The 62100-nt window shown below is 45.8% G+C and overlaps 2 protein-coding genes across 5 annotated transcripts; both read right to left on the bottom strand.

Moving 5' to 3' along the window:
* Positions 1-1858: 1858 nt before the first annotated feature.
* Positions 1859-16887, bottom strand: DDOST (dolichyl-diphosphooligosaccharide--protein glycosyltransferase non-catalytic subunit). Its single transcript, XM_054009271.1, has 11 exons — positions 16700-16887; positions 15358-15468; positions 13173-13259; positions 12608-12711; positions 10050-10144; positions 8336-8429; positions 6897-7045; positions 6023-6170; positions 4504-4624; positions 3977-4083; positions 1859-2358 (listed from the first exon to the last, which is right to left on the bottom strand). Exons 1-11 carry the CDS (start codon positions 16854-16856, stop codon positions 2209-2211), a joined length of 1323 nt encoding a protein of 440 aa, XP_053865246.1. The 5' UTR covers positions 16857-16887; the 3' UTR covers positions 1859-2208.
* A 1246-nt stretch (positions 16888-18133) lies between these two features.
* Positions 18134-59789, bottom strand: KIF17 (kinesin family member 17). 4 transcript variants are annotated; one of them, XM_054009245.1, is made up of 14 exons: positions 59351-59789; positions 54394-54540; positions 53261-53362; positions 48378-48567; positions 40239-40691; positions 38822-38919; positions 37373-37520; positions 36466-36560; positions 35989-36113; positions 32295-32526; positions 26700-26958; positions 23303-23373; positions 21145-21265; positions 18134-19219 (listed from the first exon to the last, which is right to left on the bottom strand). In XM_054009245.1, exons 1-14 carry the CDS (start codon positions 59579-59581, stop codon positions 19023-19025), a joined length of 2469 nt encoding a protein of 822 aa, XP_053865220.1. In that variant the 5' UTR covers positions 59582-59789; the 3' UTR covers positions 18134-19022. The 4 variants fall into 4 exon arrangements, with proteins under 4 accessions (XP_053865220.1, XP_053865223.1, XP_053865222.1 ...); XM_054009248.1 differs by having other exon boundaries at positions 21145-21262; XM_054009247.1 differs by having other exon boundaries at positions 23303-23370.
* Positions 59790-62100: the final 2311 nt, after the last annotated feature.

Raw genomic sequence — 62100 nt, 5'->3', positions numbered from 1 at the left:
AATATTTTGTGTACTTTGAGACTTTTGAATGTCAGAGGAAGATTAAGTGCCTTCCTTGCAAAAGAAACATATGGAAAATTACGAATTGCCGATTAAAAATCCTAGTAAGATTAAAAAAATAGCTACAAAAGCAATCCTGAGACACTTGCCATCATCAGGATATGGCATCTCTAGAGGAAAAATGACACAGAGGTTGACAGTTTCTCTGGGGGTGGCTGTGCTGCCACAGTCACAACAGCCACATCATGCAGGAATAAGAGTGCAGAGAGTGGAAGCTGTTGCCCCTCTGCCCTAGGAGAGTGTGGATGTTGGCTATCAGAAGCGGGTGAGTTAGGATCTCTAAACAGCTGCAGAGGGAAGGAGGGTAGTTGGGTTTTTCCCCCCCAATTGATTACAGCAGGCTGTTTTTTTGGCAAGAAGGTGTTGGAAGCTTCCCCTTCTCCACTACATTTAGCTCTTCAGATCTTTGGAGAACTTGGAACTCTGGCAGCAGCTGATGAAGTTATCACACCCTCTCTGAGGCATTCTCCAATATGGTTCTTCGCGCTAGCGCTCAGACTCGTTTCTAGATCAGTATGTCCGAGGAAAAAAGATACCAAGTGTATTACATCCATCCTTCAAGACCCACCTCAGAAAGTTTGTCTGAATTGTTTGTTTTACCAGAAAACTCCCCTCTGACCACAGATGCAAAATAATAAATATAGCCTTATAACAGGAACCTCACTACAACATTACCTCTTGAGACAGGGCCATCTCCCTACAATATGGCAATATCCATGTTTTATTTAGTCTGGAAAAGAGAAGACTGAGGAGGGACACTATAGTTTTCAAGTACATAAAGGGTTGTTACAAAGAGGAGGGAGAAAAATTGTTTCTTAACCTCTGAGGATAGGACAAGAAGCAATGGGCTTAAATTGTAGCAAGGGAGGTTTAGGTTGGACATTAGGAAAAACTTACTGTCAGGGCGGGTAAGCACTGGAATAAACTGCCTACAGCAGTTGTGGAGTCTCCATCACTGGAGATTTTTAAAAGCAGGTTAGACAAAATACCTGTCAGGGATGGTCTAGATAATACTTAGCTCTGCCATGAGTGCAGGGGACTGGACTAGACCTCTCAAGGTCTCTCCCAGTCTTACGATTCTATTTCATTGTCCCATTTCAAATAGTTTCCCAACACTCGCAAGGTGTTTAGCTTCTGATATAGAGTTCATATAGCCAATTTAGAACCAGTCCTAGATTTATTGTATGTAAAAAATGTGTTCCTCTCTAGGAAACCTCACATGACTGTAGTAGGAAGAGAGCCTGAGACATAAGTCCTTGCGTCAGAGGCCTGGTATGAGGCAGGACCTACTCATGCAATCTGGCAAGAACAGGGCTATTTCAGAAGTACACATTCCTAAGAAGTGCTAAGCACAGAGTACTTATGCAAACACATCCCGCTATCAAAGATGGTACAAAAATATTCCCCAAGGATAACAGGAACACACTGACCCCTCTTAAAAGATAAGATCAGGATGACAGTATTAGCTTGTTTGTATCAGGGTATAAAGAGGCATCTCAGAGGGAGTACCTTGGTCCAGGCAAGGGGGGAAATGGATGGTCCTGTCCTTCACTGAGCTGCATCCATTGTCACAGACATACATGTCTTAGTATCCTTGTAGAGTCTGCCACGTGCTATTACTGTGCTTTGTCAACAAACCTGGCCTGGTGCCTTTGTACCTTAACGGATCTTGTGGTCATTGGACGGTTTGCTCGAGGTCTGCTGTGCCAGCTGTCTGCGCAGAGCTGGGGCAGCATACAGGGAGAACACACATGCAGTCGAATGTCTAATGACAAAAGTCAGAAACTTCAGCAGAAGGTGAGAGGAACAAATCTTTATTCTGGAAATGAGAACAACCTTGAGGCAAGAGCCTTTCTGAGAAGGGGTGGAAATAATAAAATGGTGTTTCATGAAAAACCCCCGAAAACAAATATTGGCACTGCCATACATTTTGATCTCTTGTGGACATCAGTGGTTTCCTCTCAGACATAGAAGTTTTCAATTTCTCTCCCACTAGTCACTCGAGTCTCAAAAATCCCCATAGCTCATCTGGCTCCTACCAGCTGAGGGTTCCAGTCCCCAAACATTTATAATTTGTGCCCTGAGTGCTACCAGTCTTCATATGGAGCCAATGTCTTGGACGAGGGCTCTTTCTCCTGCTGAGAGACCTCAGTCAGATTTCTCCTTCTCCTTCATGTGCAAGAAGACGATGCTGAACATGAAGAGGCCTATCATCATGGAGAAGGCGCTGGCATAATATGGATAAGCTGAGGGGATAAAACGCTCATACTGTGTGTGCTGGAGGGGACGCACAGACACCTGGGAGAGAAGAGAACACAAGAACAGGTTCACAGGAGATGAGGTCATTCAGTCCTCTGTGTAGCAGGACTCTCTCAGCTCTAGATGTGTTATTTAATTTACACACCCATTCTGACTGTCATAACTATAAAGGGAAGGGTAACAGCCCTCCTGTGTACAATACTATAAAATCCCTCCTGGCCAGAGACTCCAAAATCCTTTTACCTGTAAAGGGTTAAGAAGCTCAGGTAACCTGGCTGACACCTGACTCAAAGGACCAATAAGGGGACAAGATACTTTCAAATCTTGGTTGGGAGGGGGGGTGGTGGTGGTGGAGGCTTTTGTTTGTGCGCTTTGTTTTGGGGGTTGTTCACTCCTGGGACTAAGAGGGACCAGACATCAATCCATGCTCTCCAAATCTTTCTGAACAAGTCTCTCATATTTCAAACTTGTAAGTAAAAGCCAGGCAAGGCGTGTTAGTTTTATCTTTATTTTCTCATATTGTAAATGTTCCTTTTGCTAGAGTGTTTACCTCTGTTTACTGTAACTCTGAACCTAAGGCTAGAGGGGGTTCCTCTGGGCTCTTTGAATCTGATTACCCTGTAAAGTTATTTTCCATCCTGATTTTATAGAGATGAGTTTTACCTTTCTTTCTTTAACTAAAAGCCTTCTTTTTAAGAACCTGATTGATTTCTCCTTGTTTTAAGATGCAAGGGGTTGGATCTGGACTCACCAGGAATTGGTGGGGGGAAAGGAGGGGGAATGGTTAATTTCTCCTTGTTTTAAGATGCAAGGGGTTGGATCTGGACTCACCAGGAATTGGTGGGGGGAAAGGAGGGGGAATGGTTAATTTCTCCTTGTTTTAAGATGCAAGGGGTTGGATCTGGACTCACCAGGAATTGGTGGGGGGAAAGGAGGGGGAATGGTTAATTTCTCCTTGTTTTAAGATCCAAGGGGTTGGATCGGTGTTCACCAGGACATTGGTGGAGAAGTCTCTCAAGGCTACCCAGGGAAGGGTTATAGTACTTGGGAGGGAGATATTCTGTGAGGGGAGGTAGACAAGAGTTTCCCAAATAACTCAAATAATTTGAGTGGTGGCAGCAAAACCAGATCTAAGCTGGTAGTTAAGCTTAGAGGTTCTCATGCAGGTCCCCACATCTGTACCCTAGGAAGGAACCTTGACACAGACGATGCCCCACTCAGATGACTGGAGAACCAGATTACCTTCCTGGGAAGGTAAATGTACAAGAGCTCCTAGAAGTGGTTCAATTATCTCTTATTTTTAAACTAGAGTTTTAAGCTCCAAATCCTCAACTTCTGTAGAAGCATGTCAGCAAACCTTAAGCCTCAGTGCAGGCAGCCCTGGCAGGTGTCCAACACTGCCTTAAGAGACAAGAATGTGTTTGAAGGTAAAACGCTCTCTACAAAGGCTTATTTCCAGGCCTTTCTAAATAGAACTGAAGATGGTAACAGAGTAAGATAGCTTGTAAATCCATTCCACACACAAAGGAAGGCTGGATGAAACTACACGGTAATTAAGATTACCAGCCCATTTGCAAAGTTTAAGTACCTGACTTGAAATCTCAACCAGTACTCTTACATTTCCTACCACACAGACAAGATAATTCACACTATTTACCTGTGTAGAGGAGTACAGGTGGGTGTATCCCAGCCGGTTATAGTCCACTTTAAACTGAAACACTCCATAGACATCCGGCAGCTTGAACTGCACACTGTATCTGCCACCTAGGAAAGAGGCAGAGTCATTTAAATTACACAGTAAATAGAACAAGAGCATTAGGAGTTAAGAGCCCCATTGGAAGTTCTTTCCTCACCTCCTTTCATTGGTCATGTCCCTCTGTCTCCCCCAAACCCACTTTGTGGCGCTTTTCATCCAGACAGAAGACTAGCCTCTGGAACCCAAAGCTGCTCCACTGGAAGAAGGAGCTGTAGGAGAGCTGTGTGAAGTGCACCCTTCCTCTTAACAGTGGAGTATGCTTCCCACAGTGATTCTGTACACTACCTGCTCAGAAGAACCGTAGTGTTCCAAGTCAGTATATATGAGCGAGGTGAGTTTCAGTGGTGGGGGAAGAAGTCACCCAGTCTTTTGTTATTGTTAACAAAGCCCTAGGGCAGGAAACATTAATTGCCCGATAGGAGACCTACCATTTTTCTTCAGAAAAGTCCTTACAAATGGATCAATGCGGACAAACTCCAGCTGAATATCATCTCCATCAAAGGGGACCCACTTCCCGTCAGAGAGCTTTTCAATCACAATGTTGTACTCCTGTAACATACAAATGCACGCTGCATTAACAGAGGCATAAAGGAAGAGGACACATTGTTAATGAGTAGGGCCCTACCAAAGTCACATCTGTGAAAAACATGTCATGGACTGTGAAATCAGATCTCCCCCGTTAAATGTAGTTATTGGAGGGGAGGGGCAGGGCTGGGGACACCCCAGTCAGGAGCTCCTACCATTCACTGGGCTCAGGCTGCTAGTCTGGGGAGGGACAGGACACCCTCTTCCCCTGAATGGCCACTCTTGGGAGGGGACCAGACTCAGCTCCAGCTATCTCCCCCGGCTGTAGGAAGCTCTGCAGCTGCACACAGTCCTGAAGGCAGCACCGAAGTGAGGGTGGCAATCCCGTGAGCGCGCCCCCCCACACCAAACAACCACTTTTGGATCAGGACCCTCCATCTGAAAACATGAACACCTGAGAATGCAAAATTGACTAAAATGGACCATGAATTTGGTAGGGCCCTATCAATGAGCTAAGAGTGATACCTGAAATCTCAATCCTAAACTATGAACTCCACTTTCCATGAAATCAAGGGGGACAACAGGGAATTTTCCAGTAACTGCTATTTCCAAAATAAGAGTCCAAGTGAGTTTCCACACTTGGAAATGCAGTTGAGCTACCATGCACTGAAAATCAAGCCAATACTCGGTAGCAAATCAGTGAGTGGGCACATCAACGTAGAATTGACTTGAATTTGAGAGTGCTATACTTAAACTCTTTAGGCGTGCTAAGCTCTCTCCTCCCTCCCAATATATAGCTGCAATTTCTATTCAAAGCACAAGCATGCCAATGTACTGTTTTCGTATAATGAAGTTTGGCATCACAAATCTGAGTGAAATGGAGGTAATAGGGAAGCTAAAATTCCAGCACGTACTTTTGATCAGGCTCAGATACCGGTTTATCAAGAAGATTCATGACTTAAGAGAAACCATCTGCAAGGATAACCAACCCCCCCCCATAGTAAACTTAGATAAATAATACTTAAGATAACAGAACACAGACTTCTCCAGAGTTGGCTGCTGCCGCCACTTAATATTGAATGATACTCAAGTATGAGCCATGAGCAGTCTGACATTTAGCATTAAGTGAAAGTTACATGTAGGAACTAAAGGTTAGGTAGACTCTGCCTCCACATTAGTGGAGAAACACTGTCAAGAAGGGGACGGTTCCTACAATTAAGAGGAAGAAAAACCCCACCGTGTTATATTTCCTCATGGCCTCTGAAATTTCACACCTTAGCTGGTGAGGCCCTGGGTGCCAACCATCATCTTTCCAACCAGAAAAGAGGAGATAAATCTGCTTCCACCACACTCCTAGCCCAAACAAGAGTACATTCTCTCTGCACAAGTCTATTTGACTCATTTTCCTACAATCAGTCTTACCACGAGGTCGGTGACAGTGTAGGCATTAGGTGGTGATCTCTCCCCTACACGATGGTGAGATACCTCTCCAACCCGCAGCACACCCTCTTCCTTGAATACCCAGCGGGACAAGGCAATAGCGAGCTCGTAGTTACCCGTCTGAGAGTACCTAGAGATGGTGAGAGGTTGAGAACAGAAGCATGGAGACTGCATTGGAGGGCATTCATAGCACCAAATATTTTTTCGGTCAGGTATCCTATGAAGTTTCTCCAAGAACTAAGTGCCATATCAGAAAGTCAGCACCCGTTTTAAATGATCACATTACTTGAAAGTTTTCCCATAAGACTGATCTTTAGACCCCAACTATCTACTAGGTCTTCTAGGTAGTTGCTTAAAAATACAGTGAAACATATTTTAACAGATCAGCACTGAAAGGAATTCAGTGCCCAGGTTTCCAACTTGCTCACTGATCTGATATATATCAATGCTCAGAGTATAGTATTCTATGTCAAAATTTCCAAGTAGGAGCTGTGCCCACATTATGAATTGTGTTCATAGCATGTCTGAATACAATGGATGCAGAAACTGCTTCTCACACACCTATCATCAGGGTATCTATAAGGACAGGAGACAGCTATATGGGTTAGCCAGCTTGACAATTTGCACTGCACTTAAAGGAAGTTTCGCTTTATTATAACCTAAACAGTGTAGATTTTACAGTAGCAGGGCTGGATAGTTATGACAGTATTCAGTATATTTCCATCAGTCATCTTTGACACAATTAGTTCTCATCACCTGCTAGGGATTCCTTGATCAAAGAGGTACCCAGACCACTTGGACAGAAAAGCCTGAATAGCCCACCCTACCTACAGAAGACCATGTTAAGCTAGTGCACCTCTGAGAGCCAGGTGTAGCTTTCTGCACAGCAGAGTTGAAGAAAGCATCGCTGAAGAAATCCAAGGAGCCACTGAAAACGACACGGGCGTTGTTCCTGGCCTGGAGACCAGCAATCAAAAGTGTATTCTTCCCAACAGCATGAGGGTACTGAAATTGGACAAGAATAGAGTTCAATCAGCACTAATGATTTGTATTATAGTAGCACCTTGAGGCCCCAACTGAGATAGGGACCCCAATGGGCTGGGTACTGTACAGACAAGTCACATAGTAAGCCTGGAATCTTATTTGCTAAACAAATACCACAAACAAACATCGTGAAGAGAAATAAAAGGTACAGGGATGACATGCTCAGATCACATGGCAAGAAAAAGTAACCAGAAACTCTCATGTTTAATATATATATGGAAAGAAGGCATCAGGGATTTACGCTGCTTTATTAGGCAAGTACTGAAACTAGCAAGGCAGTATTATCCATGGGGTTTAAATAGTTAATAGTAGCAGGGAAACATCTGAAAAATTAAATGATATTGGATGATCTTTAACTTTGCTGCTAGGCCTGGCTGGGGCCAAACAAGTACAATCCAAGTTATTATCGTCTTGTCAAAAGACTTGTCTAACCTCATAAGCCTAATTAAAGGGAATGTTTAAACTACTCGTCTGCCTGTTCAAATACCCATTATGGAAGAGCCTGTTAAGCAGACAGAAGTTGAACACGTTTGCTGTCAGTTAAGTCCCACTCATGCCAGCTCCCTGCTTATTATTTTTTCTCTACATTTTCATCATGTCAAATAAGACATGGCACAGAATGCATTTTTGCAGATTACTGCACTACCCAAGTGGAGAGAAGCATGAGGCTTCAACACAGCTGAGACACGCAGTTGGCAGATTCTGGGAGATGCAACAGCATCTTTTTTAACCCCTTGAAGCTACAGAGCCTCCAAACTAAACAGAAGAACCACCTCATTTCACACTGGTCACAGTCCTGCTGGAAGATGGACAGAGTTTTCAATTACTACCAACTTGGTCCAAATTCTACCAGCATCTTAGAGGAAAAAGGCTTCAAATTCTATTGCCTGCCACAGTAGCAGTGGGGTTGAGAGCCTTTTGCTTCTACATCACCAGTCTGAATTCAGCCCCTTTGATACAGCCAAACAGTATCAAAGTTAAGAGCCGATATTTCTTCCAATGCAGTCTTGTTAGGCTTTTTCCATGTGGAGCCAATGAAACTGCAAGTAAGAAAGATTTCCATGATAATATTAGAAAATATATAGTACTAAGAGACCATGGACTGGAGCTTTGAAAAAACCCATAAGTATTTGACACAGAATATAAGAGGCACTTGAGTTAAGTCTCTTGATCCAGTTTTAAACTGTTGAAAGAGAGGTAATTAATTCCATAGGATTAGAAGCAAAAGAGGACAAAGATAACTGTGCGTACCTGTGTGATGGGCTTATCTGGGAAGAAGGAGTAAGATGTAGAGGAGCCTGTCAAGATATCTAGTACCAGAGGGTTATCAGGATCAGCCACCATCCTGTGGTGAGAGAGACACAATCAAAGTACCAGGAAGACACCTGAAAGCTGGTCAAACCTCAGATACCTGCCCAAGAAGATTAGTGTGCACTAAATTCTGATTGAAGTCTGCTAACATATATGAAATTCACAGAGGTTGAGAACCATGGGATTGACTCAGCTCCTCCTGAAATTAGTGGCAAAACACACACTGAAGTCAATCAGGCCCAATTAATTTTATATCAACTGATGACTTTAAAATAGCATAACTATTCACAGTTGTTTAAAGAAATGCTATCACATCAAAGACTGAAGTTTCCTTTAAGAACAACCCTTTACAAAACGTGACATCAACAGAAGTGCTTCTATGTTCTAAATTCAAATACAAATAGTTTAAACAAACATGAGTACATGAGAACAGGGAAGTGAATGGATACTTTAATTGTCCAAGTAGAGAGAAACAGACTAAACAGGAAGAAGTAAAATACAGTAACTCCTCACTTAACATTGTAGTTATGTTCCTGAAAAATGTGACTTTAAGCGAAATGATATTAAGCAAATCCAATTTCCTCATAAACGAGGAGGTTAAGTTTCAGGGAATTTTTTTCCCACCAGACAAAAGACATATTACACACACACACTATAAGTTTTAAACAAACAATTTAATATTGGTACACAGTGATGATGGTTGTGAAGCTTGATTGAGGTGGAGGAGTCAGAAGGTGGGATATTTCCCTTACTGCTAAATGATGAACTAGCAATTGGCTGAGCCCTTAAGGGTTAACTCTCTCACTCTGCAAGGCAGCAGGAATGGAGGGAGATATGGGCATTTCCCTTAGGTACAATGCCTTGTTAATTAGGCCGCAGCTGCTATAAGCTCCCTCGGTCCTGAGCCCTGCTCTATGGAAGATAGGGTAAGCAGGGTGCAGGAGCTGGGGGACACCCTATTAGCCCCCGTCTTCCTTCCTTTCCCCCTCCGGCACAGCAAGCACGAGTCTCGGGGAGCAGCTCCAAGGCAGAGGACAGGAGCAGCACATGGCAGTGGGGGGGAGGGACACAGCTGAACTGCAGGCAGCTGCTGCACAGGGAACTTAGGGGAGCGGGGAGCTGATAGGGGGCTGCCAGTCCACCCTGGTTCCAAGCCCCCACCAACTAGCTGCAACGGGCTGCTCTTCCTGCAAGCAGTAGACAAAGCAGGCGGCTGCCAAATGACGAGCATTACACAACTTTAAATGAGCATGTTCCCTAATTGATCAGCAACATAACAAAATAACGTTAACCGGGACAACTCTAAGTGAGGAGTTACTCTGTATTAAAAGTTTTGTTTCAAGGAAGTTTATAACTAGATTGAGAGATGAGGAATAGCCTTTGATTACCTAACCAGCATGAAGTCTGCGCCTTTCTTGCCTGCCCTCAGCCGCCCTCCCCACAATTCCATCCTGTTAAAGGACCAAATGCCTGTTGCATCTCAACTGAAGAAAACAAAAACCAGCCTATGATGTTTTGTTTATAATAGTGCCTACCCCAGCCCTAGGCTTATAACCTATCTGGAGGGAAGATTGTGGCAAGAAACCCATCCAAACAGAGACCTCTTGTTCTCAGTTACAGCCCCACTGCCAGCCTTGCCTCGTAGTTCACTTACCCAACTCCTCGGAAGAGAACAGGGTTTAATGGAGTTTTCCCCACAATGGTGGGAGCCTTCAGTAGATTTTCAGAGTCTGCGACAATGAGTGTGTGCTTCAGGGAGGAAACAAGAGACCTGTGGTAAGCCTTCACAAGCTACTGAACACTGTAATTAATGCACCAGGAACTTGTTAACATGTGTCTGCTTGCCACTCTATGGCTAGTGATCTGCACAACACAGCACCTCATGTTCTACAGCTGCCCTTCCAGAACTTTGAAGTAGCGTTAATTGGCTCTGCAGAGTCTCACCTGGCCTCTTGGCAGGAAGAAGAATCGTAACATGGGGCAAGGGGATGGAGGAGTAAGAGCAGGAGAAGAAACCGGGCACATGCTTAGAAGCCCTCAGGGAACAGACAACAGCCCCTGCTGATTACAGTTTAGAGCAGGTTTCCTCTTGTGAGAATTTCTTGTGAGTTGCATATTAGGAAGCTTAAATCAGAAGGAAGGTAAATCCCAGGGCAACAAACGCAGATCTCTTGCAGGAACATGTGTTTATTAGTTCCTATTTGTTCTGATTGCTGCCACAAGCTAATGTGAACACTGTAGAAGGGATTTCAGCACATCAGAAAAAGCATGTCAAGAAAGTACAACAGGGGTCAGCAACCTTTCAGAAGTGGTGTGCCGAGTCTTCATTTATTCACTCTGATTTAAGGTTTCAAGGGCCAGTAATACATTTTAACATTTTTAGAAGGTCTCTTTCTGTAAGTCTATAATATATAACTAAACTACTGTTGTATGTTTAAGAAGCTTCAATAAATTAAAATGCAGAGCCTCCCAGACTGGTTGCCAGGACCCGGGCACTGTGAGTGCCACTGAAAATCAGCTGGCGTGCTGCCTTCGGCACACGTGCATAGGTTGCCTACCCCTGAAGTACAACATGGAAGGATCTGCATTTCAAAGTGTCAGAAGATAATGGGGGACAGCTGCTGCCTAAAGCCTCAGTCCGTGACACTTGCACAGCCCATCCTAGAGTAGTTTGGTTCCTCTTGGCCTGCAGGGCCTTGTTCTAGGACACAAGATGTTCTTAAGTAAGGAATAATAAGCTTACAGCTTTGCAGCGTGTTGTCAGGAGCTGCCATAATTAAATAGTGATGTAACTTATAGTCACTCAGAAGAATCCTCTCTGAGGGACAGTTGTGTATCCAGAGGGGTAGTTACTGTGCTTATTGTACTGAGTTTTAGTGACATTTTTCCACTGAAAGAATTTTTTGTTTAAACAAGGAAGTATTCAGCTATTACAACATAGAAAATTTTTCACTTGACCACAGCTCAAAGAGCCGGGAAGAGGTACCAATCCAAGAACTAAGCATATTAAGAGTCTAAATAACAGCACCACAGTGAAATCAAGGGCCTCATGAACCTATAGAGCAGTGGTTTTCAACCTTAGACTATGTCTAAGGGATGCACAAAAGGCTGTTGTTACTATAGAACAGTGGTTTTCAACCTAGGGTCTGCAGACTAAGTCTAAAATTTCCAAAGGGGTCCACAACGCCACTTGAAATTTTTTAGGGGTCTGCAATGAAAAAAGGTTGAAAACCACTGTTCTAGAGTTATTCTTTCAATGATATTGGATAGGCCTTCAACTATCTACTGTCTGGGAAGAACTCGCATCTAGCTACAAATTATGCATCTCCAAGTCCTACTATAAGTTCCGTAAGATTGGTTTGATAGCGAGCACAAGATGGTACAGTAGAAAAGGAAAGTTTTCAAAATCTGCACTGCTAATAAGATACATAGGCATCCCAAAGCAATGGTGATTCCCTCATCCATCGGGGATTGTGTGTGCCCCACATATTTTACAGAAAAGCTATGTTACAATGTTCTTAACTCTCAGACATTATTGGAACATCTTGTATCTCTCCTGTAAAGACATATTTCAGAACCATGCATCCAACCAGATGGACCATGCAAGGACAGAAAAATCAAGGTATCACATACATTAGACAAACTGCTACAGAGTTTTCTATATTGATCTCTCTTTGTCCTTGTGTCTTGAGACAGAGTTTACCTTTTGGCTATTAAGCATGACATTCCTATCTCCTGACCCATCATGAATAAAAAGAAATAGGAATTCCCCCTTTCTAGTGAAATATTTTATCTCCTACCCCCCCGAGGGGTTCAAGATCCAATACAGTGAACCCCTGACTACTCCAGGTGGTGTTTTTAACTGCTCAATGTGACTGGAATGTTAGAAGTTGTCTAGGCATAGATCAAAGGTGCATGATAAGTTGCAATCTCACTTTAAAGAGAAGAGCAATAATAAAAGCAAGCATGTCATTCAATAAGATTCACAGCTGCTACTCAAAACAATCTTTGGAATGAGCATAGGTAGGAGGGGAAAGAAAAAAAAAAAAAAAGGGAAGACAGCAGACAAGATTTGTCTCCAGCCCTTCCAGCCAACTGCTTATAAAAAAAAAAAAAAAAAAAAAAGAACCCTTCCCAGAAGCTATGTACTAGCTAAGACATGTTTCCTCAAGCCCTGGACAGACCCAAAGAATTCAGTGTCTAGACTTTTACCTGGCCTGGGTCTGAGATATCATAGTTGTGATGGTCAATGACAGCTGTCCTTTCCTCATCAAACTCTATTCCACACTCACTGCCCAGCTCTCGCAGAGGATCACCTAAAAAGACAGAAGTGGATTCCCAATTTACAGTATGTACAAGACACAAAAGTAACTAAAAAATCAAAATAAAAACAAGGACAGCCCTGATTTATGTGCTAATGTCCTGCTAACCAGGCTGCTGGGTGCACTCAGTACACAACCCTTGGCTGAAGTCAACTTTCTTTGGAAAGTGAAATTAAGGCATTCGTTTATTCTTTACCACCAATTCCCTTGGAGCATAGTGAGGATGAAGGTTTGTAGCATGTTTTGAATGCACAGAGTGCTGTATAGTTTTAGCTTTTGAAGTTCCCCTTTAAAAAAGGTTGTAGCCAGAATTCTAAGAGCTCCCATGACAAGGAAGACACTTTCCCCTACAGGACTGATCTGTGCTCTCTATATCCAGCAAACTCTTATTATGCAGCTATAAAATGAAAAGCCAACATTTACGCCCATTTGTTTGGCATGCAGGTGTTACTGACCAATGTCAGAACTGGCAGCCACAAGGACACTTCCGCCTCCATCGATGAAAGCAGTAATTGTCTCCACATTGATGTTTCCACCAAAATCTGAAAAGATGCACCAGACATTAGTGATTCAAGAAGCTGATAGCAAACTATTTTACCAGTGCTTTGGAGCAAGGGAGGAGAGGGAAATACAAGGGAGGTGAGGCAAATTAATAGAGAAGCTGTGTTGGAGTGATAGGCACAGGAGGTGCCCAAGCAGGATCCGGAAGCCACATACACCTATGGCCAACATAGATTAAAGGGTCGGATTAAGGAAGGATTAATTCCTTCAGAAGGAAGGCAAAAAGCCATAAAATCCAGCCTTTAAAAGGCATAGAACTAGCCATTCAATCTCATTGCAGAGAAATAGCCAATGAATTTTTTATTATTTGTTTGGGCACATTTAAAGACATACTTTTCTTTTGGTTACATGTAGTTGATTTGCTTCTTCCTCACCCCACCCCAAGATACAATTCTTATCTGTTTGCAGGTAGAAATTTTACATTTTAAAGATAGTGAGAGAAATCTGCATTGAGATTGAGAGAGAGATATCTGTCAACAAGAGGAAATATTAATTATTCCTTCTTGTAGAAGCTGAATTACAACTGGCACCAGTGCAAGCATTCCTGGGAAAATGATGAGGAATACCTCACTCATTCCATTCTCTAACAAAATCAAATTTAATTAAACTTCAGTATAGCAACAATAACCAATATTTAAAGAGAAAGCAAATGAATTTAGAGAAACATGCATCTCTGCAAGTTGAAAGAGATACAGCCAAAACTTTACTCTACAATATCTTAATTAAGAAAGTGAAAGAGAAAACAGAACACCGAGAGAAGGACAGAAGTGGAGTAAGTCAGAGGTTAAGAACAGGTCATGAGGAAGACACTGTATGCCACACTCTAAAATTTAGTTCTGAAGTAGTTTAAAAAGGGTTCCTACATATCATGAGTCATTAGCTTCTTCTTGCACAGCTCTGTAGTTAGTTCTCATAAGGATCTGATTCCAATATCACAGTCCTAGTAGTAATGTTCAAAATTAAGTTACCTGACATTCTCTGAGGCTCACCTGAAGTTAAGTGTGCTATAACCCGGGGCTATAGATTATACTATTCAGTTTCATTCACACACACAGTCAGCTAGCTCTCCACTCTTGCTAACCGAGTGTTCCTTTTGGAAGGTCTTTCTTGGCTCTCATCACACCAATATCACCTGATCTCTCACTTTCTTGAAGGGATGTATTTCAAAAAGGTTGCTATTAATAATCCCTCATCAAGTCTGATTCAGGCTGTTAATAGTGGTAAAGAGAGAATCCAGATATTTTGGTGTGAATTAGAACAATTACTACTACTACGCTTAAAATCAAGGCATTTTAAATAATGACAGTGTTATTCCATCTTTTAGTTACAGAATTTTACAACAGTGCACTTGTTAATCTATGGAAGCACTGCTCCAAAAATACATATTCAATACTTTTTTTTTTTTTAACTGAATCACAATACCACAATTCTAGATACAACACAAGGATTTTAAAGTGGGCTGAGAGTTATTAACAAACATAACAGTTACTATCACAGCAAACAATGGTAATGAAATGGTGTTTACAGAAAATAGATACCCAACAGTGGCTGCTATTGCAGGTCCAAAGCAACCAGCTATATTTTTGTGCTTATTCTTTGCTCTACAGGCTTCTGCCCCTTCCCCCCCCCCCTTTTAGAAGCAGCCTGATGACCATTTAACTGCTTAGAATGCATACAGTTTCTGCCAGTTTGCCCAATGATGAGTGAAGATAACACCTGTAAATCTACATCTCAGGGACAGGCCCCAAAAGCCACCTCAAGGTCAAAATGAAGCAAGTCAGAAGAATTCTTGGGTTTGATAAAACTGATCAAAGTAAAGCGTTCTCATGGTTAGAGCAGGAGACTGGGAGTCAGGATGAGGCCTAGCTCTGCCACCACTCATTGTTTCACCCTGGGTAAGTCTCTTGCCTCCCTGTCTGGAAAACTGGAGCAGTAAAAGACCAGCCTCAAAGGGGTGTTGTGAAGGTTAGCTAATATCTTCAAGGCACTTTACAGATCTAGTGCGTCTTCTCCAAAGGCCTCAGAGTATTACACAACTTAATTTCTGGGTCTTTTCCTTTATGCAAAAGGATCTCTTACCTTCTACAGATGGGGAGAAAATAATCAAGTTGTCATACAGAAATTCTCCATATTTTATGAGGGACAGGCCAGGGTCATCAGCAGTCCTGAAAGTGAGGTCAAAGCCTCTATCTGCACCCAGAAAACAAAGATCATAGCCATGAATACTTTGACAACTTTAATTTAAAAAAAGTGTATGACAGGTCATGCTAGAAAATGAATAAGAGGGCCTTTAACTCAGACTTACCCATTACAATCTAAGCATCTAGTTGCCATACTTTTTAAGGTGTCATTCATCTGAAGAAGTGGGTTTTTTACCCACAAAAGTTTATGCCCAAATAAATCTGTTAGTCGTTAAGGTGTCACCAGACTCCTTGGGATACTTTTTAAGTTGCTACATAAAAATCTAAATCAAGCATTTTACTCTTCCACAATACACTTATTTCCTCAGTATTCTGGTGAGCACTGTCTGCAGATTTGTTCCTGTTAGTCTCCAAGCAGCGACACTTCCTGGTACTTACAATCTAATCCACAGTGCTCAGGGGACCCGGGGACTTTTTGGACAAACCAAATTAAAAAACAAACAAGAACCTCGGCGCTCTCAATAGCATTTTCATGCACGTCTTTGATGTGAATCAAGCCCTGATAAAACGTGTGGATGATGTGAACACCAGAGAGGGAAACACGCACAGGAAAGAAGCAAATGCTCTAGTACAGGGGTCGGCAACCTTTCAAACGTGGTGTGCCAAATCTTCATTTATTCACTAATTTAAGGTTTCACATGCCTGTAATACATTTTAACGTTTTTAGAAGATCTCTTACTATAAGTCTATACTATATAACTATACTATGGTTGTATGTAAAGTAAATAAGGTTATTAAAATGTTTAAGAAGCTTCATTTAAAATTAAATTAAGAAGCAGAGCCCCCCGGACCGGTGCTCAGGACCCGGGCAGTGCGAGTGCCACTGAAAAACGGCCACAGGTTGCCTACCCCTGGTCTAGTGAGATCTGGGCAGCAGGGGCTGCAGCTAGTAACGGGAGACGTGAGTCTAACAAACGTGACGCTCTCCAGAAGAGAGACAAGCAGCAGCCCAGGTACAGCGCAAGGGAGCATTTCCCCCACGCGTCCTTACTGACACACGTGGCACTTCCTAGTGGCCAAGCCCCGCCGCCGCTGGATGGAGGATACGGGGTCCGCGTGGCACCCGGAGGGAACCAGCCCGCCAGAGGACTCCGAGCCCCGCAGCCACCCCAGGCAAGCGCACCTCTAAGTGGGGCCGGGAGCTGCACCGGGACAGACCCAGGCTCCTCCCGGGCCTGGCCGCTCCCCATCGCCCGGCCCCCGGGCCCCGCCGCCCTCACCCGCCAGGCTCCGGAGGAAGAGCGAGTGCGTGTCCCGCAGGTTGATGTTCTCCAGCAGCACCAGGGTGCGGGGCCCCCCGTCCGCCTGGGCCAGGCCCAGCCCGACTAGCACCAGCAGCAGGAGCCGCCCTGAGGGGAGAGCGGCCGCTGCCTCCATCTTCCTCCTAGGGGGGCCAGCCTCACCCGGAAGCGATCCTCGCCGCGCTGCCAATCACCGACCCGCGCTGCCCGTAGAGGCGGGACACGCAAACCGCCTCAAGCGGTGACCCGGAAGCGATCGGGAACCCGGCACACATACCCCTCCCTCTCGGGGCCCGAGGAGTAGCTCTGAAGGCCCGCCTCCTCGAGAGCGGGGCCCAATCAGAGACAGACAACTCCACACAGCGGGCCCCGCCCAGCAGCCCTTCCTCAGCGGGCGCCCTGAGCACCGCCCATGCGCGCTAAAACCGCCTCCGAGCCAGCGCCCCCTGCAGCCCATCAAAGGGGTGGCAGCGGTCCCAGCCCAGGCCGGGCTGCATCTGCACCCGGGTTCTGCACCTCCTCCTCTCACTCCTTGCCTGGTTGCCTTCCTGCCCCAGGCTTACTGCAGGAGCCACGCCTAAGCATCCCAAGCAAGAGATTTAAAAAAAAACAACAACGTTGGGTCTCTGTCTTCTGCAGCCCCTGCCCTTCAGGAATCTTTTACTGTGGCTGTTGCCAACTCTCATGATTTTGACACAAGTCTCATGATAATGCCTGTTTTCCTTAGAGCCCCAGCTCCTGGAGTCAAGTGGGTATGTGACGATTTCAGCTTTCATTCGTAAAAGTAAGTTTCTATCCCTCATGGCTGTGGAGAAAGCTTCATAATGTGACCCCAGTGGACCGTAAAGGTTCAAAAAGCAGAAAGCCGATAAAAAGAAAACAATCTATTATTTTTACATAATCTCCTGCTATGAAAGCCAACCTCATGATTTTTGAACATCTGGGTTTAGCAATACTCCTGCCACTGTGAAGGTTAGAATCTTACTTGTTAAAATAAAGTGGAGTCCCATGTAATCACATGACTCCAGGAGCTTTATGGAAAGCACCAGATATTGCAAGATTTGCAATAAAATCATGAGAGTAGGCAACACTGGTACTGTCCTAGCAGGACTGTAAACTGTGCTCTATCTGCCAACACCAGGGGCTTACTTCCCCTGCCACTGCTCGTACCCACGCTGCAGCATGTGTTCCTTTCCTCTTCTCTGAGCTATGCCCTGCCATCTAGGTCACCTCTCACTGTCTAGGACAGCTAGGGCAGTGTCTTTTGCTGATTATGAAGCAAAAACTGATGGGCAAGACACTCCTGACCCAGTGCTTTGCAGCTACAGGGACAGTAGCCAATGTATGCAACATCTGGCAAAAATGCAAAGGAACATGAACTGTAAATATAACAGCAATCAGACTGAGTTTGTCATTAAAAGGCAGTGTATTATGATCATTAACCAGATGTCCTGCACATAAGATAAATGACTAAAATATAAACAGTCAACATACAGTGTACAAAACTAACATCTTGAACACAAGGACAGGAGCAATCACTTCCACTGTCTCACTGAACTGCAGTTTCTGATCTGATCTAGAGGAGTCAGGGAATAAATGTGCAAACTGTATTTCCTTGGAGAACAGAGTTTGTGTCTCAGAAATGATGTCAGTTTCAGACTCTTTCTCAAGAGAAGAAAAAGCAGAAATGGCTGTGATATGGTTGTGATACTGCCAGAACCTCTCACTGTCTTATTGCAATGAGGAATAAGGCTGGAGAATTCTGTATGGGGCATGAGCTCAAGTTGTGGCTGTGACATCCAAAAGGAAATAAGTAAGCGCTGTCTAGGAAACTTGCATTGGGAAATACGGAAAGTGATTTTAAGGCTTTTTTTGAGGAATTTCCTCACATCACCTAAAGATTTTAGTCCAAGTACAGAGGTTTGACTTCCCACCACCTGCTGGGCATGGCAGTGACCAGAATGGAAGACTAAATATATGGTGCTGGCTGCACACACGTAACAGGGAAACAGGTAACGGAGGAATGTGCCAGCCCCAGCTTGAACCTGGAGTTGTCATTACAGACTTCAAAACCCCTGGAAGCAGCATTTGTCTTCACTGACCCTAAACTCAAAGGAAAGTCAAACTGTCCCTTCCAAAAGCCGCTGTGATAAGAGGATTGCTGCCACCAAATGCTACATCGTTAAGAGGGTAACTGCCAAGGTAGGTTGCTGCAATCTGAGCAGACAGGGGCCACAGGGGACTGGAGTCCATGAAGGCCACTACAATCAGAAGGATCCGTATTCACCTGAGGCCACTTCACTCAGAAGGGGTCGCTGCTGAAGCTGTTTTTGCCCTTCTTGCGCTTTGTTTTGGAGGACGGTGTGGTGAAGTCAAGCGACTCAAGGCGGAAAGGACGTGGCTGGGGCATCTCCACGGTCTGTGAAGGAGAGACTGGTGCCATGCTGGAGGTGGTGTTGTTCAGGGGGGCGCTCAGCACAGGAGGGGAGTTATGATGGGCTGTAGAGTAAAGGAACAGGATATACCGACATGTTTGGTCTGTTAAGACTCAGCAATGCTTTTTGAAATTTGAAATTACTGGAGATATCCCATCTCCTAGAACTGGAAGGGACCTTGAAAGGTCATTGAGTCCAGCCCCCTGCCTTCACTAGCAGGACTAAGTACTGATTTTGCCCCAGATCCCCAAGTGGCCCCCTTAAGGATTGAACTCACAATCCTGGGTTTAGCAGGCCAATGCTCAAACCACTGAGCTATCCCTCCCCCACAAGTTCCCAGCTGCATTAAAACCTTATCCATTAATTTTATTGAAGGCAGTCAGGAAATTTAGAGATTTTTGCATTTAAATTTACTCATATTAAGGAACTTCCAGACTGGAGTTGACCATTTCACTGGTTGGTTTTCTGAATATGCAATAAGTAACAGAGGGTCCTGTGGCACCTTTAAGACTAACAGAAGTATTGGGAGCATAAGCTTTTGTGGGTAAGAACCTCACTTCTTCAGATGCAAGTGAGGTTCTTACCCATGAAAGCTTATGCTCCCAATACTTCTGTTAGTCTTAAAGGTGCCACAGGACCCTCTGTTACTTTTTACAGATTCAGACTAACACGGCTACCCCTCTGATACTTGAATATGCAATGTATCTAGTCAGATACTAATAACTGACAGTCCTGGAGAGTGAAACACCCCATGCCTAGTGGCAGAGCTTTCTCAGCGGACCGCCTCCACATTTGAGATTTGATGCCCACATCCCCTTGAAAGTGCATCACAGCCAGAGTTTCATGACTTCCATGGCACAATGCAAAGCTCATTTAGTTGGTTGAATTGCTGATTATGTCTCTGTTTTGTTCTGGCTTTCTGCTTATTCTCTGTAATTGAAGGGCCCAGCTGGCAGCGTGATAGGCACCTGAGACTAGGGGTGATAGGTTTCATTCACAGAAGAGGAAGTAACTGGATACATTTCTCCACGCTCCCTCATCGACGTGCCTCAATCCTGTGCTCATGGGACATTTCTGACGGTAAGATGGGAGTGTGTGTAGTCCATCCAGTCTCTGCTAGCAAGGATGCCAATCAGCACCAACTGTGGTGGTGGGTTTTATTATGCAGACAGCTCTTCACCAGGAATTAGACTGAAACCCCACAAAAATCTGTTTCACTCAGGCTACCACAGGGTGGTTATCTTTTGTTAGACCTATCTAGTCTACTTTGGAACCAGTGACCTGAAGACTCTATCGGTTTAACCACAGCTGCATTTATTTCTGTGTGCTGGTTCAGAAATGACCGCAGAGCTCTGCAGTTCAGTCCATTGTTCCAAAATTAATTGAAAAAAACCAACCAAAACTAAAACCAAAAAACAGAGGGCCTGATCGGCAAGAGACTCCCATTGAATGCACAGATGGGCCCACGCTGTACATTTACAAAGCTTAGCTATCCCTAAAACAAATGGAGTCAGACACAGCGAGGGCACTTGTCACCAAGGACTAAGTCCATGGCAAATTTAAAAAGGAATCACCAGCACCACTGAATGACACACAGGCTTCTGCAGAACATCCAGCCCCTGGTGCTTTATTCCCTGAAAAATTGGGGTGAGTGGCAACCCTATGGAGGGACAAAAGACAGCACGTGTTGGTCAGGGTGACATGCTGAACGTGAATTACCTCCAAGCTACAAGCACTGGAAGCAAATCATTCAAATCACTACAGGGAGGTTTATCAACATCTGGTCTGCTAGAGCAACTCTAGGGAACCATTGTCAGAGGGGAAAATGGCTGTCACCACCAATAAAGGAATGGGTTGCATTGTCCAGTAAAGAGGCTATTTGACTGGGGAACAACAAATCCCTCCAGACTAACCTGCCAGGAATGGAACCCTCACTGGAGGAGATACCGGCACACAGAGGAAAGGAAAGGAGAGTGTTGGGATATTTACCAAGACTCTTCATAGGATCAGCACTGAGGATCTGGCTGGCTCGCTTGGACCGGAAATAGTTACTGGCAATATTCTCACTGTCACTCCTGCTCAGCATCAGTTTGTAGCGGTCTTCTTCCTGCTGGGATCACAAAACGCTGTGAGCAGCACTCCCCTCAGCTCCAGCTCTTAAGCAGCCAAGCACCACTCCATGGGCTAGGGCCAGAGACTTAGAGATAATATGAAGTGATCGAACATGTGATCCAACCCGGGCAACAGTAACACTGCAGAACACACATTCTTGGACATAATCTGGACAGGCATCGGGCTACATCCTGCCACCCCCTCCAATACCTGTAAGCAAAGTCCAAAATGTAATGATACAGGTGCAATTCTGCTACACTGGACGGGGTGGGGGGCAGGTCTCTATGTGCTGCACAGAATGGCTTTCTGGCAACTCTCTCTATGGCTGCAACCAGTACATGGCCAGTAGGTTTGCAAACCATGCAAATCCACTGTCCAAAAGCCCTGCCAAGGGGACCTGTAGGGGCCACAGCAACTACTACAAGCAATTGGATTGGTCGCATTGACTAAGGTCTTGCCTGGGTAGGAGGGGGAAATCAATTGAGCCATGAGTCAGGATTCATAATCCGCACAGAAGTTTGGGAATAAGCTTCCGTCCAGACTTGCCGAACTAACCTAGTCCTAGGCCACTGTGCCCTGGGCAGAGGCCAAGCAAAGCAGGGAGTGTTTTTGTTGTTGTCAAAGGGGAGCTAAGATTACTCCTGGGGGAATTCTGCGCCCCAAAATTAAAAATTCTGCAGCAAAAAATTAAAAATTCTGCACACAATATTTGAAAATTCTGCATATTTTATTTGTCAAAATAACACAATATAATCAGGCCAGTTACAATTATTTTGGTAATCTGTTTCAAAATATCTGTCAGCAAGTATGTCTGTAACAATACAGACCAAAAAAAAAAAAATTCTGGTAATTTTTTATTGACAAATAGATTCCTTACTAGGCCTATTAATACAGAACATTGTGTAATTCATTTAAATTACACTACAGAACCGGATTTCTTGGACCTGTCAGAAGCAGTGGAAAGGCTTGGAGGAGTCAGGGATTACGGAGGAGCTGAGGGAAAAGGAAGGAGCCTAGGAATGACCCTGGAGGGTGAAGTGTGGGTGGGAGGTTTTTTCTCTGGGGGGGGGGGGGGATTGTTAGGGTGTTGGGAAGCCTCCCCCATGCAGACCCTGGCTGACCCAAAGCCTCTCCCATTCAGTCAGGCACGTCTGCCCCTGTCCCCGCACCCCTCATCCCCACGCCCCTCCCGCATCCCTAGGCTCAACGCGGTCCCCCCACTAGCCATTCTGGACCCGAATCTGTGACCCCCCCCACAGCAGCCCTGTGTGCCCCACTCTGTCTAACCTGGCTCCACGGGCAGGTGCTGTGATGAACTCTATTCTGGGGGGAATTCTGCAGCACTGAGCATAGAGTTTTGTATTTTTCTGCATAAAAAACATTTTGCCTAAGAAGTGCTGCAGTTCTGCCTTTTTCCCCACCAGAGGCCGCTGTGGCGCTAGAACAGCCGGCATGAACGCAGCCGGCTGTTCTGGCACCACAGCGGCCTCTGGTGGGTAAAAGGTGGAACTGCAGCACTTCTTAGGCAGAATGTTTTTTATGCTGGAAAATACAAAATTATGCGAGACTGATGAATTTTGCACGTCCGCAGATGCGCAGAATTCCCCCAAGAGTAAGAATCTGATACCACTAATTAACTGGAACTTGAGCCCAGCTCCCCACAGAGAACAGCCAATGCACTACCCTTCTAGTCTTGGAACTACTCTAGGGCTGTGTTGTGTATCATTCTGGCCTGGGTTGTCTCTCCTCTTCAGGGGCTGGACTTCCAGCATTCCCAGGCCCTGCTGGCCAGGGTCCTACACTCCACTGACTGGCCACTGGACTGTGAGGCCAGCTCACTGCTTCACTATTTACTCTGCTTTACACACACCTCTGAGGCCCTGCCAGCCTTCTTCTCATGCCAGTGATGGCTGGGTATGAGTCCCTCTGGAGACACTCAGCCCTCTGCCTATTTCCTCCAGAAGGACGAGCTGTGTAGCAACATAGCCCCTTCTCAGAAGGTTCCCGCAGAGTCCCGGAGGAGAGTGCAGCTTACCATCAGCAGCTCTCCGTTCTCGCCTGAGGAGCTCTTCCTGGCTGGCTTAGTCTGTGGCAGTGACGGAACTGCTATGAGAGAACAAAGGCATTACTTAAAGGACCAGCGGCACTGAATCAGTTCCAGCTTTTCCTGACTGTCCCCCTTGTTCCCCACTGCTGCTTACAGACACCCCAGATCACTGCTTACTGAGCCATAGGGGGCCTAGAAGGACCCTCACACTACACTTTTTATGCAACTACCAATAAGAATGGTCATATTGGGTCCCAGTATCCTGTCTTCCGACAGTGACCAGTGCCAGGTGCCCCAGAGGGAATGAACAGAAAAGGTAATCATCCAGTGATCCCTCCCCTGTCGTCCACTCCCAGCTTCTGGCAAACACAGGCTGGGGACACCAACCCTGCCCTTCCTGGCTGAGACCCATTGATGGACCTATCCTCCATGAATTCATCTAGTTCTTTTTTGAACCCTGTTATAGTCTTGGCCTTCACAACATCCTCTGGCAATGAGTTCCACAGATCAACAGTGCTTTGTGTGAAGAAATACTTCCTTTTGTTTCTTTTAAACTTGCTGCCTATTAATTTCATTTGGTGATCTCTAGTTCTTGTGTTATGAGAAACAGTAAATAACACTTCCTTATTTACTTTCTCCACACCAGTCATGATTTTATAGACCTCTATCATATCCCCCTTTAGTTGTCAGTTTTCCAAGCTGAAAAGTCCCAGTCTTATTAATCTCTCCTCATACAGAAGTTATTCCATACCCCCAATCATTTTTGTTGCCCTTTCCAATTCTAATATATCTTTTTTGAGATGGGGCAACCAGATCTGCATGCAGTATTCAAGATGTGGATGTACCATGGATTTATATAGAGGCCATATGATATTTTCTGTCTTATTATCTATCCCTTTCCTAATGATCCCCAACATTCTGTTAAGCTTTTTTGACTGCCGCTGCACATTGAGTGGATGTTTTCAGAGAACTATCCACAATGACTCAAGACCCATCATTTTATATGTATAATTAGGATTATGTTTTCCAATGTGCTTTGCATTTATCAACATTGAATTTCATCTGCCATTTTGTTGCCCAGTCACCCAGTTTTGTGTGGTCCCTTTGTAACTCTTCGCAGTCTGCTTTGGACTTAACTATCTTGAATAGTTTTGTATCATCTGCAAATTTTGCCACCTCCCTGTTTACCCCTTTTTCCAGATCATTTATGAATATGTTGAACAATACTCATCCCAGTACTGACCCCTGGGGGACACCACTATTTACCACTCTCCATTCTGAAAACTAACCATTTATTCCTACCCGTTATTTTCTATCTTTTAACCAGTTACTGATCCATTAGTAGGGCCCTACCAAATTCATGGCTATGAAAAACACTTCACAGACCATGAAATCTGGTCTTCCCCCCTCCCCCATGAAATCTGTATAGTATAAAGTAAAAGAGCACAAAAGACCAGATTTCATGGGGGAAACCAGCATTTCCCAAATTGGAAGGCTTGACCCAAAGGGAGTTGCAGGGTGGTCACAGCGTTATTGTAGGGGGGTCATGATATTGCCACCCTTACTTCTGCGCTGCCTTCGGAGCTGGGGAGCCAGAGAGCGGGGGCTGCGGGCCGAGGGCCCAGCTCTGCAGGCGGCAGTGCAGAAGTAAGGGTGGCAACATCATACCATGCCATCCTTATTTCTGTGCTGCTGCCGGCGGCGGCTCTGCCTTCAGAGCTGGGCTCCTGGCCAGCAGCCTCCGCTCTCCAGCTCTGAAGGCAGTGCCACTGCCAGCAATAGTGCAGAAGTAAGGGTAGCACTAACGCAACAACAATACAATAAGCTTGTGACCCCACCACAACTCCTTTTTGGGTCAGGAACCCTACAATTACAACACTGTGAAATTTCAGAGTTAAATAGCTGAAATAATGGAAATTTATGTTTTAAAAATCCTATGACCGTGAAATTGATCAAAATGGACTGTGAATTTGGGAGGGCCCTATCCACGAGAGGACCTTCCCTCTTATCCCATGACAGCTTACATTGCTTAAGAGCCTTTGGTGAGGGACCTTGTCAAAGGCTTTCTGAACATCTAAGTATACTGTATCCACTGGATCACCCTTGTCCACCTGCTTATTGACCCCCTCACAGAATTCTAGTAGACTGGGGAGGCATGATTTCCCTTTACAAAAAAATGTTGACTCTTCCTCACCAGATTATGTTCATCTAGGTGTCTGATAATTCTGTTCTTTACTATCGTTTCAGCCAATTTGTCTGGTACTGAAGTTAGATTTACCAGCCTGTAATTTCCGGATCACCTCTGGAGCCTTTTTAAAAATTTGGCATCACATTAGCTATCCTCCCAGCCAGTGGGTACAGAAGCTGATTTAAATGATAGGTTACATACCACAGTACAACTACATATGGGGCCTGCAGGTCTGTGGAGTGAATATTTCAACCTTGTAGGGAAAATGGTTCACCTATTGGGCTAAGGCAGCTAATACACAGAAGGGAATGAAATAAAAAACACAGGACTGGGGATCTGGGATCCTGGGTTCCAGACCTCACTCTACTACAGACTCACTATGGCACATTGGGAAGTCATGTCCTTCTGTGCCTCAGTTTCCCCCCTTTTAAAACCAGTCTAATACCACCTACCTGAAGAGGGTTTGTGAAGCCTAATTCATTAATCTCATAAAGTGCTTCAAGGTCCTTGAAGGAAAAGAATGGGGAGAAGGGCAACATTTTTATGTTAAGCACCAGTTACCAAATAACACTCCACTAAAGGCCCAGAGATGCTTATGATATTTAATCAGATATGGGTTATACTGTTGTGTGGTTTAACACAAGATTCCCTACTATCACTCAAATCAATGACATCCTGTTCAAAATAAATAGTCAGGAAGTCCCAATAAGAGATGCTTTGTCCTCATTTAGCTAGATCAGGGGTCGGCAATGTTTGGCACGCGGCTCGCCAGGGTAAGCACCCTGGCGGGCTGGGCCAGTTTATTTACCTGCTGACGCGGCAGGTTTGGCCGATCGCGGCCCCCACTGGCCGCGGTTCGCTGTCCCGGGCCAATGGGGGTGGCAGGAAGCCGTGGCCAGCACATCCCTCGCCCGTGCTGTTTCCCGCTGCCCCCATTGGCCCAGGAGGGCCAGTGGGAGCCGCGATCGGCCGAACCTGCCGCGTCAGCAGGTAAATAAACTGGCCCGGCGAGCCGCATGCCAAACGTTGCCAACCCCTGAGCTAGATCATCATCCAGGCTCCCACAGAAAGATTACAGCCTATTCTGTACACGTGAGCCAAACCAAGGGTTTATAAGCGAATGCGATACACATCGCCATGCTAGTGAGCAGAGATAAGCTGCGTGGATGGGGAGTACAATGCAGATGCCTTTCTTACCTGCGGGAAGGCTGGTTTTTTGAAGGACAAGCTCTGGGAGTTTCCAGCAGCCGCTGTCCTCATCCCAGATGGACTCACATCTGATCTTATCTAGGTTGCTATAGTTACAGTCACGCCGTATGAGGGGCTGCACCTGATCCAGAAGCTGCTGAAAGAGCAAGCAGTCCCGCTCCTGCCGGCGGATGGTGGCAAGATAATCAATCTTCTCCAACTCAAACTCTGACTGCAAGTCCTTGATTTCAGTCTCAGCAGCTCGCAGCTAGGTCACCAAAAGGAAAGGGTTAATTGTGATGAGAACAGAGAACTCTAGATGACTGGCACAACAAGAATGATTAGGGGGAAGATATGAAGAGGGAAGAAAGATATGAGGAGAGTTTGAAAAGATCTGCACTGTTTACTTTAGAGAGGAGACTAATAAAGAGAGCACATGATCTAAGTATACTGTACATGAATGGTTCAGAGAAAGTGGATTGGGAACTTCTATTCTCTCTGTCTCATAACCCAATAACAAGAGGACATTCAATGAAATCGAAAGGTGGCAAATTCAAAACTGGTAAAAGGAAACTCTTCTTCACACAATGTGCAATTAGAATGTGGAACTCATTGCCACATGAAGTTGTGGGAATAAATAACTTAGAATTTTGCTATGAGGGGCTGGAATTTATATGGACGTCAAGAATATTCAGAATTACACTAGCATATACTAAAAAAATGGGAAGAGATGTAAAACCCCAGGCTTCAAGTTTCAAGCAAATCTCTGACCAACTATTAGGGATTAGGATGAACTCCTCTAGGGGCAGATTCTTCCACATCTGCCTACACCAGGCTTTCTTGCCCCTTCCCCTGAAGTATCTGGTGCTGGCCCCTAATGTAGACAGGTTACTGGACTAGATGGACATTGGGCCCCCTACCTAGAAGCCACTGCCAGGAGTGTGCTGGTCACTTTTGGGAGCCGCCCGAGGTAAACGCTGACCTCCTGATCTCCTCCTGCACCCCAACCCCTTGCCTCAGCCTACAGTCTGTACCCCGCATCCAAACTCCCTCCCAGAGCCTGACTTCTCACCCCCTCCTGCACCCAAACTCCCTCCCAGAGCCTGCACCCCACACCCCCTCCTGCACCCCAACCCCCGGCCCCAGTCTGGTGGAAGTGTGTGAGGATGGGGGAGAGTGAGCAACAGAGGGAGGGGGGATTGAGTGAGCAGGGGCGGGGCTTTGGAGAAGGGGCATGACGGGCATGGTCTCAGGGAAGGAGCAGGGGACGGGACAAGGGTCTTTCGGTTTGTGTGATTAGACAGTTGGCAACCCTACAGGGCAGGCAGGTGGAAACCCTGGCCGTGCTGGAAGAGCATGCCCAGCAGCGCAGCTGGCAGTTCGCTGGGCACCAGCCAGCGCAGGCACAGCACCACCCAAATGTCAGGCGGACCGTGTCTGCACGGGCGCGGCTTGTACATGCGTGCCCATTGACTGTTCTACCCTGGAGCCTGGAATTGCTGTCAGCGGGCCTGTGTGCACACATGTTTTTGGAGGCCCTTTGGTAGGTAAGCACTATATCTTTAAAGCTGCATGTTGTCAGAGGGTCTGGTTTTCAGAATGGCCTCACTTTGATGGGCACAATTTTGCATTTGCAATTATTTTTGGGTGCAATTCGTACTGCTTATATGTCTTCTGATTCATAGCTATAATGAACCACAGTCAAATGAAGACAGATACCTAATTCCTTCAGCATCAAAAGCATGATTGTGATTGGAATAACAGACTTGGTGGGATAACTCACATGACTGGAGTACTGTCATGGATGGATATAAACTGGTCAGGAAGGACAGGCAGGGCAGAAAAGGCGGGGGAGTTGCATTGTATGTAAGAGAGCAGTATGACTGCTCAGAGCTCCAATATGAAACTGCAGAAAAACCTGAGAGTTTCTGGATTAAGTTTAGAAGTGTGAGCAACAAGGGTGATGTCGTGGTGGGAGTCTGCTATAGACCACCAGACCAGGGGGATGAGGTGGACGAGGCGTTCTTCCAGCAACTAACAGAAGTTACTAGATCACAGGCCCTGGTTCTCATGGGAGACTTCAATCACCCTGATATCTGCTGGGAGAGCAATACAGACAATCCAGGAAGTTTTTGGAAAGTGTAGGGGACAATTTCATGGTGCAAGTGCTGGAGGAACCAACTAGGGGCAAAGCTCTTCTTGACCTGCTGCTCACAAACCGGGAAGAATTAGTAGGGGAAGCAAAAGTGGATGGGAACCTGGGAGGCAGTGACCATGAGATGGTCGAGTTCAGAATCCTGACACAAGGAAGAAAGGAGAGCAGCATAATACGGACCCTGGACTTCAGAAAATAAGACTAACTCCCTCAGGGAACTGATGGGCAGGATCCCCTGGGAGAATATCATGAGGGGGAAAGGAGTCCAGGAGAGCTGGCTGTATTGTAAAGAATCCTTATTGAGGTTGCAGGAACAAACCATCCTGATGTGTAGAAAGAATAGTAAATATGGCAGGCGACCAGCTTGGCTTAACAGTGAAATCCTTGCTGATCTTAAACGCAAAAAAGAAGCTTACAAGAAGTGGAGGATTGGACAAATGATCAGGGAGGAGTATAAAACTATTGCTCAGGCATACAGGAGTGAAATCAGGAAGGCCAAATCACACTTGGAGTTGCAGCTAGCAAGAGATGTTAAGAGTAACAAGAAGGGTTTCTTCAGGTACGTTAGCAACAAGAAGAAAGTCAAGCAAAGTGTGGGCCCCTTACTGAATGAAGGAGGCAACCTAGTGACAGGAAAAAGCTCATGTACTCCATGTTTTTTTTGCCTCTGTCTTCACGAACAAGGTCAGCTCCCAGACTGCTGCACTTGGCAGCACAGCATGGGGAGGAGGTGACCAGCCATCTGTGGAGAAAGAAGTGGTTCAGGACTATTTAGAAAAACTGGACAAGCACAAGTCCATGGGGCCGAATGCGCTGCATCCGAGGGTGCTAAAGGAGTTGGCGGATGTGATTGCAGAGCCATTGGCCATTATCTTTGAAAACACATGGCGATCGGCGGAGGTCCCAGATGACTGGAAAAAGGCTAATGTAGTTCCCATCTTTAAAAAAGGGAAGAAGGAGGATCCGGGGAACTACAGGCCAGTCAGCCTCACCTCAGGCCCTGGAAAAATCATGGAGCAGGTCCTCAAGGGATCAATTCTGAAGCACTTAGAGGAGAGGAAAGAGATCAGGAACAGTCAGCATGGATTCACCAAGGGCACGTCATGCCTGACTAACCTAATTGCCTTCTATGATGAGATAACTGGCTCTGTGGATGAGGGGAAAGCAGTGGATGTGTTATTCCTTGACTTTAGCAAAGCTTTTGATATGGTCTCCCACAGTATTCTTGCCAGCAAGTTAAAGAAGTATGGGCTGGATGAATGGACTATAAGGTGGATAGAAAGCTGGGCTCAACGGGTAGTGATCAATGGCTCCATGTCTAGTTGGCAGCCGGTTTCAAGCGCAATGCCCCAAGGGTCAGTCCTGGGGCTGGTTTTGTTCAATATCTTCATTAATGATTTGGAGGATGATGTGGACTGTACCCTCAGCAAGTTTGCAGATGACACTAAACTGGGAGGAGTGGTAGATATGCTGGAGGGTAGGGATAGGATACAGAGGGACCTAGACAAATTAGAGGATTGGGCCAAAAGAAATCTGATGAGGTTCAACAAGGACAAGTGCAGAGTCCTGCACTTAGGACGGAAGAATCCCATGCACTGCTACAGACTAGGGACTGAGTTGCTAGGCAGCAGTTCTGCAGAAAAGGACATAGAGATTACAGTGGCCGAGAAGCTGGATATGAGTCAACAGTATGCCCTTGTTGCCAAGAAGGCTAACGGCATTTTGGGCTGTATAAGTAGGGGCATTGCCAGCAGATCGAGGGACGTGATCATTCCCCTCTATTCAACATTGGTGAGGCCTCATCTGGAGTACTGTGTCCAGTTTTGGGTTCCACACTACAAGGAGGATGTGGAAAAATTGGAAAGTGTCCAGCGGAGGGCAACAAAAATGATTAGGGGGCTGGAGCCAGGGGCGGCTCTATGTATTTTGCTGCCCCAAGCACGGCAGTCAGGCAGCTTTCAGCGGCACGCCTGTGGGAGGTCCGCCAGTCCTGCGCCTTCAGCGTACCCGCCACCGAATTGCCACCGAAACCGAGGGACTGGCGGACCTCCTGCAGGCATGCCACCGAAGGGAGCCTGACTGCCGCCCTCATGGCGACCGGCAGGCCGCCCCCTGCGGCTTGCCACCCCAGGCATGTGCTTGGTGCGTGGGTGGCTGGAGCCGCCCCTGGCTGGAGCACATGACTTATGAGGAGAGGCTGAGGGAACTGGGATTGTTTAGTCTATAGAAGAGAAGAATGAGGGGGATTTGATAGCTGCTTTCAACTACCTGAAAGGGGGTTCCAAAGAGGATGGATCTAGACTGTTCTCAATGGTACCAGATGACAGAACAAGGAGTAATGGTCTTAAGTTGCAGTGGGGGAGGTTTAGGTTGGATATTAGGAAAAACTTTTCCACTAGGAGGTTGGTGAAGCACTGGAATGGGTTACCAAGGGAGGTGGTGGAATCTCCTTCCTTAGAGGTTTTTAAGGTTAGGCTTGACAAAGCCCTGGCTGGGATGATTTAGTTGGGGTTGGTCCTGCTTTGAACAGGGGGTTGGACTAGATACCTCCTGAGATCCCTTCCAACCCTGATATTCTGTGATTTTATGATTCTATGTGCCCCCCCACTTCAGCTGTGCCAATGTAAGAAGCTGTGCCACTAGAGAGAATAATGTCTCTCTCTCTCTCTCTCTCTCTCTCTCTCTCACACACACGCACACAGCCAATTTATTAGTTTGAAGGTCAAAGCAGGACAAAGCAGGAGATGGGCAACAGCTCACCATGACCATTCTCAATGATCCCAAGTCCTGTCCATGTTATAGATATGTGTGAGTAACCGTACAAATCATAACAACACAACGCCTGGATAGCACTGTCCTCTGCAGCTCTCAAAGATCTTTACCAAGGTGAGTGAAAATCTTTCTTCTCAGTTACAGATGGGGAAACAATTTGCCCACATGAGTCAACAGCAGAGCCAAGTAGAGAATTCAGCTCTCCTGAATCTCTGTCTGTTGTTCTATCCAGGCTGGCTCAAAGTATGGCATATATCGCTATCAAAAGTAGGCCACTTGATTTACAGCTTCTACTTTGTGTTATGTTGAGGTGGAATAACATAGTGGCAATTTTGGGCTCTCCCCAAGCAAAAAAATCTTATTCTTACTTTTAGAAATTGTGAGGCTTTGATGTGAGTGAGGATAATTTAATATTTAAGATTATCAAGGGGCTAAAATAATCAAAATCCATGTCTAACATGTCTTGTCAGTTAACTAGGATCAGTTTGAGAGACACGGAGATGCCAGAGTCATGCTGACTGGAGTGTCTCATTACTATAACAAAAGGATGAAGGTGAAGGAGGAAAGGCGGATGAGGGGATAGAGGGATAAGAGTAAGGGGCACCTCCAAGAGTAATCTCACGGATGCTCCCCAAATCTTAGCTCTACACAAGAGTTAATTGCTTCTTAGGGGTTACCTTCTTCTGCATCTTCTCCAGCAGCTTGCTCTTGGCTCGCACCTCCTCTTGGATGGAGTCATAGACATTGAGCAGGACCCAGTCACTGCTGTCCTCATCAATTTTCTGCAGAGCTGCCACCAGTTGCTTCTTCCGTTCATCTGCATATTTTTTCCGACATTTGTGCTTTTCCTTCAGGTCCTTGTTTTTGGCCTGTTCTCCTCCAACCACCTGTTGTTCCAGCATGTGCAGCCTGGAAGAGTTGGACACATTTCTTAGATCTGTAGCATAAAGGAACATCTGCACATATGCAAATGATACACTTCCATGGCAACTGCCTAGAGACATTTTAAAAGATACAATAAACAGACAGTGATTTCTGTTGAAGTGAGTATTCAGATTTGTTGATTTAAGAGGTGAGTGACGATGGGGAGCCTCTGTTTTAAGATTTACTTTGTGTTGTGATGTTCACCAAAGCATGAGCTCAGTGTATGTATCTTTACATACATCCTGAATATATTCACCATTAGGTATATCTAGAAATCTTGCCATTTATGGCCCTGTATTTATGAAGTGAAAGAGATTTTTTTTTAAATTAACATCCTAATCCTTATTCTTTGTTTTGAAACCTGCTGTTTAGCCCCAAGACTGATACAGGATTAGGATACCTAATCGTTTGTAATTTATTTTCAGTGGGTGGGCTAAAGCAGATGTAGTAAAGGGAGCAATTTCCATACGCAGAGGCTGCCACATCAAAGGCTTGGTCTCTTGCTGACCTCAGGTCAATAGTGAAGCCCCTGAAAGGCAGGGAAATATCTGCCATGACGATAAGACAAATGCCCTTCTGTGAATCACACAACAAATTGATGCCCATGCAGCATGAGGAAATAGGTACCTGCACTGAATTACTGAATATTCTGTGCACAGGAGGATATTTTTACTACAATCCCTTGCCTATGCTGAGGATTTGAGACATTGGTTGCCAACCCCTCGTGTAATTGCACTGGTGTAGAGAGGGTAAACTGCTCTAAGTCACTCTTCACACTGGTGGAGCTTATCCTGGTTGAACCTGGCGTAAACTGTACCTTACAGCCGTTCACTTTTTCTACACAGGGGTTTGCACTGCTGCTGGTCTATCAGAGGCTGGCCAATGGGGGCCAATAAAGACAGAATGCCAGAGTAGACATGACCTGTGATGATACTATCCTCTGAACTGTCTTTTCTTCGATCAGAGCATGCAAACCCATTCCTAAAGAACTCAGGTTTCCTCAAGAGGAAACTGGCTCTTTCTGCGCCACTGGACCTCCTGTCTCAATAGCTCGAGTTTGATATGAAACAATTTAGCCCTCAGCAGCTTTTGTTTAATGCCCAATTGAATCCTGCTTTGCTAAACAGTAGCTGACAGTCCGCAGACATCCTGAGCTGTAAAGTCTTTCCAAGGAGGCTTTGAAAATCCCATCTCCAAGGACCCCTGCCTTGCCTGATATGCAAAGAACTTTGATGTTTAACAATGTAATTGTAGGAGTGAGTTTCCTTTCCTTGGGTGTTAAGCAAACTAAGCTCTGCAAGGGAGTGTTGAGATTTGACACAATCAATCAGAATAATTTCTTTGGAGCTGTCTCAGCCTGTGATAAATAAAGGGGGGCGGAGCTCCCTTTGATAGACACTCAGTCAGCCAGTTAGCTGTAAAATCCCTCTTGGTAGCTGTTCTCTGCTTGCTTTACCTGTAAAGGGTTAACAAGCCCACAGGTAAAAGGAAAGGAGTGGGCACCCAACCAAAAGAGCCAATGGGAGGCTAGAACTTTTTAAAATGAGAAAGAAACTTTCCCTTTGTCCGTTGTTCTCCGGAGAAGCAGGAGCAGAGCAGCAATGCTATAAGCAGGAATGCTGTGTACGTTTTGAACCAGGTATGAAATATTAGCTTCCATACCTAGAAGGAATCATTTGGATAGGAAACAGTTTGCATTTATCTATCAGGTTTATTCTTTATTTTGGCTTGTGGTTCTCCTCTGTGCTAACCCCGGATGCTTTTGTTTGCTTGTAACCTTTAAGCTGAACCCCCAAGAAAGCTATTTTGGGTGCTTAATTTTTGGAATTGCTCTTTTAAAATCTAGCAAAAGCCTAAGTTCCAGATATCTTTTCTTTCTTTTTGTTTTTAATAAAACTCACCTTTTTTAAGAACAGGATTGGATTTTGTGTGTCCCTAAGAGGTTTGTGCCTTTTTGATTACCTGGTAGCAACAGCTAATTTCCTTTGTTTTCTTTCTCAGCTCTTCGCCGGAGGGCTTGAGGGTACCCACAGGGAGGATTTCCCAAATGCTCTTTCCTGGGTTCAAAGGGTTTTTTTTTGCATTTGGGTGGTGGCAGCGTTTACCAAGCCAAGGTCAGAGAGAAGCTGCAACCTTGGGAATTTAATACAAGCCTGGAGTGGCCAGTATTAATTTTTAAAGTCCTTGTGGGCTCCCACTTCCTGAACTCGGAGTGACAGAATGGGGATTCGGCCTTGACACAGCCTAACAGGCGAATAGCTTATCATTTACAAATTGCACCCCCTTGTATATTTTAATAGCCTGTTTGAGCCTCAGAGATGCCCAACAGAGAAATGTGCAGTAGAGAAGCCCTTGGGAAACCTTCTGGAGAAGCAGTTACAGCAGAAGGCCATTTTCAGAATGAAGCAGCATTCAACACTTGAGAGTTTAATATAAGGGCACACAATTGCCTCAAAAACCAGTGGAACCCACGAAGAGTGAATCAGGATATAGTGAAACTCCACTAGTGGGGAATTGACAGCAAGTCCCATATTGTTTCAATGCGCTGTCATTCTGCTTAAAGGGACTTTCCTGTCAGGCCCTCTCCAGGGTAGAGTAACAACTGTGCCATCTTCAAACTAGTTTGGACTCAAGATGGGCCAAAAGTTGAACCTTGAATCTGAAGCTCTTCATACTCCAAGGGTCAAGTTTGGGTTCAAGGCTCTGAACCTCGTTCCACAGCAGATCCAAGCCAGAAGGGACCGATTTGCCAGTTCTCGTTCAGATGTGGTTCTTGCAAGAACAGCTGATTTCCATTTTCACTGTTTTGGGGCAAATATTTTACAGTAACAATAACCAACATATTTTTCAAGGTGAGTTTTATCACAGCAGACTGACAGCCCTAAAGAGGAAAGTCTCATTTATCGAGCTACGCAATGGGCAGCAACAAGGCGAGATTCCTCCACACTCACCCCACCACCGGGGCTCCAATGCCCTGGAGGAACCCCCTCTGGGATTGAAAAAGGAGTTGTCTCCGTGGTCTGTTCAGTTCTAAACCTTACCAACAGCAAGTAGACAGAAATGCATCAGTTCAAAGATAGGCCTGCCAACAGCCCCAAGAAAGGAAAGACTTCAGAGTTAGGCAGCATTTGATCTGGTAACCCAGAAGCAAAACACTTGCTGTCCCATTTGCAATCTCCTCAAGTGGCCTGTTCCCCAGTATTTCACTCTTGTCATTTCTGTATTTTGGCAACATCTAATGTCAGATCTGCTGGCTCTTCATGTTTGAACAAGACTGGAACTTCCTTGTGGGGCAGGAGACGCATCTTCTTCTGTTTTGTACACATTAAGCACACTGTCTGAGCTTAATAATAATAACACAGTGCAATGGTCTGGTTGTTTCTGTCTGTGCGTGTCACATGCAATGCACAGAAGGAACTCTGCCGGATCAGAGGCACAGTTACTGACCTGGCAAGCACTTGCTGCTGGTCCACAGCCACTGGAAGCTCCTCGGCAGCAATGGCCACTTCTGCTCCAGGACTCTCTCTGGTCACACTCCCGACATACTGGGCTATCTGAGGCTCTGCTGTGTCCTGAGGGCAAACGGCAACTAAAGACAGCTGTTCTGAAAACAGGCGGCATGTGTACTGAGACACACGATGAAGCAGGAAGCTTCCCACTCTGGGTAAGGAATGTCATTTTGCTGCTTCCCCCTGCAGCACAAGCCACCAAAATGGTCACATTACCCTTAAGGATATAGTAATCTCCTGCCCTAGTAGTGTTGCTGTGCACTGTTAACCAGCTGCCACATTCCACCCCAGAAGCAGCTGCACTGTGGCTAGATAAATACGCTCTTTGATGAGTATCCATGAACCTCACAGACACAGGGGATAGACAGCTAGATTTGTTCCATTTGTCTGATAAAGAGCATTGGGTGATGGGTACCTTGGTGGACACCTGTTCTGTTTCTGTGACGGCGACAACAGGGCCTGGAGACAAAGGTGCCTGGTCAGGGAGAGTTTCAACCCTCAGGATAGCATCTGGAGAATACAAGAAAAAATACCCAGAACTCTTAGCTACAAGCTCTGCACCACTAGCGCATCACTCTGTGAAAATATCACCCAAAATTTGCACCAACCACGTCTGTTAGCAAAACAGCTGCCAATTGCCACCCCACCCTGTTTGGGGAAAACCATGGGAGACCCAGAGAGCATCCTCCATGAATACAGTAGTTTTCACAATGGATGGTAAAACTTTGGAGGTTCACATGACAATGCTCAGTCTGTCTCTGAGGGTGGGGGCTTACGGTCAAAGAAAAATCACCATTTTGTGTTAGAAAATGTCTGAGCCAACTATTGAGAACACAGGTAACAGAGCTGCTATGGATTATCAGCTCTTTGGGGCACAGACCATCTTTCTGGTCTGTGTTTGTTCAGTAACTAGCTCCTAGGCAGCACTGCAAAACGAATAAGGATAATACTATAGCATGGCTGGCAGCAAGTCACAATTGTCTCAGGAATCCCCAAACTTTGCCTAGTTGACAAGCCATATTGGCTACTCACTAGGCATTGAAGGGGCACATCTAATTCACATATAATGGATAAGTTTGAAACTATCACCCTCGTATCGTGCATAGAAGTGTGGCTTGTGCCAAGCCAACTGGCTTAAGGTACAGCAATGCATGATGGGGCCTGTCAGCTCTGCAGTTCAAATCTTTTATTCAAGCTAAGTGCGGTTGTGGCCCAAGCTGCAAAGTTCTATTGTCTGCAGTTGCTAGTCCCCCGGTCTACATCCTCCCTGCTCTAGGGTTCCCCCAAAAGCTAGCACTTCTCTAAATCTTCCCCGTTCCCACCTGCTTCCTTCCTGAGGTTTTCCTCCAGAGTGGACAGCTTGAGGTCGTAGGAAGTCCGCATGGTATTGATGTCCTCCTCAAGTCGGGCGCGGGACTCTTGCTCGGCTTCATAGTCTGCCTTCAGCCGGGCCAGCTTCGCCTCATACTCCTGAAAGGCACAAGGGCACTGTGGACAGCCTGGCACGGCACATCCCCATGGTCTACTCCTGGCCATCCCCACCCATTCTGGGCTGCTCGTCACTTCCCTAGCAATATACTAAATACAGAGCTGTATTCACAGCCATTTTCCACTCTACGATGTAAATGAACACAGCGGCTGCTCACAGGTGACTGGCAATTTTCCATTTATCCACAGGACAGGAATAGCTGACGCAACAATGCCTCAACCCTGCCCTGGAGGGATCTCCTTTAAGAATGAGAGGGGAGTTCGCTCCCTCTAGCACTTTCCCCTCTGATCTCTCAGCCCAGTCTGCCCAGGAGGAGTCCAGTCAGTGCTGATTCTGGAGGTGGATTATGAATTTGGACACCTGCATGTTAGGAAATGGACTATCCCAACCTGGATGATCAGCCGTCAGGAAATGTACGAATGGCATTAAACCCTTGACTGTCAATAAGACAGAGTAATCAGTGTGTGTGCGCGCGCCAGTCATTCCTCTCTCCAGCATATATCCAGGCTACATGAGAGGTTTCAATGCATAATCTGAATTTTCTGATCCTTTCTAATGGTGGATTCTGTGAATCTTGACCCACACAGACAAGCTTGGACAAATCCAAAATTGCAATTAGATGGGAATTTTCCAGGCTAGAGAAGTGCTGGTTCATAGGAAATCTAGAATTTAGGCTTCTGTGTATTTGAAATTGGTCGTTATGATTTTTGGGGACAAATGAGGCAGCTTTGTGTCATACAAACCACATCCCAAATACTATCAGATTGGAACGAATTTTTGTCCCTCCCAATTTGGCCAAATTAGAGCCACCAACAGAACTGAAAGGTTCTATATCTCATTAACGATCACCTAAGCAACCAGCAGCACTGAAGTCACTGGGAGTTTAGTCTAACTAAGGAGCAAGTAGGAGGCTCAGGCTTTGGCCCAATAGTTGGTCAGATCGGATTCACTGAACCCCTTGCTGACAGGAGATTCCACACTAGAATAGCAGGGAGTGCTGAAAGCTAAGGCACTTCTACAATGCAAATTGACCCATGCTGGGAACCCAGTTCCATCCCATCTCCAAAGCAAAACGAAACAATGTTGGGAAACAGTGGTATTGTAACATGGTCTCCAACAACACAGGTTTTGTGTATGGTACAAGACCAAAGATTGAGGTGCGTGGGCAGAGGTGTACCAAGAAGGTCACACAGTACCCCCTTGCGCTACAGTTGTGCTGAGGATTATAAAAGTGGACAACCCCCAGCAGGAAATAACTTGGGGGTCATGCTCCCTGGCTTACTTCTCTGATCAACTGCTTCTCTGCCTCGACATCTGGCTGGGGTTCAGGTAGGAGAGCTGGCTTCACTTCCAGCTGAGTAGTCTCAGCAGGTAACAGACCTAAGGAAAGGAGAAAGATTACTCACACATACAACAGAGGATTGTCCACAGATCATTTGGCAACTAACCAACAGAAAGAGGCTAACAGATGATAGGGAATGTGTCAGCCTAGACATTCCTTTAAATTGTGCTAATAGGATACAATCCATGCTGACAGAGAATGCTCTGTGATGGAGCTGCACCTGAGAGACAGTCACTGCTGTGTGGAAGGACAGAGTTTTAAACAGCTTGGTTCCAGGTATGTAAAAGGTTGAAGATAATTCTAGTCTGGTCTAGATAGGTTCTTGCTATTATTTTTCAGGATGTAACTGAGGGCTACAATGGTATGATCTTTGCCTATGGCCAGGCTGGCAGTGGGAAGTAGTTTAGAGAGTAGGGCACTCTAAACCCTTCAACACAGAAAGGCATCGTTCCCTGGACACTGGATCACATTTCTGAGAGCAGTACAGGTCCGCAGTGATGTGAAAGGACTATGGCAGTAAATGCAAGAGTGAGACATGCTTGGAAGACAGTGCTAATTGGAGTCTTCTTGTCCCTGGGTTTCATCTAGCTATTCACTCAGGGAGGGGATCATTCTCACCCCCATTTTACAGATGGGGATATTGAGGCACACAAATGTTATGCAACTTGCCCTAGGTCAGAGAATTAGCATCAGAGTTGAGAACAGAACCTAAGAGTCCTGATGCCTCATCCTCTGCTCTAACTGCTGGAGAATGCTGCCTCTTCACCCAAGCCTAAAGCTACAGGGATGCAGGCAAGATGTCTGGTTAAATGGAGCAGTGATCTTGTGGTTCTCAAGCTTCATAGCCCCTATGCAGCTCCCTTCCCTTACTTCTCCTCAGAGAGAAAAGGCAGGAGTACCCATGTGATAGCAAAGGAAATGAGGCCACTTCATGTGGCCACCTAACATAATCTCAGGCCCAGGAGGGGAGGATCAACAGTTGGGAGGTGAAGGGGGCATGGACATTGACTGCTCTCTTGAAGGCTGGTTCTGGCTGGGGCAGGGGAAGGGAAGAAAGGCCCTGGAGTCTTAACCCCTACATGAAAGGCTGCTCCTATCCAGGAGTATGGAGGACGGTTCCTAGAGACTGCTCCCCGCCCTAAAGTATCCCCCCATCTGAAAACAGACTACTCCCATCCTAACCCTAACCCTCCCACCCTACTTGAAGGCCAAAGCTGCTGGCGTTGGGCTGAAGAGAGCCTTCCCTAACAGGTAGAAGGGAGGTTGGGGAGAAATGCCAATGTGCACTCCGTATATTTAAGGTGTAATTTTCTGGCCAATGATAAAGCAACTCTGGAGCAGTTCAAGGGCATCATACCTGACAAGTTATTTGTGTTCATCTGTTCAGCCAAAATGGCCTTCAGCTTCCTGATCTCCTCCTGATACTCCCTCAGCAGAGCGTCTTTGGGATCTTCATTGATACGGGGCTTGTTCTTGATGTTCTTTGCCCGGTTGGCATAGCGCAAAGTGCTGAGGCTCTCGTCGTAGTTGTTATCAGCAGGAGACAGGCAGGCCACCATGAGGGTCTTGGTGTTTCCTCCAAGGGAGTCCTGCAGCAACCGGGTCAGCTTGGAGTCTCGATAGGGGATGTGTTTGCACCTGCCATCTACCAGGGCTGAGATGACATTGCCCAGAGCTGAGAGAGAGAGGTTAATTTTGGTGGCTTCTTTGAGACGCTCCCCTGTGGCTCCGGTTTTGGACTGCCTCTCGCTTCCAGCCAGATCCACCAGGTTGAGTTTTGCAGCCCTCAGGTGATCCTGCCCTCTCTCATCTGCAAGAAAACAATGTGGGATCGGGTTCTTTTAAGAAGAAGCAACTTCACCAGACAAGGACCAGGCCTCTTGCCCTTAGGCATCACATTTCAATTTGAGCCCTAGACTTTGTATACACATAGGCCCCGATTCAGCGGAGCACATATACATATGCATAACTTCTAACACAGGCTTGAGTCCCATTGAAATCATGTGCTTACCTATTTTGCTGAATCAGGGTCTTGGTTCCCAGAATACACAACAAAACTTCTTGAACCGCTTTAAGTTCTGACCCCATGAGCACTCTCAACTCCCATAGGCTTCACTGGAAGATGAGGGTACACAGAATTTTGCAGAAGACACTCGGCACCGTGCAGGATTGGGACCCTTACCTTGTACAGGTTCTTTCATACAAACTATGTCCCCCAGGATGTTTCCTGGAGTTAAATGATAAATGCCAGGCAGGGAGAGAGAAATTAAAGGGGTGGAGATAAGGGAGAATGGAAATGAGAGTCAGGAGTCAATGGGGTAGGAATTCAACATGGCCAGAAGAAACACATGGGCAGTACAAGCAGCAGAGGATGTGAATGGCCAGAGAGAAGGATCCGTTCAAGTGGACTACCGTGAAAGGGTTGGGGGAACCAAGAAGCCTGGAAGCAATATTTAGTTCAATTTCCAGCCTACAGCTTCTCTCTAGGCCTGAATCAAAGCTGCCTCAGTGTATGGTGATGCTCATAGGTCTGCCTGTGATGTACAGACACAGGAAGTGCCCCTCCCCAGGGAAACAAACGCTATCAAGACGTCACCATGTGGGTTCCTGGCATCCCAAGAGGGGCTGCACACACTCTCCAAGGTTCAGGTTTTACTGCTTAGAAGCTGGTGAAATGACTCAGCCGGAGGAGAGACGGGCACTGTCAACGTCTGCTCCTCCTCAAGGGACAATGGGGAATATAAACAGAAAACAAGAAAACTCCCCAGATTGGGATTCAGCCCAGCCCTCTGAGCCTGGGTACGGAGCCTGACCTTCCTAAAAGGAGTCTGCCCCCTTTGTCAATGGGGCAACCAATGTACAGCTCTCCCTGAGTACCACTGCATGAGGAAGCCAAGAGCTAAGCTGAAGTTAACACCTTGTTTACCAGGGACCAGGAAGTGACCCTCCCCTCTGTAACATTTCCTTCCTGCCTTTCACCCCACAATAATGCTAAGTATAATGGGCTCAGGAAGGAATCCCCCCCCCCCCCCCCATGCTCATGTATTCTGGGTTTGTTTGTTTTTTGAGGGGGGATCGCCTTCCTCTAAAGCTTCAGCAGCAATGCCCATGGCTAGAGGTGGGACAGTGAACAGGTGGGACAGGGCTCTGAGGTGACTGTGACGTTGCACTCCATATGATTTTATGAAAATAGGCTAATGAGTGTGAATATAATGTAGCTGGAATATGCTTCATGCAAAAGGTCTCTTGTAAGGTATCATTACAAAGCTTACAATCTACTGAGTGTGGTCATCCAATTTGTATAAATGTAGCATTCTTGTATCTGAAACTAGAAATATGAAACAACTCTGAAGTCCTATTGTAATTATGCAAAGTGTGGGTCATTAATGGTGGTTTGAAATCTTGATGGCTCCCATCAACTAGGACAATTGGTTGTAAATAGCTCTGTTTACTTCCAAGCCTTCCTGTGAGTCAGGCCAGGAACAATGAAGGCTTGGGGTCTCCTAAGACATGTGCCCATGTCACCTGGTACTGGAATCCATCTTAAACCTGGTGCTTTTCCATTTAGAAGGATGGGTGGGGACCCAAAGAGACAAAAGATTCCCGCCTTGTGCCAAAGCTATATAAGGGGTGTGGAACAGAACAAAGGGGCTGCAGTCATGAGCAGTGGCGGCTCCAGGCACCAGCACACCAAGCGCATGCCTGGGGCGGCATGCTGGTCGCTGGGAGGGCAGCAGTCAGGCAGCCTTTGGCGGCATGCCTGCGGGAGGTCCGTCGGTCTCGCGGCTTCGGCGGCGGGTATGCTGAAGCCGCGGGACCGGCAGATCACCCGCAGAAACGCCACCGAATCCGCGTGACCAGCAGATCGCCCGCAGGTGTGCCGCCGAAGGCCGCCTGACTGCCGTGTTTGGGGCGGCAAAAACATAGAGCCACACCAGGTCATGAGAAATCTCTTAGCTATCACCTGAGCTGGAACAAGGACTATACCAGGGGAAAGGATTGGGCCCAGACTAGAAAGGAGTCTAGTCTGTGAAAGAAGCTTATTGGAACATCTCTGAGGGTGAGATTTATCTGTAAGCAGTTTCTTAATGTATTAGGCTTAGACTTGCGTGTTTTTGTTTTATTTTGTTTGGTAACTTACTTTGTTCTGTCTGTTATTACTTGGAACCACTTAAATCCTACTTTTTCTATTTAATAAAATTACTTTTGCTTATAAATTAACCCAGAGTAAGTAATTAATTCCTGGGGGAGCAAACAGCTTTATCAACGTAATAGAGGGCGGACAATTTATGAGTTTACCCTGTATAAGCTTTATACAGAGTAAAATGGATTTATTTGGGGTTTGGATCCAATGGGAGCTCGGTGTCTGGGTGCTAGAGACAAAAGCACTTCTTAAGCTCTTTTCAGTTAAGTCTGCTGCTATTTGGAGGACTTGGTTCAGACCTGGGTCTGTGTTTGCAGGAGGCTAGCGTGTCTGGCTCAACAAGACAGCGTACTAAAGTCCCAAGCTGGCAGGGAAAACGGGCTCAGAGGTAGTCTCAGCACATCAGGTGGCAGTCCCAAGGGGGGGTCTCTGTGACCGAACCTGTCACGGTGGCGTAATCAAGCAGGATCTGTGCACAGCTGATTGATCGAAATGCTGGTAGTGATTTTAAGTGAGTTTTAAATGTGCTGGCTGGAGAACAGACAAAGTGGTTACCAGTTTGTAATTTTCTGTTTGCTTATTTCGGGTAAGGGAAATAGGGACAGAAAAGTAAGCAAAAATAAGTAAGAGTGAAGATCAAAAGACGCTAAAACTGCACAAGTTGCAAACTGCCCAGAAAGTCTGAACACTGGGCGCTGGGAAAGTCTCTGTTAACTAAGAAGCCCCTGAGCTGAGTGGGTATATCTCACTTAATCATTTCCCTGCCATTGTGGGGCCTCAGGCACTGGTGCAACTCGGTCCCATGTAATCTCTGCCTGTGGCACAGAACAGGCTAGTCTCCTGTGGGCTGTAATAATTTGGTCTAATTTCAGTTGATGGGTTTAGTGGGCTGGTGCCAAGTGGTGTTGAGGGCCTGTGATATACAGGTCAGAGTAGATGATCTGGTGATCCTTTCCTGCCTTAAACTCTAGAACTGTCTGCATGAGTGAGAAAAGCTGCAAGGAGTTCCCCGCAGAACCAGTCTGGCCAGGGGGATTTCTCTCCCATGTGAGCCACTCCTTCCCCATCCAGGGAGCGGGCATGTTGCCCACCCCTGCTAACTAAAGACTGAAGGGTGAAAACCTGTCCTCAAAGACTTCAGTGGGGCCAGAATTTCACCCCAGAACTCCAATGTGCTCTGATTCATTGGGGTGTGTTGAACCATTTGACTCTCAGTCTCTCAGCACCTCCATAAATTACCCCACTCTCGGGGGTGTACAGCGCACTCTGAGCCAGAAGGAAGGTGTTTTTAAAGGTACGCATTCGTCTCTTTTTCAAGTAGCTCACTAGGCGGAAAACAACTGTCCTAGACCCTCCCTAAGCCCCATTCTGCCAGTCAGCATCTGAGGTGCTAGATAAGTAGCAAATGCTCATTCAGTGAACTAAGGAAAATAAAACAAAAGGAGAGTGATTCTCCAGTGAATAAAACTAGGCTACAAAGTCAGACTTTGCAAACTCTACCTATGGTAGATAATGTGGCCCTGATTATCACAGTATCTCAGCACCTCATGATTTTTCATGGATTCATCCTCACCCCCATGAAGCTGAGCAGGGCTAGTATCCCCATTGTACAGATGGGGAACTGTGGCCCAGAGAGACCAAGTGACCTGTCCAAGGTCACATAAGGAGTCTGTGACGGAGCAGACAATTGAATCCACGTCTCCCATGTGCCAGGTTACCACCCTAAGTGCTGGATCATCCTTCATTTCAAACATCCCTTTCCCTGCTATTCCCAGCCATCACAAACCCAGGTTTAAGAGTAAAACTGGCCACAAGCCTCTAGAACAGCATGAGGCTGACAATGGAGCGCATCAAGGGTTCAACGGGGTCAGCACCACTGTGATGGCCCCATCAATATCTGCAAAATCTAAACTTTCATTTCAAAAAATTAGTTTCTAGCCATTAAGGCTGTGAAGAAAACCTTCCAAATGTCAACAAAGCATAAACTGATGCACTCTGTGAAAGCTGAGTTCTCAGTTAGACAGACAGAAACAATAGCTCCAAGACATTAACTGCCTATTCATCACAATGGGGTGTTGACACCGAACCCTAATTATTATGACCTAAAGCACTGCTGGCTATTTCATCACTGATCATTCTGGCAGAAACATCTGGCAGCTCAGGGATTGTGGGTGAAACTGGGGAAAATAGGTGGAGTTTGAAAATAGTGCCACCCCTTCTTACTGTCCTTTCTGAGCCCTGGGGCAAATGGCCATTCTGAAGAGTGGGGGTTTTACAGCTTAGGTAAGTAGCAACTGGCAATTAAAAATTAAGTAGTTGTTTTGGCTCCTGCCAGTAATTGTACCCAAGGAGGTTGTTTGTTTCAATCAATACAACTACTGGGTTAGTTTCCATGGTGTAACAAGTCCCCAGACTCTTGCTAAAATGCCTGCAAGCAGGTTGGAAAGTCAGGCTGTCACTGTCTAATTCTCTTCTAGTCCATCAACTAATTCTGACAGCAGAAGCATGAGACAAATCTAAAACTTCTTCCCTCCCACCAAACCAAAGGGGAAAGTACCCGTTCCTTTGAATGCTCAGAGAGGACTAATGGGAAGAGACCTGTGTGTTTCATAAATCTGCCACAGAATCTACTATTTGCTGCATATTTGCACTCTGGAATCTAAATGTGCATTAAAAAGTCTTTGTAGACCTCAAGTCTCAGGGGGTGGCCGTGTTAGTCTGTATCTACAAAAACAACAAGGAGTCTGGTGGCACCTTAGCCTGTTCGTCTTTAAGGTGCCACCAGACTCCTTGTTGTTTTTGTAGACCTCGTGGTTGTGAAGGGAATCTTAAAAATCTGAACTGTAAGTAAGTGATGCTGTGTTTCTTCCCAAGACTGCAGACAGCTTGATCTTCCCCATTCATCTTAATGGGGGTCCAATCTGAAACCTAAAGATGACCGTTTAAATATCAACTTTATTAACTATTTGACTGATGTGGTCATTTTAGTAGAAACATCCAGCTAATGTGCTTATTCCACAATCCCAAACTTGCTCCTACACCTCCCCAATTGCCCCAAACTCAGACTGTCCAATATACAGCTGCCAAAACACCATCTTTCACCCCCCTCTCTCCTCCATCTTCTACTATGCAGCTCTGGATTGCCAATAACAAATCTTGAGGCATAAAAACCGAAAACATGAACAAAGGGTAAAACAAATGTAATTTAATTGCAAAATAAAGAGCAGAGGCCACTATACTGTCTGGATTATGACTGTCACGTTAAAGCCAGTAAAAACGTCCAATCTCAACTGTGAATGAAACGGATGCAGAATTTCCAGTCTGCTGCACTACAGCACTGCAAAATCCAGAGACACTGAAACAGAATTTAGGCCCAGCTTGCCGTGGAATGCATGGGGCTTCCCTCAGAAGTTAATTAAATGACAAGCCATTCTCACCCTGCTAGTTTGGGCTACAAAAACAGAGGCACCACTTTTTGAAAGCCTCTAAACAAGACAAATAATTCCAATTTAGACTGCAACCCAAGCCCTACCTGGAACACAAGAGGAGTGTAAGCATTTACTTTTGGTTCTTAGGCCAACGTCAGGATTTGAGGGTCCCACATTATAGAGGTTGGTGAAGCAGGACTTGGTTCAGCAAATCAAGGCACGGTTAACACTCACGCGATCTGCTAATTGGGTTATTCTGAGGGTCACTCCTCATTCCTCCATTTTTAGTAAATGTTTGGTGGTAAATTCTCTATACATGGAAATGAGGGATATCAGCAGCACCTGCGATTACAGTTGGAAGACATTGTGCAAGTTTCCCATGAATGGAGATCAGATAAAGGAAATAAAACCAGACTCTTAGCACTCAGCAGTGGAGCATGGGAGACTGAACTCCTCTTTCACTCCTACTGGTGATCCTTCCAGGTCCAGGTTGGGACACACTGGCATGGTGATATCTGGGGGCAACTTGCCCTGTTACTAGCCATACTTTATTGAGTAAAGAAAGTCCAGTGGCTAGAAGCTGAAGTCAGGAAAATCCAAACTGGAAATAAAATGCACATTTTTTGGACAGTGAAAGTAATTTGCCACTGGATTAGACTACCTAGAGATTCTCTTTCCCTGGGATCTTTTAACTGAGATTAGATATCCTCTAAAAGATATGCTGTAGTTCAATCAAAAGTTCGTAGGTTCAATGCAGGAAGAACTGGGTGAAGTTCTCTGGCCTGTGTTAAGTACGAGGTCAGACTAGTTAGAGGTGTGCATGAGTACTGCAGTGGAGCACCCATAAGGACAAACATCTCGAAGAACTCAAATTACAGAAAGGTAAGTAACCTCTCCTTCTCCATGTCCAGTGAAGGCAGGACAAGAACTAATCAGATTAATCTGCAGCAAGGGAGATTAGATTAGATATTAGGAAAAACTTTCCAACTATAAGAATAGTTAAGTACTGGAAAAGGCTTCCAAGGCAGATTGTGGAATCCCCGTCATGGGAAGTTTTAAGAACAGGTTGGACAAACACCTGTCAGGGATGGTCTAGGTTTTTTTGGTCTTGCCTCAGGACAGGGGACTGGACTTGATGACCTCTCGAGGCCCTGTCCAACCCTACATTTCTATGATTCTGATTCTATGATAATAATGGTCCCTTCCAGCTTTACAGTCTATGAATTCCAAGTGCAAGTGTGGCCTTCAGCACCGGGGCTGTCAGTCCAGCACCTTTCAACAGCATCAAATAAGGATTTTAGAAGAAAAAGAAAAACAGAGGGAAATATGCTCCCAAACAATGTGTAGGACACATGTCCCCCTCCCTCCATGGGTGAGCAAGGGAAAAGACATTTAAAAAATACTCAGTCACTTTGCACTGTAGTGAATACTGGTGCCAAGACACAGCTCTCATTCTAGACTAGAACTGGACAAAATATTTTCAGCAAATAGTGCATTCACTGAAAAATGCATTTTTCAAGGGCTCTGAAACCATTTGCAAATGTTGGTCAAATTTAACAAATAGTTTTGGCCAAAAAAATCAGACAACAACATTTTTGAAAATGTCAAAATACCTTAAAAAAATCCAAACAAAACGTTTTGAAAACGTCCATTTGAATGGATATTCAAAACATTTAATTTGGACCCACATGGAATGTTTTCAGTTTTTGTTTTGGTGAGGAAAAACTCAAAACATTCAGTTTCATTTAGAAACAAACTGATTTTTTCCCCACAAATACTGTGGTTCAGCAATAGAACAGAAAAATCAATTATTTGCTCAGCTGTATTCAAGCGCCAGTTTTTATTCTGGGATTATCCACCACATTGCACAGGTTGGTTCTATGCTCAGTCTCCCAAAGGCCTGATCCAGGAATCTGGCACCTACCTACAGCATAGATCTCCATGTTGATGGTGAAGATGGAGTGGGAGCGGGAAGAATCCTTGTTCATCAAGGTGTAGCCCACCGCTCGGTTTCTCCAACCCGTCTCCATGATGCGCTCGCACTGGGCCACGCTGTGCACGGTGTGCAGGGAGAGCCCTTTCACATACACCCCTTTCTCTGGGTGCTCCTTCAGCTGCAAGCAGGAAGAGCACAACACAACGATCAGAACAGTCTCTTCTGGCCTTAAAATCTATGAATCCATGAACACAGGTTACAGCAGGACCACTAGATTCTGAAACACCACAGACCACTCTGGAAACTTTCCAGGAGCCCCTTTGCATATGAAAGGAGGAAAAGGCAGTTATGTGCATAATGGGACACTACAGCAAAAATCTCATTGCCAGCTACAGAACAGCACTCGGAAGCAACTCCCGAGGGGTGCTGTGTACCTGCTGAGCACCCACATCTCCCACCAACTTGGAGGTTGCACCGTGCTCAGCAATTAGGCTTTGGCCCACCCCACTACACAGCTGTAATGTAGCGGACAGCTATATTTGGCTGTAACCAGGAAACAGACTAGTTCTGAAGTATGAATAAAAGTACAAAAAACCTTTCATGGTTCTATATGCAACAGGAACTAAAGTCAAGAGTTTGTTGCTTAGCTAAGGCATCTCCAGTGTCACATGGCGCCCCGCTCCCCTACTCTGAGCTGCCCCTTAGCTGCATCTTCAGCTTCAAACATTAAGAAGATAGGTCAAGGTTTTCATCTGCCATAGCATATCGCTCTTGTGTCTCTGGTTATAGGGAGTTTAGTACATCAAGGGTTTGAGGGCTTGTCTTCACTACCGTGCTGCAGGGTGCTGATGTAGCACATCTGGTAAAGATGCATTATGTTGACAGGAGAGTACTTTCCCATCAACGAAATTACTCCATCTCAACGAGAGGCAGAAACTATGTTGGTGGGAGAGTGTCTCACGGTGACATAGCGAAGTGTACACACAGCTTTAAATCAATGTAACTTATGTTGCTCAGGTGGTTTTTTTCACACCCCTAAGCAACATAACTTGCATTGACTTAAGTGGTATGTTGTCATAAACATATAGCTAAGGGTAGCAGAAAAAAACCTGGTTGGCACCTGATCAAAAGGACCAATAAGGAAAGAAGATACTTTCAAATCTGGGGAGGGGGAGGTTTTGTTGGGGCTCTCTTTGTTTCTCTCTCTCGGAAGAGAGGGACCAGGGCAGGAAAAAAAAATCATCTCCTAAAACCCTACCTGAAATAAGATTACATCTAAGATTACAAAAATGGTAAATAACAGCAAGGAAATGCATTAGATTATCTTTTGTTTTGGCTTGTGAATTTTCCTTATGCTAAGAGGAAGGTTTATTCCTGCTTTTTGTAACTCTGAAGTTGAGCCTAGAGGGGAATCCTCTGTGTTTTAAATCTTATTACCCTGTAAAATTACCTTCCATCCTGATTTTACAGAGGTGCTTCTTTTACTTTTTTCCTTATAATAAAGTTCTTCTTTTAAGAACCTGATTGGTTTTTAGTGTCCTAAAAACCCAAGGGTCTGGTCTGTGCTCACTTGGTTAACCTATTGGTTGGTATATTATTCTCAAGCCTCCCCAGGAAAGGGGGTGAAGGGGCTTGGGGTGGATATTTTGGAGAAATAGGAACTCCAAGTGATCCTTTTCCTGAATCTTTGTCTAACTCACTTGGTGGTGGCAGCAATACCGTCCAAGGACAAGGAAGGGATTTGGGGAAGTTTTTAACCTAAACTGCTAGAAATAAGCTTAGGGGGTCTTTCATGCGGGTCCCCACATCTGTACCCCAAAGTTCAGAGTAGGGAGGAAACTCTGACATATGTAGACAAGCCCTGAGACACAATAGTGAGGGATACTGATATTAGGTGCTCTACTGATCCCCTCTGCACCACATGGGCATCTACACGGCATTGATTAAACTCCCAAAATCCTGCCCCCTCATGCTCAGGACAAGTATAAAATCTGGGTGTCAGTCTTTTCTTTGGTGACTCCAAAGTCCTGTTCTGGAGACAGATATCCCCAACACATTAAATCTCTAATAGAATCCTCCCAGCAACTAAAATTCCCACAGAGGGGACTTTTCATAAAAGAGGTTACTAAAGTACATGTTTTTTCTTTTATAGCCTTGAGTGATCCATCAAACCCATCACAGGAAAAAGTGATCAGGATAGCCCACTAGGATCACAAACACCACTTAGGCTCCATTCTCATTGGGGCTTTTAAATGTATTTGAAATCATTTGCAAACAGTTATGGCCAACATCATTTGAGTTGACAACTAGGACCCTATCTACACCACAAAATAACTGAGTCAGGAGTCCAAGCTACAACATGGTTGTCCTGATGTGATTTCAAACACGTGACAGATGTTAGTCACCTTGCTTAATGCACTTCTGGAAAGCGCTCTGACACTCCTGTGATAAATGCACTATAAGAACCTATCTAGACTAGAACAGAATCAGGTTATGAGAGAGTTAAAAACTGTAGTGTAGATCGGACCTTAGTCATGTTCCCTAACCAAGCTAAAGCCCTGGACTGCCTGGGTTAACCCAGTTACAGGATCAGGGTTAGGTCAATCTGTACTATAGCTTTTAACTGTGATATATGACAATCAGGTGACTGGGATGGCTAAAGTTAGGAGTGCTGTGGAAGCTGAGTCCTTGGCGAAGTCCTCTCCAAGGTCCATCTCTGATCGGCTGAAGGAATGGCACTGCCTTGCAGGGGAGGAAGCTGTACTTAGCCTACTAGGGTGGAATGAGGACATTCCACTCACTTGACACTGCACTTCACCTGAGTGTGAGGTCTTCCAAGCAGAGCTCAGTGAGGCCTGTTCTCTGCAGGGCAAGTGACTGAGTCCCTGAGGTGCAGGGGTGGCCAGGAGTCACCGACATTAAAAGGAAACAAATACAATTAATAATACTAATGGGATTTCAGAGGAGAAACATGTAGGGTTGCAGGGGGCAGAAGATCTGCCAAGGCTTTGTGTCTCCACAGGACACTGACTCACTTAATTACTCTATAGAAGCAGCTACAGCCAGAAGCTGTCCCCAGTGGTGACTGTTACCATGGAAACAGTTCTGCCCAAGCACTGCCCTACCTGTGCCAACAGCAGTCGTCACGTAAACCAATGTCATTATTGATGTGGAACAAAAAGCAGGAATGTGCAGGAGGCTCTTTCTAAAATAGTGAACCCTATTTCTCCCTAAACACACACACTCTCTCTGCAGAGCGAGGAAATGGGGACCCACCAGGGATTTCACCCCTATAGGGCCAGGCACATGCTAAAGTTCTGTCAGAGTTTCAACATTTCTGCACAGCAGATGGTGCTAGTACCTTGGTTTTCCTTATACTGACAATCTTGCTGGCATGTAAATTAGAAGAGAAGACATACAGCTCCCCACAGGAATGCATGGGAAGGGCAGAGATTTGCAAAGCTATTGTAAGGCAAATTCTTTGACTGTAAAACAACAATCAATAGAATTATTAATTGTATTAATTTTACTGTACTACATCTTTGAAACTTTCTGCCTTTCCCATGCATTCCAATGGGGAGTTGTACCTCTGCAGTATCCTGTCAATAAAGGATCAGCCATTTTCAGAGATAATGAGATCATCCACAGTCACATTAGATCAGATTAAAAATGGATGAGGGACAGAAACCCTCCTTCTTCAGTGCATAAACCAGATACTAACTTATGGGCATCAGGAAGAAACTTCCCCTATGTGCAGGCTATTCCATAATGGTCCACTGGGGACTTCTTGCACCTTCCTCTGAAGCATCTGGAACTGGCCACTGTAAGATAGGACTTGCCACATTGGACAAGATCAATGGTCCATCCAGCTAGGTGTCCTATGTTCCTAACTAGACATAACCTAACGTTCTTCCAGGCCCCTCCAAATCCTTTCTCTGGCTCCCCTCTCCTTTGCACGTTGAGCAATTCAGCCTCACTTTCAGGGTTTTGCACAATCCCTCCCATTTTACATCTCTGTTTTCATTACATCTTTCCCCTTCCCTTCCCTATGATCTTGTGTATCCTCTCTCCTGACCTCTTCTTTCCATGTGTCCACTTTCAGCATCCTAACTCCTTTTATGCCTCCCTGTAAAGTTGAGGCAGATTCCCACTTCCTAGCCCAAAGCTGAGACCTTGGGTTCAGTCCTGCAGCCCTTACGCACACTGGCTAATTGATAGACCTCAACAAGTTCTTCTAAACAGGGACTCATCATGCAATTGGAGCCTTTCTAGTGGGGCTCCACACAGGGATCTGTTCTTGGTCCAACGCTACTCAATATCTTTATCAATGAACTGGAAGAAAATGTCACTGTTGGTAAAGTTTGCACACAAAAATGGGTGGCGTGACAAATAATGATGTCAGTCCTACCATAGTGGTTTTGTAATCATTTTTGTATTGCATTTTAAATTGATGCCAAAGGTGGCAGGAACCAGTCACAGGCATTCTTTTGTACGTGTTCAGTTAAATTCAAATCCCTAAAATCAATTGTGGAGAGCAGCTGAGTCTAACCTTTGTCAGGGTAAAAACACACTGATGATAACTTTCAACATTGATTTGAAGCACACTCGACTTTCATGTACAAGGATGTAGTCAAACCTGGGTCTCAAACAATAAAGGAAAGTATGAGATTTTGGGGAATGGGACCAGACTGTAGATAAAACTCACTAAACATAATAAGAACAGTTTTTGTCACATCCCAAATGCTTCATGTTTCAGTTTCTGCAAAAAGTTTCTGCTGGGTTCTCCCATTTCTATTAGGCATGCCTGATAGCAGTCAGAGCAGATTAAAGCACATCCTCATTTAGCCAGCATGACTTTATGATCGCCTCACCTCCAACTTTTGCTTGGTGTCGGCTCCTAGCAAATCTCTTATGTCTTCATTGTAGATCTCCAGGTAAGAGACTCGCACCAAGAACTTGGTGTTTTCAGCACACTGTACAAAAACAAGAGATGGGATTTTAGGGGAAGTTTTTCAAAGGTGCCTAAGGGAGTTAGATACCTAAACTCCAATTGACTGTCAATGACAGTTGGGTGCCTAACCCCCCTTGGCTTTTTTGAAAATACTCAGTCTGCAGATTAACTATTTAGTTCACATTATATGGGACCTTTCAGATTGTAAACTCCTACCATACAATACACAGACACTGAGAAGTGCAGACCTAGTGTGGTGGGCTGGTTTACACTGGTAAATACACAGCATCGAGAATATTCAGCTTGGAGTAAAAGTATCTTGCCCTTTCCTAGCACCATTCAGCAGAGGGCTTCATAGCAATTTATAAACATTAATGACTTAAGCCTCACAACTTCCTAAGATTTCGGCATTATCCTAGTTTTACTGATATGGAAACTGAGGCAGAGAGAGAAACCCTAATTTGCCAAAAGTCACACAGTAAATGTGGTAGAGTAAACAGCACCTGAGTCCCAAATCTCAAGGACTCTGTTGGACTATACATATGCCCACTACTGAATCATACATACTCAGCCAACTGAGTTTCAGTGCTCATGTACTCATCATGTGAAGATCTTGGCAAGTTGACAGGAGGTGTCCTGCTATCCTACTGATAATTTGGGGGTGGGAAGAATGTGGCTAAAGCACTGAGGAAGAACTCAAGAGATCAGAGTTCTATCCCAGCTCAGTGACAGCCTTCCTGTGTGATCTTGGGAAGTCATTTCCCCTCTCTGTGCCTCAGTTTCCCCATCTGTAAAATGGGGGATAATACTTCCTTACCTTGCCATAGGGTTGTGTGAATAAATTCATTAATGTTTGTGGGGCTCAGATACTATGGTGGTGAATACGGTAGAAAAACCTATTAATAAACAGCTTATAACATATAGCCCCAGACCCTCAAAGATATTTAGGCACCTACATTTCCTATTGAAATCAATGAGAATTAGACACCTAAATACCTTTGAGGATCTGGGCTATAGTCCCTGCTACAGCAGCCATTTCACTTCACTACATACCTGTACGCTCTCAAACACGTGTTCGAATGCTCTGGGAATTATGCCTTTCTGCACAGGAGGGTCCACAATGCCCTGCATGGTAAATGACTTCCCACTGCCAGTCTGGCCATAGGCAAAAATGGTGCCATTGTAGCCCTCAGTAACACCCTGGAAAATTCAAGAAAAACATAAAGTTAATAGCCATTATCTTCGTCCTTCACATGTTTTGAATCAAGCTACTAAGATTCTATTCTATCACCTAACAGTGATTTTATAGGGAAGGACAAAAACTGCTGGGTGAGCAAAGAAATTGCAATGTCATCTGTAGGTGGATGGAGCGCAAGCACCTGAGCTGGAATTTTGAATTTCTTCTGGAAAGTCCCATGGGATCTTTAATCTCTACAAACCAAGGACTTGGTTTTACATCCCATCCAAAACCCAGAAAAATAAAAAGAATGGAAAACCTGAAGCGGAAGAAAAGTAGGGGCAAAAGACAAGCTTCCTAGCTCAGGCCATAGACTAAGAGAATAAAATAAAATACATTTCACTGCTGTATAAATGCACTGGTTCCTCTCAAACCCCAGGGGCTGACAGAACAGAGAAGGTCAAAACAGGAAGGGCTCTTTGATTATAGTATAGAAAAATAGGATACTTTTGCTGTAGGTCAGAAGGTACTCTGAGGACTGGAGAGACAAATGGAACTCCAGCAGATTGTGGCTAAAAGGGAAGTCTTAATCCTAGAATAATGATAAGAATGTTATTTCTCATCTACTCACTCAAATTCATCCTTTGCAAAGCTGGCTAAAGGAGGGAGTCACCTTTCCTTCCTTCATTCATTCCCATCTCAGCAAGACGTGAAATAGATATAACTTTACGAATCACCACTGGGTGACGGATTTACTGATTTTTTAAAAACTGAATGCAAGATTCCCCAGATGCAATGGCAATAATACCTAAACAGACGTTTTGAAAAAAAATGAACCACATACCAATTCACCAGAGACTGAAATATGGTTAGGGAGAGAGGCTGCGAAGAGCCGTAAATGAGGTAAGGGGCAAAGCCCTGGTGAATTGCTCGGCCCCCTGCTGATTGAGGTCATTCCCTCCTTTGCCAGCTTCAGAGATGCCTTTGAGTGAGCAGAGGAGAAATACTATGCTAATGTTCTTCAGTTTACTGTAGTGCAGGGATCGGCAATCTTTGGCACGCGGCCCGCCATGGTAAGCCCCCTGGCGGGCTGTGCTCGTTTGTTTACCTGCCACTTCCGCAGGTTAGGCCGATAGCAACTCCCCCTGGCCACGGTTCGCTGTCCCAGGGCCGCAGTGGGGCTCCAGGTGCTGGGGCTTCCCCTGCCACCCCCCAACACTTCTGTGGGGGACCAGAATCTGGGCGCTGGGGCTTTTCCCGCCCTGCCCACCCAGCACTTCTACTGGAGAGCAGGTTGGGTGGGGGGAGTTTGCCCTGCTGCCCAGCAGCTTCTGCTGGGGATGGGTGGTGGTGCGGGGGGGGGGGGGGGAGGAGACTTCCACTGCCCTGCGCTGCTGCCGTGGAGCAGGGTCAGGGTGCGGGGGCTTCCCCAGCCCTGCCCACTTGGCAGCTGGGTCTCCGGGCTTCCACCGGTGGCAGCAGATTTTTTCCAGGGGTCCCCCAGTTGGCTGGGACTCCTGGGCACGGGGCCCATCGGCCCAGTGGCTAATCCCTCCACTGGCTGCCAGTATTAAAACATCCTTGGAATTTCTAAATATTACAGATGACAATTTCCTAACTCAAAAAGTGTTGCAGTCAACACAGGAGGACTCTGCATTAACTAAAAACTAATGGTTGCTTAGGTACAAGTGACCATGAATTGGTCGCATTTATAATGTGCAAACAGAATAAAGTCCAAACCAGTCATATGTATACTTTGTGCTTTAAAATGGCCACATTCACAAAGCTGAAAATATCTGCCAAATCAGCTGGGAGGAAAAATGTAATTAGAAAAATATGATTGATCATTTGGAATTGTTTAAGAACACTTTATTAGATGCCCCAAAAGCCACAATCAAGGAAGAAGACCGTACTGGTTAAAAAACTGACCTGGTTTAGAGGGGAAGTGAAAGCAGCTATAAAAAATGAAAAAAATAATAGATAATAAATTAAAGAAAGGGAAGTTGATAGTAATATATATAAACCAGATGTTAAGAAAAGGGACACACAGAGAAATCTATGGTACGCATATTTAAGCACAGTAAGAACGAGTTTTTTGAGTATATTAAAAGCACAAAAGAATCTTGACCATGGTACTGGTTCACTGCTAAATGCAAATGGTAGAATTATCAATAATAATGTAGAAATTACCAATAAATATTTCTGTTCAGTACTTGGGAAAAAACAGATGATGTAGTCTCATCATATGATGATTATTACACTCTTTCCATTCCACTACTAGATATCTCAGGAGGATGTTAAACAGCAGCTACTAAAGTTAGACATTATAAGATCAGCAGGTCCAGATAGCCCTTTTGGATGCAAGTTGTCAGAAGAGTGCAAAGGACCTCTAATGTTGACTTTAAACATTAATGTTGGAACAACAGGGAAGTTCCAAAAGACTGGACGAAAGCTAATGTCGAGCCAATATTTAAAAAGGGTAAATGGGATGACCTGGGTAATTATAGGCCTGTCAATCTGACTATGGAGCTGCTGATATGGGACTTGATTGAAAAAGCATTAAAGGAGGGGAACATAATTAATGCCCAATCAACGTGGGGTTATGGAAAACAGATCCTGTCAAAGTAACTTGATATCTTTTTTTGATGAGATTACGAGTTCAGTTAATAAATAATAGTGTTGATGTAATATTCTTAGACTTCCATAAGGTGCTTGACTTGATACTGCATTCAGTGGTGTAGCCGTGTTGGTCCAAGGATACTAGAGAGACAAGATGGGTGAGGTACTATCTTTTACTGGACCAACTTCTGTTGATGAGAGACAAGCTTTTGAGCTTACACAGAGACCTTCTTCAGGTCTGGGAAATGTACTCAGAGTGTCACAGTTAAATATAAGGTGGAACAATATTAAGCATAAGGAGTTAACACATATTTCAAGGGACCATTGAAATTTATGTAGCTGTGATGCTCTGAGTACGTTTCCCAGTCCTGAAGAACAGCTCTTGATACTGCATGACATTTTGATTAAAAACAAATGGTACAAAATTAACATGGCATACATTAAATGGATTAAAAGCTGGCTAACCGATAGGTCTCAAAATGTATTTGTAATTAGGAATCACCATCGAGTGGTTTTGTTTCTAGTTGAATCCCACAGGGATTGGTGCTTGGCCCTACATTATTTAACATTTTTATCAAAGACCTGGAAGAAGACATAAAATCATCATTGATAAACTTTGCAGATGACACAAATTGGGGGAGTGGCAAATAATTAAGAGAACAGGTCACGAATACAGTGCGATTTGGATCGCTTGGTAAACTAGGCACAAGCACACAATATGTATTTTAATATGGCTAAATGTAAATGTATTCCTCTAGGAAGAAAGAACATAGGACATACTTACAGGATGAAGGATCTATGGGATGGATATTGTGGTGGATAATCAGATGAACTTGAGGTCCCAGTGCAATGCTGTAGCCAAAAGGGCTAATGTGATCCTTGGATGCATTAAACAGGGGAATCTCAAGTACGACCAGAGATTACCTCTGGTGCAACTGCTGCTGGAATAGTGTGTCCAGTTCCAGTCTCCACAATTCAAGAAGGACGTTGAAAAATTGGCGAGGGTTCAGAGAAGAACCACAAGAATGATGAAAGGATTAAAATAACTGCCTTATAGTGATACAGTAGAACCTCAGCATTATGAACACTTCGGGAATGGAGGTTGTTTGTAACTCTGAAACGTTCATACCTCCGAACAAAATGTTATGGTTGTTCTTTCAAAAGTTTACAACTGAACATTGACTTCATACAGCTTTGAAATTTTGCTATGCAGACGAAAAATGCTGCTTTCCCTTTATTTTTTAGAAGTTTATGTTTAACGCAGTACTGTATCTGCTTTTTTTTTTTGTCTCTGCTGCTGCCTGATTGCATACTTCTGGTTCCAAATGAGGTGTGTGGTTGACTAGTCAGTTCGTAACTCTGAGGTTCTACTGTAGATGCAAGGAGCTCAATCTATTTAGTGTAACAAGAGAAGGTTAAGGGGTGACTTAATTACAGTCTTTAATGACCTACATAGGGAACAAATATTTATAATTGGCTGTTCAGTCTAGCAGAGAAAGATATAACACAACCCAATGACTGGAAGTCGAAGCTAGACAAATTCAGATTGGAAATAAGGTGTAAATTTTTCACAATGAGCGTAAATAACCATCAAGCAATTTACAAGGGTCACTGACAATTTTCAAATCAAGATTGAACTTTTTTTCTAAAAAATCTGCTATAGGAATTATTTTGGGGGAGTTTCATGGCCTTTGTTATATAGGAGGTCAGACTAGATGATCCCAATGGTCCTTTCTGGCTTTCAAATCTATGAATCAAGGAGACAGTGCAGCATGAGGTCACATTCAGCGGGTTTTCTTCATAACCATCAAGATTAAAACTTTGTAGGATTTTTAAATGAAAGTTTAAACTCTGCCAGGGTCGGCTCTAGGCACCAGTGAACCAAGCACAATTTCAGGGGCAGCATTCCAAACACTTTTTTTTTTTTTTGCTAGAACCGGCCCTTAACTCTGCAGCAATTGATGGAAAGGCCTTTTTGCTTTGGCAGTTGCTTGGGGCAGCAAAAAAACCTAGAACCGGCCCTTAACTCTGCAGCAATTGATGGAAAGGCCTTTTTGCTTTGGCAGTTGCTTGGGGCGGCAAAAAAACCTAGAACTGGCCCTTAACTCTGCAGCAATTGATGGAAAGGCCTTGCCTGCCATTGCCAATCTCCCAAGCCACCCATTCTCCACAGAGAGTCTCTGTGGCTCATAGATCACTTTTGGCCTCACTCACCTCCACCAGCGGGTAGGCAATCTCATTGTAGATCTGTTCGGTGTTGTGGCTCTCATAGTACGCCCCGTCGAAGGTGAACTGCTTGGGGGGCTCGTCAGTGGCCCCAGGGTTCTGGATGAAGCACTGGCCCCGGGGGCTGTCCATGCTGACCACGGCTTTGCAGCTGAGCGCCTTCTCTCGCTCGTTCATGGGCCGGCAGCGCACAATGACCTTCACCGCCTCCGAGGCCATGTCCGCACTCGCCGGACAACAACCTCGCCGCCCGCACAGGCGCTTCCGATGGCGCGGGAGGGCTGGAGCGAGCCCGGCTCAGGGGGCAGGATCCCAGCTCACCCCAGTGGGCGGGGGGCAGTGTCCGAGGGGCAGGGGCAGCTTGGTATGGTGCTGCAGAGAGCCTGGCATGGGCAGAAAGACTCATTCACGCCAGTGGGGCGGCAGGGACCGGGGGCGGCAGTGGCAGGAGCGTGGGACGGGCGGGGGCAGTTTCTGTGGCATTGGCGAGCTGGGGCGAGCCTGGCACGGCGGGGGGGGCCCGGCTCACACCCGAGCGGCGGGGGCGGCGGGAGGCAGTGGCAGGCGGGGGCGAGCCCGGCCCGAGGGGCGGCAGGAGGGGGTGGGGGGGGAGCAGCTGGCCACGGAGCCCGCCCGGGCCCCGCCCGCTAGGGGGCGCCAGGCGCTGTGACGGGGCCGGGCTAGGGGGCGGGGCAGCCCGCGCGACGGCCCCAGGGTCGGGGTGGGGGCAGGGCTGCGGCGGGCAGAGCCGATCTGGACCAGGCTAGAGCCGGGCAGGGGCAGCAGCGCCGAGCTCCGCCCCCCGCCGCGGCGTTCGCCGTTACCAAGGCGCCCAGGGAGCGTCGCGCAACGCCGCTCCGCACTCTCTGCCGCAAGGCTCCCCCGCCCAAGGGGCCGGGCGAGGGAGCGTCACCCAATTCCCATCCCCGCTCTCTGCCGAAATAGCCCCTGGTCTGGCTGCGCGGAGCCGCCCCCTGGGCTCTGTGGGGAGTGGGTGGGTGGGGGGTGAGGGGCTTCTCCAGCTGTTGGGTGCAGCAGGGCACAGGGTGGCCCATTGCAGGGAGCTGGGTGGCAGTGGCCAGCGTGGAGGGGTGCAGGGGGGCAGCACCCCAGCCCTGAAGGGGAGCAGGGGGGCTGCACCCCCTCAGGATGTGGGTGAAGTCTGGCTTGTCTCGGCTAGGCCACAAGTCCAATTAAAGAGCTGCAGGGACCGCGCCGGCCACTTCCCTCCTGCCCTGCTGGGAGCAGTCAGCACTCCAGCGCCCAGGGAGCGAGCACCCCTCGGCACCAGCGAGGGCCGGGCCAGGGCAAGCTCTCATACGGGGAGGGCTGGCTTTAGCCACACTCCTGCTGTGGTGGCACAGGGGGAACCTTCCCTCTACATGCTGAAGGGCATGTGGCGCAGAGCCCAGTCATTTTTAGACCTTGTCTGAAGGAAAATATCTTCCTGGCAGCTAAGCTCTTTTGAGATCTGGCCAAGAGGAGCCAAGTTTGGCCACCCACGTTGAACAGTAACTTGGAGTTCTCCAGGATGTTTTGTCCGTAGGGTGCTTCACCTCCACATGCGCATGTCCCCGTGCACGCTGGATCAGAGATTTTTTGTCAGCAGTGTCCACGGGTCCGTACCCTGCCATGTCCGGCTGTCAGATCAGCTGTGCATCAGTGAGAAGCTGACATGAAAGCCATGTCTTATGAAATCTTGGGCAGTGACTCCATAGTTAACCCTGAAAGATGGCTTCCAGTCAAAGCTGTTTTTCATATTCTCTTTGCACTTTCACAGAAAGGTTCCTTTTGGGCTGACATTTTCCATACTTAGTGTTAGTCCCAAGAGAATTTCTTTGGAAAGACTGAATTTCATTGAAACTGATATTCATTGAAAGACTGAATTTCATCAGTGTTCTAATAATTTGCCCACTCATGAATAAACAATGGTGTGTGGTGCAAAGTTCATATTGTTCTGAAGTAATCCTGACTGAGAGCTCATGCAAAGGCCAAATGCACAAAGGTGGGGTTCTCAGTTAAACAATATTTCAAAGGCATAATCCTTTATGTTGGTAGCTCTGGCAGGGGTTATTAATTAAAAAAAATATTTTTTCCTGGGTCAACTATGTATGTAAATTCTCAGAGCCTCCAAAAGTTATAACCCCTATGGCCAATGGAGCATGTAACTGCTATGTGCCCAACAATTCAGCCCTCTTGGGAGTTATAAGATCACTTGGAAGCAACAGAGAGTCCTGTGGCACCTTTAAGACTAACAGATGTATTGGAGCATAAGCTTTCGTGGGTGAATGCCCACTTCGTTGGATGCATGCAGTTGGCTCCAAGCTTCCAGAAGGGGCAGGGCCTTGGGCAGAAAGGGTGTGGCTGGGGGTCAGCCTCCCCCAGCCAGTCCTTCAGCGCTGCCTGGCCCATGCCGCCTGGAGCTCTGGTGGCAATTTAAAGGGCCTGGGGCTCTGGCTCCTGCTGCGGTAGTGGTGGCTGCGAGCCCCAGACCCTTTTAAATCGCCGGACCCCGGGGCAGCTGTCCCTTTGCTCCCTCCCCCCAGCAGGCCTGGGGTGGGGGCAAAAGGGGCAGTGGCAGAGCTTTAACATCAGCAGTGTATGGGCCCGTACTGGCGGCCACTTCTTCCTGGTACACTGTACCAGCCCACTTTCACCTCTGGCATCACCTCACGCAGAACTGGGAGGAAGCTAGGGGGGTTGGGCCCCTCAGAAATGCTGGGAGGGGGAGGATTTAA

Source organism: Malaclemys terrapin, chromosome 19 (genome assembly GCF_027887155.1).
Source record: "Malaclemys terrapin pileata isolate rMalTer1 chromosome 19, rMalTer1.hap1, whole genome shotgun sequence".
Classification (NCBI taxonomy): Eukaryota; Metazoa; Chordata; order Testudines; family Emydidae; genus Malaclemys; species Malaclemys terrapin.
Note: the sequence above shows the minus strand (reverse complement) of the source record. Positions and strands in the feature narration are given on the sequence as shown.

What these genes read in the sequence shown, in the direction of transcription:
- KIF17 (XM_054009245.1), bottom strand. Translation starts at nt 59,581, where the DNA reads ATGGCCTCGGAGGCGGTGAAGGTCATTGTGCGCTGCCGGCCCATGAAC. An exon ending in AAACCTCAGGAAGGAAGCAG is followed by an intron (nt 36,561 to 37,372) that starts GTGGGAACGGGG and finishes TGTATTCTCCAG; the next exon opens with ATGCTATCCTGAGGGTTGAA. An exon ending in CAGCAGCAAGTGCTTGCCAG is followed by an intron (nt 32,527 to 35,988) that starts GTCAGTAACTGT and finishes CAACTCTTCCAG; the next exon opens with GCTGCACATGCTGGAACAAC.
- DDOST (XM_054009271.1), bottom strand. Translation starts at nt 16,856, where the DNA reads ATGGAGGCAGCGGCCGCTCTCCCCTCAGGGCGGCTCCTGCTGCTGGTG. An exon ending in CTTCCTCCGGAGCCTGGCGG is followed by an intron (nt 15,469 to 16,699) that starts GTGAGGGCGGCG and finishes TTCTGGGTGCAG; the next exon opens with ATAGAGGCTTTGACCTCACT. An exon ending in CAGATAAGCCCATCACACAG is followed by an intron (nt 7,046 to 8,335) that starts GTACGCACAGTT and finishes GTCCAATTTCAG; the next exon opens with TACCCTCATGCTGTTGGGAA.